The sequence below is a fragment of the Benincasa hispida genome, chromosome 9, assembly GCF_027475165.1.
Source record: "Benincasa hispida cultivar pf3 chromosome 9, pf3_genome.v1.1, whole genome shotgun sequence".
In the NCBI taxonomy this organism is placed as follows: domain Eukaryota; kingdom Viridiplantae; phylum Streptophyta; class Magnoliopsida; order Cucurbitales; family Cucurbitaceae; genus Benincasa; species Benincasa hispida.
The window spans coordinates 19,790,705-19,862,141 of NC_143486.1; the positions used below are offsets into that span (position 1 = coordinate 19,790,705).

A 71,437-nucleotide genomic window follows, 5' to 3' on the forward strand; every position below is an offset into this window, starting at 1 on the left:
TTGATTTAAAATTTCTTCAGACATGGATCCAAGTAACCAAGAAGAAATTATTCGATCTTGTCGTTTTCATATTTTATATTCTTGATTTGGGGTTGAATATGACGTCCCGTAATTGGGGCTTTTAGTTTCTAGAATTTTTGTTGGTGGTTCAGCCTCTTCTTCAAGAAATTCATAGAGATCGTAGTCCTCTAGAGCAATTGGAACCTGAAACTTCCACAACAGATAGTTATCATCGTTTATTTTTACAATAGATACCTTATTCCCCAAACTGAAAGGTTGAGAAGTAGAGTTTGTTATAGTCTCCATTGATGTTGACGAAGAGGAAGCCATCAACACTGCTGTAAAGAATAACTATTTTAACCCTAATGCCCTAATACAGTAGAATAATCAAGACCTAACTCAAAATCAATTGAGAAATTGAAATACTAATACAATGGCAGAAAATAAACCTCAACCTACTATAAGATTTTTTAGGTTAAGCATGTTGTACTACTGAGAATTTAGTATTATTGAGAAGGGAAAAGAATCATTTAGTTTCGTTGACAACTCATATGAAAGGATCAATTCTCCTTAGGATTGAAAGCACAAACACCATCAATTGGGAACATCTTTATTCTCTGAGAATTTAAGGTTGTTGGTTTGTGGAGGATCTCAAAATTGGGGAAGGAAAGAGAGAATTTTTTTAGAAAAACTTTTCTTTACCATAACGTTTCTGATTGATTTTTCATCCACCAAGAAAGTTTCATCTCACAAGTTTATTAAGCCTGGGAGCCCTGAGAGATAAACGTGGGAAGCATCCCACTTTTCGTGGGAGTTATCTCTTTTCCTTTTTCTTTTTTTTTTTTTTAATTTATTTAATTTAATAAATTAAATCAAATAACTAATTTAATTAATTGATTAACCAATTATAATTAGTTAAATTAATAATTAATTAAATCTAATTTAATTAATTGAATGAACTCTTATTCAAGATTACCAACGAGCGGAAGCGGATCTTTCCAATTCATTGTGACAAAATTACTGCATATACATTCAAACATACTTTCATAATGCTAAAGAGATCAAGAAATCATACAAGATGAAGATTTCTTCTTCACAGCGAGTCTAAAGCCCAACCATCTACCTCGAACAATCATTACTCGGACAGAAGGAAATGGAGAAGACAACACCACTCAGAGCCCTTAGTATTCATGGAGTGAGAATCTAAAGTGTGGGCTTTGTTCGGAATTGGTAGAGGGAAGGAGCAAGAGAGACCGTACACAACGATCAAGCAAGTGGGAGATGCGGTCGTCTATCACATAGACAAGATGCTTGATCGTTTAGGTGAAGTATTCGAGTAGGCAAAGTAAGCGATCGTCTAAACGATCGTATAGGAAAAGGTAAATGATCGTCTAAACGATCGTGTAGGAAAAAGGTGAGCAATCGTCCAAACAATCGTATAGGAAAACTAAGCGATCGTCTATACGATAGTTTAGTAAATACCGGGAGCTAAACGATCGCTTAGGAAAAAGGTAAATTATCGTTTAGATAATAGCGCACGACAGTGTAATCGGTATGTGATTGCTTAGCAATATCTTATATGTAAGCGATCGTGCAATCACTATCGTATAGGCACTGATTTTCTAAACGATGACATTATCTTTTCATAATGTCCGCGCATCCCGAGATCAACACACCGTCAGCTATTTATAATGCACTCATCCATTATTTAGAACAGAAGAGGCGCCTTCCATTTTCCTTTATAACCGTCCAATGAATGTGATCTTATCATATTCATAACATATAATTAATATCATATATTAATTATAATATTTTTCTCTACTAGATATAAATCATATTTATATCCAATTTCCTCCAAATTAATGTATCTCATACATAAAGTTAATTATATCATATTTAATTAACTTTTTCAATTATATCATATATAATCGAACTCCCTCTTGTCAATTTGAATATTTCAAATTGACCCAAAAACTAACTCTTAACTTGTATCCAAGCTATCAAGGGGACCTTTTGGACCTATGGCTCAAAGCTCTAACGGCACGTGAATAGCTTACTAAATTCTTTAGTCACAATATCCACCATCCGTTAACTGCCAGGCATTCCACTAAAGACCGACAGTTGAACTCTTCTTGCCATAGATATATTTCTATGTCCATTGGATATAACCAATCATCGGTACGATGACCCTTCACAGATGCTCGTAATTACAGCAGGCCAATTTACCGTTTTGCCCCTGTAGTTACATCTTCCTCCTTAAGTACCACTAATCCCTCTAATGAACAATACAACGTATTCCTACTATGTGTGAGCGAATAATGCAAACACCTATGCGTCGAACGGTCAAGCAAAAGATGCAAGCGCCCATGCATCGAGTGGCTAAGCGAACGATGCGTCGATGGCAGCACCCATGCGTCGAGCGAATGAGCAAGCCCTGTCGAGCGATGCGTCAATGCCAAGCTTCCGACCAAGCGCCCATGCCATGCGACCCAAGTGCACCATGCATTGATGCTAAGCCATGCATTGCAGCCGTGTGCCTTTGCAATGCATTGGAGAATAGGTAATGGCTTACACGAGGGATGCGTTGGACATAGGCAATGCGTTAGACTAGGATGGACGCATGGTGTTGGCTCTTGCGATGGTTAAGGGTTGCGATGGTGCTATGTGGGAAATTAAAAGAAACTAAGGATTTCCATGCGTTGGGATCATACTAGGTGTTGAGAATCAACTATGCGTTCTAAGTATGCTATGCGTTGATACTTTAGATTAGTTGTATGCCTTGAGAATCACCCTAGTGAACGCATATGGAAGGGAATGAACACATAGGAATGCTGAGATCATAAGGAAAATGTCATCCTAACATGTGGCTCGTCGAGAATAAACCTTCCGACTTAAGAAATTGAGGTGAAGGCTTGAGGAGACATGCAAATTTAGTCTCATGCGTTGGCATGGTAGAAGAGAGACATCTAGCACTTGCATGGCTCAAACCTTGCGTTGGTAGACACCTCAAGCAAGTGGTGGAAGGGGCTGTAGGTTGGCAAACTTTAAGAATAACACATGTAAGAGTAAGTGTCAAGCTTAGAAGGCTTTTGGACGCCTATAAAAGGAGGGACGCCCCACTCCAACCTACACACCAAGTCTTTTCTCAAAGAGCATAAAGAGAGCAAAAATAAGAAGAGAGAAAAATTAAGTGTGGGTCGGAGATTCCAACAAAGACGCAGAGGAGCCAAACTGTCTGGATAGTAGCGAAAGGCCAACTTCAAACCACTAGTTCTTCCAAACCACTTGTGTGAATCAGGTGATTCTTGAACCAAAAGTTTCTAAATTACGTCTAGTTTTGTGTGTGGGCTGCCTCAGCAAAATGCTAACTCTAAGGCTGTCGAAATTAAGGAAAACCGAGAGGTGCTCACCAAAAAGAAGACAGCCGGGCCAAGAAGAGTAAATTTGATACTCAAAACTTTCGCCAAGGAATTTGGAGGCAAAAATTTAAGGTATTGTAGTTAAGACATTTTCACACATTTTTGAAGAGGGGATTGTTTTGAGATAAGACCCAGAAGTGATAGTAATATAAGCTTCAAAACTAAATAGGATCCAACGTTAGAATCAGGGAAACCAGGTGAACTGTGTGGAAAGTTCTCCATAACTTCACTGTGAGTGGTTAATTCTTCCCTTGTTATTTTTTAGCATATCGTAAATTAATATGTTGTAGGTTATATATGATGATTGGGATGGTCAGGGGATCTAAGGACCTAGAACCTAAGCCCAGAGTAAATCCTTACAGGATGGTCAAGGGACCTAGGAGTCTAGTGTCTGAGCCTGTGGGATAGAGAATCCTTGAAGTGGGATGGTCAGAGGGTCGACGGGCCTAGTTTCTGAGTCCATGATAGGAGGAGCTATGTGCACATCGGCTGGTATTATTGTTATGATATTGTATATTAAACATCTACCATGTGTGTAGGTGGATTCGTGAAAGCTTCATGCTTCGTTGGAGGTTCACTTGGAAACCTCATGTTTGTAGTGGAAGATTTATACGTGTGTTACCACTTACTGAGCATTGTAGAAGTTCATGGTTTGTCTTTATGTTTACCGTGCAGGTAACTAACGAGTCCAGGTTGCGGTATTAGTTAAGGTCTTCCACAAGTAAAAAAAAATAGCTGTAAATAAGACGGATTATCGGGATAGGATTTCCATGTATATTTTATAATTTAAACTTATAAACTAGTTTCTATTAAAAGCATGTAATATTTTTCCGCTGCAAATATACTAAAAGAAACTAGTAGTTGAGCTAAAGTGGTAACAAATTATATCATGCCTCACCGCGGGCTCGGGACCACGGGTTCGGGGTGGGGTGTGACAATTTCTGCCTGTTATCAAAGTGTAACCCCTCCTTTTCGGCCCCAGAGTCCCGACCTAATACGTTCACCGTATGGAAAAAGATAGATTAGGATAAGAGACTAAATAACCTTATCCTCTTATAGGAGATCAAACAAAGAAAGCACAAAACAGCCATCCTATAGGGGAACACACCCAGGGTGCCTCGAGGCAATGCGCAGAAACTTTATTCAATCCAACGAGGGAGACCGAGGGATATGATGTTACATTTCCCGATCCCACTTACTATGAACACTCTCTCCATCCACCTTGATATTTACCTACACAAATACCATCCATTAGGGAGACACACCAAAGGTGCCTCGAGGCCGAGGGTAGATCTCATAGTGTGGACTATGAAGGAGAAACGCGAGAGGTGAAAATGAAGTATCAAATGCCCCTAGAACCTCCCACTGAATGTTCTACCTAAGGATTTATTAACCTAGACAATTCGGCTACTGATTTAAGTCATTTATAAAATTTGTTAAAAAAACAACTTTTGTCTTTGAAATAATAATAATAAAAAAAATAAATCCAAGTAGCCACATTAAACTCTTTAATGGACTGGCTTTAGTTTGCATGCATACATTAAACCTATCTAAATTACCTTTCCAGGTAGGTTCCCAGGTAGGGGTGTTCCGTTGCCGTCATCTTAAATACCCCAGCCTAGACAGAACCCGCCTTCGACAAAAGGTCTACTATATATATATGTGCTACATATTAATCTTTTACTAATTATTTTAGTTCTAATTTCATTTTATAACCATTTATAAAATAAACAACTAAAACACTCATCCTACATAACGAAATATTTATGCTTATAAATATAACGTTAAAAAAAATAAAGCATACATAAATATAACTTTTATATTATATGATCCATGAGCATGCATTTATGTAAATTAAAACATGCTTTTCTAAATTATAACACTTATAATAAAGAGAATATGCATGACCTAAGGTGGGATTTATCTATATATGCATACCATATGACATATTAAAAACATACATTGCATGTAATAGATAAAGGATTAATGGACCGGGATGAGCCTTTATAAAACCAGAATGAAATAACTCTATCTATTACATTTTTCATCGAGAAAACTGGTTCACAAGCGAACCGGGTCTTGAACCACCAGGAGGACTCCATCGTGTAGTAAATGTCGTAGGTAGACGATCGTCTAACGCAAACTAGACGATAGAAGAAAAATTAAACGATTGCGTAGACAACAACGAGGCAACGAAGCCTGATCGTCTATGCGATTGCTCAACACGGTGACAGGAAACGATTTACCTTGCGTTACTAAGCGATCGTTTAGTCAGTTACTAAGCGATGAAGCTTGCTGACCAAAACGATCGTCTATGCGGTCACTTAATGCAATGATAGGTAAACGATTTATCTTACGTTACTAAGCGATCGTTTAGTTAGTTACTAAGCGATGAAGCTTGCTGACCAAAACGATCGTCTATGCAATCACTTAACGTGGCGACAGATAAACGATTTAACTTATGTTACTAAGCGATCGTTTAGTCAGTTATTAAGCGATCGTTTAGTCAGTTACTAAGCGATGAAGCTTGTTGCCCTAACGATCGTCCAGTGCGCGCGTGTAAAGCAATACGCGAGCATCACATCGTCTACATGACCCGATACTCAGTGATCGCGTAACCGATCTTCGACACGATGCGATCAACCCTTGATCGCTTACTCAATCGTCTACACAATGCGATCATCACCGATCGTGTACCCCATCGACTGTACGATGCGATCAATACTTGATCACATACCTCATCGTCTAATCGACGCGATCAACAGCGATCACATATTCTATCGTCTACACGATGTAATCAACCCTTGATCGTTTCCTTCCTCGAAGAACCACAACGCTTGCTCCGATCTTCTTCTAGAACGACTCAAAACTCAAACAGACTTTGAATATAGACTCGATAACGATTATTAATGCACAAAAAACGTAGGGCCTTTACAAACAACTGCAAATGTAAAAGCATTGAATCAAACCGAGGCTAACATCCACGAAAACATCCATAAATCCGCACATCCACAACAATTTAACGATTAAACGGTGTAGAAATGCACTCACCAAGAAAGTATTTGCAATTGTTATGCACCAATCTATTGTGATAGAATTACTGCATATACATTCAAACATACTTTCATAATGCTAAAGAGATCAAGAAATCATACCAGATGAAGATTTCTTCTTCACAACGAGTCAGAAGCCCAACCGTCTACCTTGAACAATCACCACTCGGACAGAAGGAAACGGAGAAGACAACACCACTCAGAATCCTCAGTATTCTTGGAGTGAGAATCCAAAGTGTGGGCTTTGTTTGGATTTGGTAGAGGGAAGGTGGAAGAGAGACCATATACAACGATCAAGCAAGTAGGAGATGCGGACGTCTATCGCATAGACAAGATGCTTGATCATTTACGTGAAGTATACAGTCGTGTAGGCAAAGTAAGCGATCGTCTAAACAATCGTGTAGGAAAAGAATACGATCGCTTAGCAATATCGTATATGTAAGTGATCATGCAGTCACTATCCCATAGGCACTGATTTTCTAAACGATGACACTTTTCACAATGTCCGCGCACCCCAAGATCAACACACCGTCAGCTATTTATAATGCACTCATCCGTTATTTAGAACAGAAGAGGCGCTTTCCATTTTCCTTTATAACCGTCCAATAAATGTGATCTTATCATATTCATAACATATAGTTAATATCATATATTAATTATAATATTTTCCTCTACTAGATATAAATCATATTTATATCCAATTTCCTCCAAATTAATGTATCTCCTACATAAAGTTAACTATATCATATTTAATTAACTCTTTCAATTATATCATATATAATCGAACTCCCTCTTGTCAATTTGAACATTTCAAATTGACCCAAAAATTGACTCTAAAATTGTATCCAAGCTACCAAGGAGACCTTATGGACCTATGGCTCGAAGCTACAACGATACATGAATAGCTGACTAAACTCTTTAGTCACGATATCCACCATCCGTTAACTGCCAGACATTCTACTAAAGACCGACAGTTGAACTCTTCTTTCCATAGATATATTTCTATGTCCATTGGATATAACCAATCATCAGTACGATGACCTTTCACAGATGCTCATAATTACAGCAGACCAATTTATCGTTTTGCCCTTGTAATTACATTTTCCTCCTTAAGTACCACTGATCCCTCTAATGAACAATACAACATAGTCCTACTATGTGTGAATACCTCTCGAGCCATGAGAAGGTGCGTGGCGCCACATTGTTCAAGCCCTGGAATCAGCCCTTAAGGGAGCTATCTATCTACTTACCCCTGCCTCGATGAAGGAGTAAATTCCATCTTGTGTAGCTGAGTTCCCAGCTCCCAAATCAGACGAATCCCCAAAATGGTAGGTTTGAGTTGGCATTCTGGCCACTCGCACCCATGCAAATTAAAGGATCGCCCTCAATGGCAGGAGTTCCCAACTCACTTAAGATTGAGGTCATGTTACCTATAGTCATCCTAATGAAGTGAAGTCTTAGTTATAAACGGTGTTATATAACGAGACGTTAACACTTCATGGTCAGATCTTATACAAACTCTTTGTATAGGACGCTCCCGCTCGCATGTTCTCTACACAAATGATTAGGATCAGACCATCTCGTAACAAGTCACAACACTTGTGACCATTCCACAAAGCGGGCCGCATCCGTAGCGTTACGAGGATAAGGTTTCCCTCCTATATCCATATACTATAGACCATTTTGGTTATCACTCAATACATGATCCACTTGTATGTCATCACATACATGCTTAAGTTACATACAGATAACCAGGGATATTAAGTTTATTGGTTTGTGGTAAAAACATCTAAATGTGCAAAGTCAAGTAGTGAAGTAAATATCATTTATATTATACATCACGTACAAAGTTGTTTACAAACTACTGGACACAAGACTTTAAGGCACAAACCCGAACATTAATAATTTCACTTAATTCATATTCAAATGAACATCTCTCATATAACCTATAGTTTTAATTCAATTAATTTAATTAAATCAATTTAATTTTAATTAATTAATTAATTCTCCAGTTAATTAATTACCATATTGATAATCAAATAATTAATTTAGCCTACATTTGAATCATATTCAATTGTATTTCTCTCATAACCTATATTTTATTGTGCATCTAATACACATTAACTTTAACCTACAGTTTTAATATGAATCCAATTCATATTAAATTAATATTTGAACTCCTTCAAATATTTTATTCTCTTAAATTAATTTTGAATCATATCCAAAATTAAATTTATATTATAAAATTTAACTAAAATATAAACTTTAAATTATAGTGTATCATTATATATGATAACTTGTAGAAATACAAGTTATTATATCTCTTTTCCCTAAAATAATTAGGAAAAATCATGGAAAATAAGACAACATGGTAAGAAAACCATGGAACTAATTATATTATGTGATCGCATATGAACACAGTCTCATAATCCAAAAGTTATAAAAAATCATACTTTGTGAATGCAGAAATCTATTCACGTAATCACAAGATGTCACCGTAGAAGAAAATTCTTGATGCCAAAAATGGATTTGCATGGTAGGAACTCATAGCTTCATGCAATAGAACATTGCAACTAACATGAACAAAGTAAAGCTTAATCGTGCATTCAACTTGTTTTATGTATGCTTTAAAAACTATTTGAATAAGTCGAAAGATTGTTCTAAATAAAATGAATCCATGCTTGAAAGAGAAAAAGATTAGACCTCATAAAACGAGAAGATATTACCTTTAGGAATAAAGAGACATCTTTTACGTCAAACACTCATCGCATGCATCCTAAAAATAGGATATGATGGCTAAATAAACTGCGAAGTGTAGGTTTTGACTCTTGAGTTATTTGCATGAATGCATGATTTATACAATTACTTGGGAATTGTTAGTGAATACTTTTTTCTCAACCCTACTTTTATTCATTGGAAATTGAAATCTCTCCGCATAGGCTGTTTTGCATATAGTTGTGATTACCATTGCATCCACCATTATTTATTTTAGCAATAGAATAGGAACAAACTCATTGCATACTTAACAAAGAAACTCACGTAAATATCAAAACAATCATTGTTAACGCATCAATAGAACACAATTTCTGAGTTAGACCCTAGATTCACCAGGAATTCTAGTTGGATTTATACTTTGGTTTAACTAGGTAAAAAAAATGCATTTGTAAGGTTTCACATAGTAATTAATCCATTGCATAACGAGAACGCATCAATACATTATACTATTTCCCTAAGTGAATTTGAACATTTTAAACTCGGTTCAAAATATAATTACCTCAATACCTTTACGAGCTAAGAAGGGGATCTCATGGACCTACAAATAAAAAGCTTCAACGATGTGAGATTAATTGACTTATCTCATTGACCACATTAATCAATCTTCGTTAACTGTGGGTACACTCCACTAAAGACCCACAACTGCACTCTTCTCACTGTATATATATTTCTGTATCCATTGATATAGATCAATAACAACTTAGTCCTTCACGAGTGCTTGTAACATCAGCTAGGTCAAAATTACCGTTTTACACTTAGTTACTTATTTATCCTTTAAGTACCATTATTCCTCTAATAAACAACATGTTTATGGTCCAACCATTAAATAGAAAACCCTCTTAGGCTAGTGAGAGAGTAGGGCCCTTTGTTCAAGTCTCGGAGACACCATTTAAGAGAACAATCACTACTTACCCTATAGTCAAGAAGGAGTGAAATCCATCTTATATTATTATATTCTCAGCTCTCTACTCGGTCTTGTACCCAAAATGGTAGGCAAATTGAGTCGGCGAACTGGTCACTCTTACCCATACAAATCAAAGGACAATTCTTCGTGAACAAGAATTCATAATAGACTAAGGATTAAGACTATGTTGTGTAGGTCATCCTATTGAAATTGAAACCTAACTAGTCAATTGAGTTACATCTAGTGGTTACTATTTCACGGTTTGATCTTATGCAAACTCATTGCCTACGTTACCTCTATTTGTGTGTCACGTATGTGAACGCGTTGGATCATTGCATTTGTATCAAATACAAAGTGGGTCGTATCCATAGTATCATTAGGATAAGGTACCCAACCTTATCCCTATACTATAGACCCTTTATGTTGTATGTTGAACAATGATCCTTGTATTTCACCACATATAGTTCAAGATTCATAAAATAGCCTAGGATGTTAGTTGATTGGATTTAGGGTTATTAGGACAAAACGAATTCAGCACAATCTATAACACTTATTGAAATAACATCGATAATTCTTTATTGATGACAGTCAATTATTTACATTTTCTATCTATGAGTTTTCAGACATAAAATCCAACAATCTAAGTCCACGAAGTCAAAGAAGATTTTTTCATAATAGCTTAGTATTTCAACTTGTAGTTGTAAAGCAATTTAATATCTTAATAGTTAAAAACTGATAATATATTTTGTTTATTGTGTATTTTTTTAGATGATAATATATATTATTTTAACATTCTTTTATTTTGAATGTTATTTGTATTTAAATTTTATGTATTATTATAATTCAGAAATATATACACACTTTAGAGATATCGTTTTTAGAAGCATATATTTTGTATCATTAATTAATTATAACATTTAATTTATTTTGTTAAGACAGTAATACCATATATTATAAAAAAACGGGTATGTTAAAAAGATTGACACATAGCAATTTGTAAAACTATTGTATTTCAAAAATTCGTTGAAAATATAAAACTTGTACTTGTTTTCACATTCCACACAAGATATTGTTATAAACTAAAATATTTGTTGTTATAAACCAAAAATAATGTTGTAATAGACATAAACATTTATTGTTTTAAACCAAAGCACGTGTTGCTATAGACTAAAACATTTGTTGCTATAAATTGAACAAAATACTGCATTAGATGAGGATATAGCATCAGTGTTAATTTTAGTTCCAATGATTTTAAAAAATGCTGCAATTGACCTCTCAACACTGGTTTTGTCAAAGATTGAGGGATTGTTGCTATAAATGTCGTAGTGGTTAAAAACTGCTACTATAGACTAAATAAACCGCTGCTATAGGAAGCATTTCTTGTAGTGATCTCCCTCATTCATGTGTAGCTAGGATTTCGCGCGTATCCATACACTCATCAATGTTCTTTTGAAAAAAATTAAAAAACGAAAAAATCGTTTCAATTAAACTGAAAATCAAATCCAACTATCTTCTCCATCTTTTTTCTCATATATTCTAAATCTTCTCAAACTTTCTCCATCTTTCTTCTCAGATTCTCCAATCCCACAATCTCCCTCTCTCACTCCTGTTGTTGTCGCCATCTCTCAATCTCGAGTAAGCTTCTCTATCTCCCTCTCTCTAAATCTCTGGCAAAAAATTCTTGTTTTCATCACATGATCTTTTCCATCTTTCTCCAAACCCACGATCTTTTCGATCTTTCTTCTCATATGCATGTGAGAATGAAGAAAAATAGAGGTGATTCACTTTCCTTTCTAATGAAACTTTTGGTGCGTTTTTTATTTTCCAGTGAAACTACCATCCCAGCGAAACTTCTTTGATTTCTAATTGACATCAAGATTAAGAACACCATAAGTGCTAGATGTGAGAGAGACGACATATGATGTTTTTATTTTTCGAAGCTTTTATTAGATTCTTCAATATATATAGTGATATATGTATTTTTTCTTCTATTTTGAGTTTTTTTTGGAGCTTTTGTAGATTTTTTTAATATATGTTGTAATATATGTACTACTTATTCTTCTTCGATTTTTCGGAGTTTCAGTAGGATTTTCGATAAATACATGGATATATGTACTTCTTCTTCAATTTATCGGAGCTTTTATAGGATTTTCGATATATGTTGTGATATATGTAATTGTTTTATTTGATATAAATGAGGTGTGAAAGATGGTTTTTTTTATTTGGATTTCCTATTTCATGATATATACGCTTATATATATGTTTTATGTTGAACAATAAGTCAATCTATGATTTATATATTGTGGTATAACTTATAAAAGAATTCGATTTAACAATATATATTTTTAATTTATATATTGTACTGTCATATGGATACTGTTATATAAAAACTTTCAAATGGTACAACCATTTCAAATAAACTTTCGAATGTAACTACTATTGTGCCAAAAGGAAACATCTTAATTCGATGTTTTACAATGTATTTAATTATATTACAAATCTTAGCATATTTTATATATTAGTTAGATTATTTTCAAACACATAACACAACATTTTAAGATATATTTAAAAATAACCATGTAGATGGAAGAGAGAATACTGAAATTAGTCTAGTATATATACATAAAAAACAAAAAAAAAAATATTTGAAACCATAATTTTGCAATTGGATGAAGACAGAATGTACATCCCTACAATTAAGGCCAATTAAACGCATAAACAAGGGATGAAGAAGATGAAATAACGCCCCTATAGTTAAGGAATAGAAGATCTCATTAATCATATATTAAATGCATTAAAATATAAATAGATATTTATATAAACAACAAAAAGAAAAAATTAAAAATAAATAAATAAGCTCATTAATGAGCAAAAGAAAAGGTGACTCATTAATTACAAGAAAAAGAAACAGATATATTTAAAAATAGAAAGAAGAGTAAAATTGTCCAAAATTGTCTCTAAAAACTTTCAATGAAAAAAATTTAATTTAAATTTAAGGATATTTATGAAATATATGGTCCAAGATGAATTTTCAGATTTTGTTAAAAAATATAGTATTTTTTCAAACTATTGACAAAAATAGTGTATATGAGAAAGTATTTTTAAAAATAGGTGGGTATTGAAACTATTGACAAAAGTATGATAGTGAAATCATGTACGGGGTACACGATTAACATTTAATCCAATCAGCACCATATCAGGTTGACCGGTCCAATGGAAACTCGTGGACAGAGCCTACGATTGCCATAATCGTGGACCCGGTCCACGATTTGTTTTTTTTAAAAAAAAAAAAATGGATTGACTAATTATTTTTTTTTAATTGGAGATGTACAATAATATTAAGACTTTAGGAATGGGTCCACAAATTTCTTCATTATTAAACTTAATTATATATTTAATCTACAATGAAAACATAATTATTTTGCACTCATATTAAAAAAAATGTCATGATATTAAAGAAGATTTACAATTAGTTCTTTAATTTACAATTTGAAAATGAAAGTTTACATGAAATTTAAAAACGACCCCGCTGGCCCTTACTCTCATGGGGGTTGTCTCGTGTCCCTCTAAATTAGGTTCACCCTGCTGTCATTGTCATTTATGACGAATACGTATTCAATCGATGTCAGCAATATTGAGTCGTCTTGTTTGTTGAATAATACTCTCTATGTTGACCAATGTTTTCTGACACATTGAACCCAAGTCTGATAAGTTGTGCTACATTGAATATTGTTCTACATCGCTGATAAAATTATTCTGTACAATGAAAAAAATAAATATTAAACAATATCCATATCATATATATGGAAAATATCTGATTTTAAATCTCTTACCATGCAGTAATAGTAAGCGTCGTCAAGTGTGATAAATCGCCTCTTGATTGAATTGTACTAGGAAAAGTAGTCATTTGATACTGCTGGCCCATTTGTTAATTCTCCATAGGCACAACGATCATGTCATCCATGCCAGTAGGATATATATTCCGCGTGGATTCGATGCTAGTCTTGGTCGTGCTTACCTCTCAAATCAATATGGTGTAGTGTTGGGAGTGTATTGGACAACGAAGGTATCATTTGTTACAGACTGAACTGTCTCAACACACGATCTGGATGATGCCACTCTACTATATAGAAGCATATAAGAGGGTTAACGGTCAACCAGATGTCTTCACCATCACAATAGTAATCAGGTAGGGATGACCAAATCTGTTTGTGTATGACGTCCAAATAATCTGACAAAAAAAAAGATAAATATACATCTAAAATGTTTTAAATATTCATTTATACATACATTTGTTACCTGATTGTGCATCAGTCTGTCAAATATTTTTCGGTACACAAGTAACATATTTGCTGACTGTTCAGAGGCAGCTAATACACCACTTCATCTAAAATTTTAAAAAATACAATTAATTTATATTCTTACATAAAATGATAACGAAATAAATATATAAATGAAATAATACCTGGCACTAAGTGGACGATGATCTGGGACCTATAATTGGACTTGTGGTGCTATAATTGGAAATCTATCATAAGCCCATACATGTAGTAGTATCAGTGGCCCCACTATTTCCAACGCTTGTGTGTTGGTAGCCCGACAAAGTTCTCTATACAACCATGTAAGACATGCACCACCCCACGAGTACGTACTAGCATGCTCGAAATCAAACAATAGCGGGAGGAACATGAGATGCACTAGAGTATTTGACTTATCAGCGAACAAAAATCCTCTAATAAGTTGCATGATGTATGCTCGTGCATACCTACTTACACTGATGTCGTCGGCATCGAGAGATAATTCTGGAAACTAGGACGTCAACCAGGGGATACTCAATCTTGATCCTTTCAGATCATCTGGTAGAACGCCTAAGAGCTCTTCATAAACGTTCTTCTAGTCATATTATAGTGAACCTGTCAATGGTTGCCCGTCCACTCGTAACCCAAAGTGTATGGCAACATCATGCAGCGTGATTGTACATTCCCCACAAGGCAGGTGAAATGTGTGGGTTTCTGGTCTCCAACGCTCATCTAGAGTAGTAAAAAGGTGCCAATCAAGCTGGATAAAACTGATTTGTGCAACCCCAAGAAAACTTGCCTGTTCAACATCGGGAATAATGCGGTGATCAAATGGGATAGTATGTTGTGCAGACGCCTCCCTTTTCTGACAACTCAAAACTACTGTGGAAGAACTATCCCATACCGATTGTGAACGATGCGTATTTTGTTGATATAATTGTACAGGATTAGAAGAACTAGGCTCCATTACGTAAGAAGTTCAAATTACATTACATAATAAAATCCATCACATAAAAGATACATAAAAAGATACAATTACATGAAAAATAAATTCATTACATAAAAAGTACAATTACATAAAATGAAACAATTACATAAAAGATACAATTACATGGAAATTATAAGTACAAAAGATATACAAGTACATAAAAAATACAAGTACATAAAACATACACCTGATGACCCGAAGACGAAGCACCTAATGTACGTTGTGGACAAGTACGTTTGTTATGTCCTTCTCTCTTGCAAATTGTACATCGTACTTTTTGGCTTGCCTCTCTCCAATCCATTTCATTATGAATGCGCGTACTTTTTGGCCTACCCTATTCTCTTAGTAAGTCCACATTTGGATGAACTTCTGGTAAATGATAATCCTGGCCAATAATCTAGGTATTCTATTGAATGGAAGCGACCTTCATAACATCGCTTGAAATTTGACAATTTGTAGCATTCATCAATAAGTGGTATGTATGTCATACGCATGTAATTACAAACCGCAATTATATAAGAGCATGGAATCTTGAATGACTGCTACTTATTACAAGAACATGTTCCTTATTTCAAGCTCAAAACTTGGGTGTGTTGTCCTTTATAGGGAGAAATCATATTTATGCCAGTTTGTACTTCGAAAGTTCTAGATGTCACTGAATGCACAGATGCTCGTTTTTCCCACCTATTAAGTTTTCTTAGGGCATATTTTGTACACATGTCCCCCCGATCGAGTGCTTCACTGATTTCTTGTCTTCGACGTTCAAAATATAGTATTGTGCGATAAAATATTAGCCTAACCAAAGAAGTAATTGGTAACATTCTAGCACCTTTGAAAACACCATTCATGCATTCAGTTGCATTACTTATCATCCACCCATAGTGGTACCCACCACCATGTGATTGGGTCCATTTTTCCAAGTAAATATCTGAAAAATATTCAAGGTATTCAGGGTGCAACTATTTCAATTCTTTCATGCACCGAATGAACTTGCGCCTTTGGTGTTGATTTCCTGCCTTAAACACCAAATCTTTTAGTTTCTTTGATTTATATTTTGTATTGAAATTACTGGCAACATGGTGAAGACAATATCGATGGTACACTCTAGGTTCACTCCAACCAATTTCCTCATATTAATTGCAGCAAGAATGTCCTTATATCTATCAGAAATCAACCAAACATCATCTCTTTGGGTAATATATTCATGCAATGCCAACAAAAATTATGACCAATTGGACAAATTTTCACCTTCAACAATAGAAAAAGAAAGGGGAAATATATGCCTGATTGCATTAATAGATAAGGCAGTCAATAATTTCCCCTTATATTTTTTTGTAGAAATGAGTTCCATCAACATGGATTAATGACCTACAATGTTTGAACCCTTCTCTTGTAGGACCAAAGACCAAAAAACTTGACAAAAAATAGTCGTACCTGGCACATCAGAGGGAAGGAAAAACCGTTTGTGTTCCTGGATTGTAATGAACAAGATCATTCAACCAATATGGAAGCTCTGAATATGATTTCTCCCAATCACCAAACATAACAATCAACGTTTTTCTCTTGGCTTGCCACATCCGTCTATAATTAACATTATAGCCATATTGTTTTCTAATTGAGCACGGCCACAGGTACCCCAAGATCTTCTTTAGTATTAAACAACATTCCTTTCTGTATTAAACTATAATTATCTATACCTATACTCCTTTCCTCCAAAGTAGACTCTAGTTCATATATTGAATTTGTAATTTGCCAATCTATTTGGGTGAACATATCCGACGGTACCAACTCAAGATCATGTTCCCCACTACTGTCGTTTCCAAATAATTCATACTTCAACATCAATATCACTGTCTCCATCTGTAAAACCAGAACCCTAATTACTTTAAGTAAGAGTAAGTAATGTGATGTCTTCTAGTGAGTTAAATGAAGCCATGGTTTAAGAGGGATAGAGGATGGAAGCAAGAAGAAATAAGTTCTTGTGTAGCTGAGTGTAAACCCCAAATTCTAAGTTTTCTAAACAAGCATGTTTAGCCAAAGGAATGATATATTAAATATCTAATAAGTGAAAATCCATGTTATTTATAGGAATTGTTGAGAAAGGAAAGGAAAAATGTGTTAAATAAGGAAACTCACTTATTGGTCTGGCACGTGGCGGTTAATCCTTGAATTCGGGAGGCGGTAGGAAGATTAAAAGGGAAAAGGAACTTCAAAAGCATGGTTTCGGCAATTAACAAGAGAAAATTTAGTGAAAGTAGTGCCATTTGAAAGCTGGGAGAATCTAGTTTTCGAGATTGTCTTACCGGAGAAAGATTGCAAGAGGAGAACAATAAAAGTGGAGAATTTTCAGAAGAGGCAGAATCTCGGATTAATCAGGGCTCGAGGTGAAGATTGGAAGTTCCAGGCTAAACTATAAGGAATTTTTGGCTGAAGTTTTAAGGTAAAAAAGTAACTCAATTCTAAACAAGTTTGTAGAAGGAAGTTCCTTCAAAAGAGGTCTGGTTTTTGAGTTAGGAATTTTTGAAGTTGTAACAGAGAAGTTGAGCATAAGCAAACAGCTGCTTGGGAAGAACAAGCAAACAACTCATATGGAGAATGAGGATCTCGCTTATGAAGGAAATCTCGCTAATTTTATATCGATGATCTCGCTAATGAAGGAAATCTCGCTAATTTTGTGATGAGAATCTCGCTCTAGAAAGAAATCTCGCTAGAAATTGGGCTGAATCTCGCTGGAAAGGTGAGTATCACTAGGATGAAGATCTCGCTCATGAGAGGATCTCACTCATGAGGATCTCGCTCATGAGGAAGATCTCGCTCATGAGGATCTCGCTCATGAGAGGATCTCACTCATGAGGATCTCGCTCATGAGGAAGATCTCGCTCATGAGGATCTCGCTCATGGGGAGGATCTCGATCATGAGGATCTCGCTCGTGAGAAGAATGCACTCATGATGAGTATCTCGCTAGTAAAGTTGTCTTTGATGATGGAAGTTCCATTAGTAAATGAACTATTTGAGGTATTTTGCTAAGAATTCTAAGTAGTTAACGGGGAATTATGTCCTTTCAGGCTAAGAAGAGCTAGAAGAGGCATATAACCCGTTAAGAGGCCAACGAGCTGTGAGTGATTATGTGATGATTTAATGTTTTAATGATTTAGAAACTATGATTTCTTAGAAGATATTTCTCATGCTAAGTGTTCAAATGAAGTGCCAAGCAACATATGTTTGAAGATATTTCTCATGCTAAGTAAAGCATGTTTTCCATGGAAATTGACAATTTAAATATGTTATCTTGTCCAAATACTTTTAGCATGTTTTAGTAACTCCATTTTCATGATGTTTACTAGTGTATGGGTTTTCCAAGTATGTTTTCCATGTCTAACGAATGCTAGTGGTTTTTACAAGCTGGTTCAGTATGTTTTAAGCCAACTTATTTCACAAAGTATGAAGCATGCGTTAGGGTTAAAGCTAAGGTTGAATGAAGCTTGATGTACCATGTTTTAAATTCCTAAGGTCGTCAAAGTACATGCGTTGGTATTCTGATACAAAATGAAAAAGAACTGGAGGTAAGGAAGGTATCCTAAAGAGTTTTTTATGTTATATTTGAAAAATATTCTTTTAATGCTCTTCGAGAACTTGATTGCTTAAGTGAGTCGGATACTGAAGGTAAGGAAGGTATTTGAATAAATGTACCGAAGGTGTTTACGGTACATAGAAAACACTGCGTGCATGTTGGTAATATGAAGTCGAGGGATTGAGCAAAAGGGTTCTCCCTGACTAAGGTTGACGTTGAGGGATTGAGCAAAAGGGTTCTCCCCGACTAAGGTTGACGTTGAGGGATTGAGCAAAAGGGTTCTCCCCGACTAAGGTTGACGTTGAGAGATTGAGAAAAAGGGTTCTCTCCGACTAAGGTTGACGTTGAGGGATTGAGCAAAAGCGTTCTCCCCAACTAAGCTTGACGTTGAGGGATTGAGCAAAAGGGTTCTCCCCAACTAAGCTTGACGTTGAGGGTTAGATCTAGTAGTTCACTCTCAACTAAGGATAAAGGGAGGTCGAAGTATGGGTCTCCTAGGCTATATACCAGCAAAGGGAGGCCGAAGTATGGGTCTCTTGGCTGGTAACAGATTTTGGGAGCTAGAGCGATGTATGCTCGTTCTCAACTAAGGAATGATGATGTTTCATGGTGGTTTTAAAGGTTTTGTGTACACGTTTGCTTGGTACATTTTAGTTATGGTATTATGTTTTCGAGCTTTCAGTTTAAGCATAAGATTTATGTCTTTATTAAGTCACTCACTGGGCTTCTAGCTCACATTTTCAAATTTTTTCCTTTTCAGGTAGCGGTCAGTTCTCAAAAGACTTTTCCGCTGCTGCTCTGCCACTCAAAGAAACAAGTTGAAGGAAGTGTAATTGAAAACTTGTATTAGTTAGTACACATGTGTCTGTCTAGTGACTAGTATACTAGATGGAGCTTACTAAGTTGTAATATTCATGTATGAACAATGCTGCGAAACCTTATAATGTAAATGTGTTAAGTTCCAAGTTAATATGTTGGTATATTGATGATGTGTATGTATTCAGGGTTTGAGTAAAAGTTAACAGGTTAGTTAGGCAGTAAGTGCCAGCAAAAGGGTTGGTAACTGCTGCAGTCACCATTCCATCCAGGTTAAGAGGGTAATCTGGAGTGGGGTGTGACACCATCATTTCCAGGTTCAAGAATAACTAAATCTTCAAGACGTATCGACATATTTAATATGATTTTTTTTCAACGGTTATAGTTGACAAAAAATATGTTAATATGTCAACCTAACAAAATTCAATTTCTAAGTTCAGCATATAAGATCTAAATATTATACATTTAAATCAACCCATGTCTAAGATCCATAAACTATACATCTAAATCAGCCCAAATCTAATATTCATAAACTATACATTTAAATCAACCCAAATATAAGATTCATAAACTATACATTTAAATCAGCCCAAATCTAAGATCCATAAACTATACATTTAAATCAGCCTAAATAAAAACAAAATAATATATCTATGAATCATAAATTTAATTCAGCCCAAATGCAAACAAAATAATATATATATATATATATATATGAACCAATCTTCATTTTTATAAACATATACATATATTTCTAGATTCAACCCAACAAATACATAATCATCCAACAAATTAATCATAAAAAAATAGCCCAACAAATAGACAAATATAATCATCCAGAAAAGTAGCCCAACAAAATCTAATTTCTAAGTTCATAAACTACATTAGACAAAATTAGCCCAACAAATAGAAAAACATATACATATATTTCTAGATTCAACCCAAGAAATAAATCATGTATTGATTTTGGACGGACAGTTAAATGGAGGCAAAATGATACGTTTGGATGGGCAAGACGGAAGCAAATGGAAGAGGTTTTCAGATGATTTTGGAAAAAGAAGACGGAAGCAAACAGAGGCAGAAGCTTTCAGATGAGGAAGAAGAAGGGTCGTGTGGCGGTTTAATAGAAAATGAAGTCGTGTACCCGGTACATGACTTAAGGTAATCGTGTATCGGGTACACGATTACCTCAATCAACGTTGCATGACTGCCACATTGGTAGTCTGCACGTAGTCTGCACGTGCCAAATCAACAGGCACTCGTGTACCAGGTACACGATTTAGGGCTAATCGTGTATTGAGTATACGATTTAAAAACCTATTTTTGTCAATATTTTCAATCCTACCCTATTTTTGTTAATATATATTAAAATAACATTATTTTAAAAAAAATCTGAATTTTCATGTAAAAATCTCTTAAAAAAATGTAACCTCAAGGAAAAATAATACTTCAGAAAAGGAAAGAAATCCATCTTTTAGGATTTTCCATCGGCCAAACATCTTTTGATTAGGGCAACTAACGATTCACCATATTAATTTTCAAGGTGTATCCTTGCAATGGACAAAAATTTTCTCCCATTTTAAAATTGTTGCCTTTTTACTTTGGAAATTGTCAAAAATAAGACTATTAAGTTATCATTTTTCAAAACAAGCACACTTTTTTAAGAACTCGTTAAACTAGTTTTTCTCGGTCCATCAAGATCAACCACCCAGATTTAGTTAAAAAATTAACTTTTTCTAACTTATCAATTGTTTTGGGCCTTCACGGTGAAATGTTTGGCAGTATTAATAGCGAGATTCTAATGATTTTTCAAATATTATATAATCTTTCCAAATCTATACCAAATCTTATATCATTTCAAATTTTCTCCAAATTCGATTATTTTTACCAAATCTTATATCAAATTTTTATATAATTTTTCAAATCTTTACCCTTATTTACGTTTTCACAATTATATGAATTTTCAAATTTTCAAATGAATTTACCAAAATTTTTCAGATGGATCTCAAGTGCATTGTGATTTTTAAAATTTGTAAACAATCAACATTTCCAAATAAAAAAAATTAAGATTTGGGAAAATATAAAGATTCTCTTGTTAATCCGCTTACAAGATGAATATTTAAAATATAAAAAATGAACTTAGTCTCGTATATATATAATCTCAAATTCGTTCACCTGAGTACATTTGAAATAAACTTTCGAATGTAACTACTGCAGTGCAAAAAAACATTTTAATCCGATGTTTTACAATTATTTCATTACATTATAAATCTTAGTATATTTCACATATTGGTTAGATTATTTTCAAACACCTAACAAAATATTTTAAGGTATATTTAAAAACAATCTCTTCAGAGAATACTAAAATTAGTCTCGTATATATATAAAAAAAATATATAAAAAATGAATATTTAAAACCATAATTCTCCAATTGGATGAAGAAGACGATCGAACATCCCTACAATTATGGCCAACTAAATCGCCTTAAGAAGGGATGAAGAAGATGAAACAACGCCCCTATAGTTGAGGAATAGAAAATCTCATTAATCATATATTAACTACATTAAAATATAAACAGATATTTATATAAACAACAAAAAGTATTAAAAAAAAAAGCTCATTAATGACCAAAAGAAAAGGCGACTGATTAATTACAAGAAAAAAAACTGATATACTTAAAAATAGAAAAAAGAGTAAAATTATCCAAAAATGTCTCTAAAAACTTTCAATGAAAAAATTTTAATTTTAATTTAAGGATATTCATGAAATATGTGGCCCAAGACGAATTTTCATGTAAAAATCTCTTAAAAAAAATGTAACCTCAAGGAAAAATATTACTTCAAAAAAGGAAAAAAAAATCCATCTTTTAAGATTTTCCATCAGTCAAACATCTTTTGATTAGGACAATAACGGTTCACCATATTAATATTGAAGGTGTATCCTCGCAATGGATAAAAATTAGAATTGATTTTAAATATAGAAAAATAAACTAAAATATTTACGAGATATAGTAAAATTTTATAACTATCAATGATATACGCTGATAGATCAATATCCTGATAGACATTCATAGAAGTCTATCAATGTCTATCAGCATCTATCATTGAGAGTTTTAAAATTTTTCTAGATTTTGTAAATATTTTCAACAGTTTTACCATTTGAAATAATTTCCCTAAAAATTATCTCCCATTTTAAAATTGTTGCATTTTTACTTAGGAAATTGTTAGAAATAACACTATCAAGTTTTCACTTTTCAAAACAAACACACATTTTGAAAAACTCGTTAAAGTAGTTTTCCTTGGTCCATCTCGAGCAAGATCGACCACCAAGATTTAGTTAAGAAATTAACTTTTTCTAACTTATCAATTTTTTTAGGCATGAAATGTCAGGCATATTAACAGTGAGATTCTAAAGATTTTTCAAATATAATATAATCTATTCAAATCTTATATCATTTAAAAATTTCTTCAAATTCAATTATTTTTTACCAAATCTTATATCAAATTTTTATATAATTTTTCAAATCTTTACCCTTATTTATGTTTCCACAGTTATATAAATTTTCAGGTGGATTTACCAATTATGATTTTTCGGATGGATCTCAAATGCACCGTGATTTTAAAATTTTGTAAACAATCAAAATTTGCAAATAAAAAATTAAGATTTGGGAAAATATAAAGATTATCTTGTTAATCCGCCGACAAGATTTCACTGAAAAAGTCCAAATATATAGAATCTTAGTGTTAATTTTGTCCGAGTTATACCAAGATTCTTTATATCTCCCAAATCTTACTTATTATTATTGTTTTTTTGTTGGCAAAGTTTGATCTTTGTGCTGAAAGATTTGAAAAATTAAGTAAGATTTGATATAAAATATGGAAAGATTACATTATGTTTAGAAAAATTGAAAGAATCTCGATGTTAATTGCTTGGGATTTCACCAAGAAAGCCTAAAACAATATGTTAGGTTGACCACTCTTCATGTAACGACCCGACCCCCTAGAATTTAAGTTAGGCCGTTACTAAAATACATGCATGCATAGAACGTAAAACGACACTACTTTATGATAAAGTAAATGCTAAATAGATAAAGGGAGTTCAAAAGTTCTTTATTAAATGCAAATGTTAAAACAATAATGGGGTACCCATAAATCATAAAGATTAATAAATACATATGAAAAACAATTCTTAATAATAAGTTTCAAACATCAAAACTAAACATTAGAAAAAGCATGAAAAGAACTCTAAATCTCATGATGCGGAAACGTAAAAACTAGTCCCAGTGGCTCGATCACGAATTCCACTTGTCCATCGCCGATGCATCTCTACCCTTACTTGAAACAACAACATAAAAAAGAATGAGTATAAAATACTCAGTAAGTAACCCCATTAATGGGGTCAGGCTGGGCATCTATGTTCTCTAGATACCCACCTCTATCACATATACACAGGAAACAAGTAGAAGACTGAGTCCTATCCTACTGTAGTTAAGTATGCCCACTACCTCTAGTGAATCCCGAAGGAGACACAAACTGGTAAATCCCGAAGGAAACACAAACTGGTGAATCCCGAAGGAAACACAAACTGGTGAATCCCGAAGGAAACACAAACTGGTGAATCCCGAAGGAAACACAAACTGGTGAATCTCGAAGGAAACAAAAAATCTAATGGGCATCTAACTAATCAGTAAAGACATTCGCATAGTCTCAATATCAAAATCATCACCGTACGAATCTATGACATACATATAATCCGATGAGCATCAAAATCATCAGCGAAAACCCATGGACACCAGTAAATCTAAGAAGCAGACGTCGGCTGGACTGGCGGCGTGGCAAACAGTCAGCGGCAGAACTAGACGGATCGAGTAGCGCGAGGGTCTGCAGGGCTGGATGGACTAGCGGCGCGCGAGTCAAGGGTTGGGTGGTGCGCAGCTGCGAACACGGAGGTTGGGCAGCGTGAACTGAAGAGCGGTGGCTCCTCCGGTTCAGGCTCGAAGAGGGCGGCAAAGAAATTTCTCACAGGGGGTCGTGCGTGGAAAAGAAGAAGGAAAGGGTTCTCTTTTTTTTTATAATAATAATAATATAACAAAAAAAGAAATAAATTTAATTACATTTAATTCCTTTTCGTTTTATATTATTAAATTTCTTTCTGTTTTATAAGAAAATTAATTCCTGCTATTAATTTTCAAATTGAATTTCAAAATGAATAAGTTCACGCCAACAATTAAATTCCTGCACTTACACTTGAAGTCCAAAATTCTAAAAATGCCCTCCAACTAATAACAATTACTGAAATTCCAAATAATAAAGTTACTGAAATTATATAATTACTAAAAAAAATGTGCGGGGTGTTACATTCTTCCCTCCTCAAAGTACTTTCGTCCTCGAAAGTTTATTCTTGAAGAAAAAACACTCCGAGGGTGTTACATTCTTCCCTCCTCAAAGAACTTTTGTCCTCGAAAGTTCATTCTTGAAAAAAAAAAAAAAGCTCTGGGTAGTGGGCCTTCATCTCATCCTCTCGTTCCCAAGTAGCCTCCTTGGACTGGTGATTCTGCCACAGGACTTTCACAAAAGTAATTTTCCGGTGACGCAATGTCTTTACTTCTCTGGCGAGGATCTCTATAGGTTTCTCTTCGTAGCTCAAGTTGTCATTCAACTGCAAAGGCTCAAAGTCAACTACATGGGATGGGTCTGTCACATACTTCCTTAGCATCGAAACATGGAAGACATTATGAACTGGAGACAGTGCTGGGGGCAATGCCAAACGGTAAGCTACGGGGCCAACTCGTTCCAGGACCTCAATAGGTCCAATGAATCTGGAACTCAACTTTCCCTTCCTACCAAACCTCAGAATACCTTTCATGGGTGCCACTTTTAAGAACACTTTCACACTAGTCTCAAATTTCAGGTCCTTACGTCTTACGTCGGCATAGCTCTTCTGTTTGCTCTGAGCTGTTTGCATACGAGCCCTGATCTTCTGTATTGCCTGATTCGTGGTCTGCACCAATTTAGGTCCTAACAATTTCCTCTCTCTTATCTCATCCCAACACATAGGAGACCTACAACTCTTCCCATATATGGCCTCAAAGAGTGACATCCCAATAGTGGACTGGTAACTGTTATTATAAGCGAACTCCAATAAGTGCAAGTGAGCATCCCAGCTTCCTGAAAACTCTATGGCATAGGCACGCAACATGTCTTCCAGTATTTGATTCAATCTCTCTGTTTGCACATCAGTCTGAGGGTAAGCTGTACTGAAGTCTAACCGGGTCCCCAAAGCTGCCTGAATACTTTTCCTGAAGTTAGACGTGAAACGAGGGTCTCTGTCCGACACGATGGACACGGGCACTCCATGCAATCTTACCACCTCCTTCATGTATATTTGTGCCCACTTATTCACTGAAAAGGTAGGCTTCCCAGGTATGAAATGTGCTAACTTCGTAAGTCCACGACCCATATCACAATGAAACCTTTGACGGTCCGAGGCAACCCCACGATGAAGTCCATAGACACATTCTCCCACTTCCATTCCGGTACACTCAATGGTTGTAACAAGCCTGCTAGCTTCTGCCTCGGGGCTTTCACCTGCTGGCACATCAAGCACTTACTGACGAAACTCTGCAACCTCTCTTTTCATATCATTCCACCAGTAGTAACATTTCAGGTCCCGATACATCTTGGTGCTGCCTGGGTGAATCGAAAATAAGAAACTATGAGCCTCTGACAACAACTCATCTTTAATATCACTAACTGCTGGCACGCATAAACGCCCTTGATAAAGGAGCCCACCTTCCACTGAAACTGAGAATTCTCCATCCTGGCCTGATTCCACCCTACGAACTCTCTCTTCCAGATAAGGGTCGTCTCGCTGCGCATCAATAATCTTCTGCCTTAGACTCGATCGCACCGACAACTGTACTAACTGTGCCATAACCTTTCCCACGGCCACTGCAATCTCTACCCTCTCCAGTTCCTTACACAAGTGAGCCTGTCTGGTAATGAGCGCTGCTGAATGGGCCATCTTTCTGCTTAGAGCATCTGCCACTACATTTACTTTTCCCGGGTGGTACAAAGTTCCACATTCATAATCCTTCACTAGCTCCAACCACCTTCTTTGCCTCATGTTTAATTCTTTCTGAGTGAAAATTTCTTCAAACTCTTGTGGTCGGTGAAGATCTGTATCTTCTCTCCATATAAGTAATGTCTCTAGATCTTGAAAGCGAAAACTACTACTGCTAACTCTAAGTCATGCGTGGGTAATTCTGTTCATGCTTCTTCAGCTGACGTGAAGCGTAAGCAACTACTCTGCCCTGCTGCATCAATACGCATCCCAACCCTTTCTTGGACGCATCACTGTAAATGATAAAACCACCTAATCCATCCGGTACTATAAGAACTGGGGCTGAAACCAGCCTCTGCTTGAGGTCCTGAAAACTATTTTCACAAGCCTCATTCCAAACAAATGTTGCTCCCTTCCGGGTCAACTGAGTTAATGGGGCGGCTATGCGAGAGAATTCCTTTACAAATCGTCTATAGTAGCCTACTAACCTTAGGAAACTGCACACCTCACTGATTGTGGTTGGACGAGCCCAACTCGTAACTACCTCAACCTTTTCAGGATCCACAGAGACACCTTCCTTCGATACTACATGCCCTAGGAAGGACACCTGCTTCAACCAAAATTCACATTTAGAAAACTTAGCATATAGCTTATTGGCCCTCAACGTCTCCAAAACTTTCTGCAAATGCTTCTCATGCTCGGCCTCTGTCTTGGAATAAATCAATATGTCATCAATAAAAACAATCAGGAAGGTGTTGAGGAATTTCTTGAACACCCTATTCATTAGATCCATGAACACTGTTGGTGCATTTGTTAGACCGAACGATATCACTATGAACTCATAATGTCCATACCTCGAACGAAAATCTGTTTTGGGTATGTCATTGTCCTTTATTCTCTTGACCGGAGATCAATCCTAGAGAATATCGTAGCTCCCTGCAATTGGTCAAACAAATCATCGATCCTGGGAAGGGGATACTTATTCTTGACGGTCACCTTGTTCAGCTCTCTGTAATCAATGCACAGACGTAACGATCCATCCTTCTTTTTCATAAACAAAACAGGTGCACCCCATGGTGACACGCTAGGGCGTATGAAACCCTTGTCCAATAACTCCTGCAATTGGACCTTTAGTTTCTTCAACTCTGCCGGGGCCATCCTGTATGGAGCCTTCGAAATAGAGGTTGTGTCTGGCTCCAATCCAATGGCAAAATCTATCTTTCGCTATGGGGGCAGTCCGGGAAGATCTTCTGGAAAAACGTCTGGAAAATCCCTCACTACTAGCTCCGAAGTCAAGGTGACTTCATTCTCTCTAGTGTCCACCACACTGGCCATAAAGCCCCAGGCTCCTTCGTCGAATAGTCTACTGGCCTTCAATGCGGAAATCACTTTGGGTGTAGGACTACGGTCCTAACCCTTTTAAACTTAAAACTGGCTCCTGTAGGAGGGTTAAAGATGACCTCCTTACGGGAGCAATCTATACTGGCATGATTAGCAGCTAACCAATCCATGCCCAATATAACATCAAAATCGTGCATATCTAAAATTATCAGGGTTACATCTAATGTGCGATTGGCTACCTCTACCTGACATGCTTTTATCTTTTCTGTAGCTAACAGATCTCTCCTGATGGAGTGGAAATGGAAAATGCAAATGGCAAAGATTCTGAGTCTAACATGGCATACTTCACAAATACAGCAGATATAAACGAGTGCGAAGAGCCAAAGTCAAATAAAACAAGAGCAGGGTGTCCCAAAATGGGAAGTGTACCTGTCACCACGGTGCCTGACTTCTCGGCCTCACGCCGAGTGGTAGAAAAACCCTACCCTGCTGTTGCTGACGGCTTGGGCCTCCCTAGAACGAACTTACGGGCTGGCCCCTATGATCAGACGCATTCCTCCTTGGGCATCTATCTGACATATACCCCTTCTAGCCACATCGAAAACAGATCCTAGAGCCGGCTAGACAATGTCCCCAGTGTTGCTTACCACAAGTGGTACATATTGGCCTATCCTCCCTGCCAATCACAGCCTGGGAACCCTATTGTCCCCACTAACGTAAAGCATTCACTGTGTTCTGGCTCCTCTGCTGATGTTCAAAAGCCCTATGCTCAGCCTTCCTTTTCTGACCTGCGGAGGTCCCAATCCCGAATGACCTCTTGTATTCCTCTCCCACCTGGGAGTCGGCATCAATCCTCACGAGCCCGTAGTACCGCAGCATACGTCTTGAGATCCAAGGCATGCACCATCCCTCGTAGTCCGCTCCTCAGGCCCTGGATAAATCTCTCGGTCCTCGCTGCCTCGGTGGCTACTAGTTCAGGAGCAAAGCAAGACAGCTTATCGAATTCTTGCTTGTATTCCTCCACCGAAATAACCCCCTGCCTCAAGTTCAAGATTTATGCCTGTTTATTGTATCGGGTGTTGGCCGAGAAGTACTTCTCATAAAAGCGTTCCTTGAACTACTCCCAGGTTGCAAGTTCACCACCAGTATCAATCATCTTTTCTGCTGAACGTCACCTGATTTTCACGTTATCAGTCAACATGAAGACTGCGCATTGAAGCTTGTGCTCTTCCGGGCACCTCATAAAAGAAAATAGTGTCTCAATAGATGACAGCCACATCTCTGCGTTGATGGGGTCCCCTAACAATCCATCAAAGGGGTGAGGGTCATACTTCTGGAAATCCCTTAGATGTTTAGCCTCAAGAGACAAGCCTTGCATACCTCTGTCCTGCGGTCGGGTCTGTCGTAATGGCTCGGGTGGCACCGGTTCCTTCTGAGCCTGGGTCTGGGTAGTCTGTCCTGTCATTGTGCTACAGATCAGTTCCTGTAGCTTTCTCATTAGAGCGGATGCAACAGCTTCAATAATTCTAGCTTCCATCGCCTGTTCATCAACTTGGGTCACAGGCAGGATTGAAGCTGCCAGAACAGTCTGGCTACTCTCTGCTTGCATTTCTTCTCTAGTTGACTTAGGTGCCATGTCCTGTCATAAATTCGTAAGTTAACTAACTATTTATGGGTCTTTCTGCATTTAAAACACTACATCATTGTTCTCATATATGCATTGAAACTTTTATTAGTAGAACGTACCTGGCGATGATGAGGGATCCGTTTCTGGGCCACAGGGACTATCTAGACTTACGTAGTAAGTCAGTCTACAGAACCCAAAACATGGGCTCTGATACCAACTGTAACGACCCGACCCCCTAGGACTTAAGTTAGGTCGTTACTAAAATACATGCATGCATGGAACGTAAAACGACACTCCTTTATGATGAAATAAATGCTAAATAGATAAGGGGAGTTCAAAAGTTCTTTATAAAATGCAAATGTTAAAACAATAATAGGGTACCCATAAATCATAAAGTTAATAAATACATATGAAAAAAAATTCTTAATAATAAGTTTCAAACATCAAAACTAAACATTAGAAGAAGCATGAAAAGAACTCTAAATCTCATGATGCGGAAGCGTAAAAACTAGTCCTAGTGGCTCGATCACAACATGAGAAAGAATGAGTATAAAATACTCAGTAAGTAACCCTACTACTGGGGTCAGGCTGGGCATCTATGTTCTCTAGATACCCACCTCTATCACATATACACATGAAATAAGAAGGAGACTGAGTCCTATCCTACTGTAGTTAAGTATGCCCACTACCTCTAGTGAATCCCGAAGGAGACACAAACTGGTGAATCCCGAAGGAGACACAAACTGGTGAATCCCGAAGGAAACACAAATTGGTGAATCTCGAAGGAAACACAAAATCTAATGGGCATCTAACTAATCAGTAAGGACATTCGCACAGTCTCAACATCAAAATCATCACCGTACGAATCTATGACATACATATAATCCTCAACACCATGGCTCTACCACATACACATATACCTCAACATCATGGTTCTACAACATACATGTATACCTCAACATCATAGTTCTACAACATGCATGTATACCTCAACATTATCAGATCAAATACAATCATATGGAAGCACATACCATGTCATACTAGTATTCAAGTGTCTATGTGCATATTTAAATAATTCAGATCTCGTACCAGATCATACTATCAATTTATCATGCTAACATTCTGCCATAACATACATTCATCATACTAGCATACATCTAAAGTCTGGCCCGTGGGCAGTTCCAGTAGTAAAATTACTTACCTTAATCGAAATTCTACAGATAAAATCAAACAACCAACGATGACAACGGTTTGAAGTAACAGCCCTAACATACGAATACAACCCTTAAATTTCAGTCCAACAATAATTGCGAAACCTCAAATTCAAATCCAAAATACCCAAAAGCTTACCCAAAGAAACTTGATCAACAACCACTCCCAAGATTTCAACTCCAAAAATCTCCTCCTAACAGATTTTAAGTCCCAATGGACGACGACATGGAACCTTAAAGATACAAGGGCAAAAATCTCCTCCTAACAGATTTTAAGTCCCAATGGACGACGACATGGAACCTTAAAGATACAAGGGTTAAGTCAACATTTAATTCAGTAATCAAAGCGTGCCCACAAACCAACAACAAGGACCATAATTCTTATCAAAACTCTTGTCGAACAATCTCGAATCCACTGGACAGCCGCTTCTGTAATATCCCAAGCTCAAATCTAAAATCAAAATAATGCGGCTAATTTAATCTTTATTCCAACTTAGTGGGTATTAAAAAATCCTTCAAAAAACCTAACCACAAAATAGATCTTACCAAATTCCAGATTCCGGCAAAAACCCATATGGCAGTGGCCGACTACCGAAAACCAATGGACACCAGTAGATCTAAGAAGCGGACAACGGCTGGACTGGCAGCGTGGCGAACGGTCAGCGATGAAACTAGATAGATCGAGCGGCGTGAGGGTCTGCAGGGCTGGATGGACGAGTGGCGTGCGAGTCAAAGGCTGGGCGGCGCGCGGCTGCGAACACGAACGAGGCTAGGCGGCGCGAACTGAAAAGCGGCGGCTCCTCCGATTCGGGCTCGAAGAAGGCGGCAGCGAGATTTCTCATGGGGGGAGGGTCGTACGTGGAGAAGAAGAAGGAAAGGGTTCTCTTTTATATATATATATAATAATAAAAAAAAAAACAAAAAAGGAAATAAATTTAATTACATTTAATTCCTTTCCGTTTTATATTATTAAATTCCTTTCCGTTTTATAAGAAAATTAATTCCTGCCATTAATTTTCAAATTGAATTTTAAAATGAATAAATTCACGCCAACATTTAAATTCCTACAATTACACTTGAAGTCTAAAATTCCAAAAATGCCCTTCAACTAATAACAATTACTGAAATTCCAAATAATAAAGTTACTGAAATTACATAATTACTATAAAAAATGTGTGGGGTGTTACATTCTTCCCTCCTTAAAGAACTTTCGTCCTCAAAAGTTTATTCTTGAAGAAAAAACACTCTGGGGGTGTTACACTTCACAAGGCCGAAATACTCAAGATCAATGCTGGAAAGATGAAGAAATGACTCAGAAATATTCTGCCAAATCCTCGATGCTCGACGTCTTCCTACTCGATCCTCAATGAGAATTTCCTTATTCGTCTGACGAGTCTCTATTAAGTCCTCGATGGAACTCGATGACAACAGAACTAATACTCGATGGTACTCGACGATTCTTGAACGATACTTGGTGCGATTCGAAGGTGAAAATGATGTACTCGAACTTAATCGATAACGAAGAATCGATGCATGATTAACTCGATATTTAGATTACTCGATGTGATTTAAAAGATAATTGAATGGCGCACGACTTTCAGTAAAGAAAAAACTCATATGAAAAAGAAAGATAAGGCAAGAAGATGGAGAGACAGTATTTACGTTGTACGGTAAGATTGCCTACGTCCACGAGAAGATCTGAATTCTTTTATTGCATACAGTTTTTTTGTTTTCAGAAAGCTAAGGAAAATGATGACAACTCTTTGTTTTGAATTTAAAATCACTAGTGTTTATAGAGTATACCAACTGACTATTTACAAAGTTAGTTATAAACAAACAAAAAACTGAGGTATTTGAGTCAAATCTTCTTCACAATAGATAAGTTAAAGAAAAAAAAGTTAAATTTTTATGTAATTCTCAGTGCTCAATCTCAGGCGAAAGTAGGCCAAGAAAAATTATTGTAACGAGTTTTTAAAAAATTGCTAGTTTTTGAAAGATGAAAACTTGAGGAGGTTATTTCTGACAACCCTTTTACTTTTCAAGATTTCAACTTAGAAGCAATATTTTGGTTAGTTTGCATTCAAGTGGTGGTAAGCAGTTAGGGACGTTTACGGCAGGACAAGACTGGCAACAAGGAGCGATTAGAGCTTTTTCAACAACGAAGAGCTATTTTTTACAACAGAGATGAATTGTTAGAAATGATATTTTACTGCGGAGGAGAGATTTTTTTCACGATGTTGTGTAGATGAGCTCATCCATCTTCTCATCTCCTAAATCATTTTCAAGTAAACATAACCAACGATGTTTGGTGAATGGACCAAATAGACATTAACCCCAGACTTTAAAGACTAAAAGCAGATTTTTCAATTTTGAGTTTAGTTTTCATTTGAGCGTTGTAGGTTTCAAAATGTTATATTTTTACCATTGAGTTTTGAGTTTTATTTTCATTTGGTCCTTAAATTTCTAGGTTTACACATTTATCATTGATTTTTTCATTAATGGTATGTTTGGTACAGAAAGTTTGATTAAGTTGAGTTGGTAAAAATTATCGGTGGGTAATAATTGTGCGTGTAGAGTTGAGCTAAATTGGTAATAATTGTATGTGTTTGTGGTGTTGAGTCAAATTAGTTTAGAAAGTCTGCATTTTGTGTGTAGAGTTGAGTTGTGTCGAGTTATGAATATCAAGTGTAGTTTTTTGTTACTTAAAAAATATGCATTTATTATGTGTTATCTTTGTCGTCGTTGTCGTTGTCATCATTATCATCACCATCATCATCATAATCATCATCATCATGATTTTGTTTTTTGTTTTTCGTTTCTATTATCATTTTTTTTTCATAACTTTTTACTCTGCCATTTAACTACACGTACTTTTCCAAATTCTTAACACTCATTTGAGATGCGAACTCAATAAACAAATAAATAAAATATTTTACAATGTTCTACATGTAAGTATTGCATTTAATGCAGACAAAATACTATTATTTATACAATCAAACACCTTACAACATTCATTAACGGTTGTGGAACATATGAGTTAAACATGGACAAAAATAGGGTTATCTTTAGGGGCATATTTACGTGTTCACAATAAATAAATAAATAAGATATATATATATATATATATATATAAACGTGGCCAACAATGTGTCAATTTCACGCCTACAAACAAATATTATTCATTAAGCTAGTCGATTTTATGCATAATTAAAAAAAAAGTATGAAATTAAATAAAATTATGATAAATACATTTGTAGATATAATTTTTTGGTGAGTGAAAAAATAGGTTACATTATTTTAGATCAAATTGGAGCAAATTTGAAAATTAAAAATAAAAAAATGTAGGAGAATTTGAGATCAAATTTATGTACATAAAAGAAAAATCAGTAGAACTTCAACTCTACACCCAAATACAAGATTTCTTAAATTTTGACTGAACAAATATGTTCTTCAAATTCAAACTATTTAACTCCACATTAATTAAACACTTCAAATTTTATTTTAAAATTAAACACTTGAAAAGATAAACCAAATGAATCATAATTTTTCAAGACTAAATAATCAAAACTTAATAATTGAACTCACGCTCTAAACACCCTCTAAGTAATTATTTATGAGCAAAAAAAAGTCATAATTTGAACATAAAGATATAATAGATACTATGAGAGCACTAAAAAAAATTTTAACTCACCGTTGGAACACATCGCAATATATATTCAACAATTAATATTATATGCCATTACTTATCTAGACTCAATATTACGAGGATCTTTGGCCAAATTTTGTTAAAAAGAAACATAATATTGTATAAATTAAATTAGTTTTGATTTCATATTTTCAAATTAGCCCAGAATCTTTTTAGTCAGAATCTAATTATCATGGAAATGAACAATAAAATTAAAAAATAAACTGCTAATATATTGTTTTCTTTATAGAAATTTGAACAACTTCAAATCGGAATAGTTGGAATTTTCTTTATTGAAATTGAAACACATTGTCCAAAATTAAAAGGGAAAGGGATATGATAAGTTTTCCTTTTTAATTTAGAAAAAGGATATGATAAGTTAAAATGTTTAAATTTATTTTTCTAATAGGAGGTTGATTCTCTCTACTTATAAAAATAACTCCACGCCTTATTCTAAAATTTATGTTCATCTGAATTAAAAATTTTGGTGGCTATTCTCTCTCAACCATTATTTTTCTTTGCCGTAATCGCTTTTTTCTTTTTCTTTCTGCCGGCGAATTCAGTGAAGCACTCAGTTGAAGGTATAAACACTTATAACCCATACATTATATTTTCTTATCGCTTTCTTTAATTTCCAGATTTGTTAATCATTTTTTTTCCTTTTGGTTTTGATCATTTTGCAGACGTTATTCTATAATAAAAGGAAGGGAGAAATTACTTCTTGATTTTGGAGATGTCTAATTGGAATCAAGTGAAGGTTTTAGGTAAAGGTTCTCATGGTACAGTGTTCTTAGCAGGGCCAACTAGTGCACCTCTTGATTTTGTTGCTCTTAAAGTAGTTTTGGTAGAATATGTTTATTCACTCATGATAGAAGAAACTATTTTGCTCAATTTTAATGGATGTCCTGAAATTATTCAACGCGTTGGGAGTGGTATTTGTTTTGAAGGGGACTCTCTTGATACTGTTACTTACAACCTTACATTGGAGTATGATGCCGGAGGTAGTTTAATAGACTTGATTAGGCGACGAGAGAAATTTCCAGAGGTTGAGGTCAAAGAGTATCTCAAAATGATTTTAAGAGGTCTTTGTTGTATTCATGAGCGAGGGTATGTACATGGCGATATCAAAGTAGATAATATTCTTGTGTTCCCCGATGATACTGGCAAGGTGAAGTTGAAGATAGCTAACTTTGGGCTTTCCAAGAAATGCGATGAGTTTGAGGAAGTGGCGATATCCACCAATGCCAAACCAAGATTTAGAGGAACACCAAAATATATTTCACCAGAATCCATTCTTTTTGGTAAGATCAATACTTCACTTGATATCTGGTCTTTGGGTTGTGTTTTAATTGAAATGATTTATGGAAAGCCGGAATGGAGTGATTGTAAAACTCTGGGACAACTAGTGAAAAAGATTGTGAATCAAATGGATCTACCAGCAGACATTCCAGAAGAATTATCTAGAGAAGGAAGAGATTTTCTTTCAAAATGTATCGATCAAAAGTCTGAACAAAGATGGACGGCTAATATGCTACTCAAACATCCTTATCTTAAAGAAGAATATAAAGTTGATGAGTTGTTCTCGACTCAAAGTTTACCTGATTTATCAGATATAGAATGGTTTGAAGAAAGAGGATTTTTATAGAAGTTATTTTGAGCTAAAGTCTCAAGATAAATAGATAAGTGACTTTGACTTACTTGAAGATCTCTATTGCAGCCAAAAATAGAACCACTTGACTATTTTGGCTGTTAAAATAGTCCGCCTTCAAAATTACCGAAAATTTGTCAGTTTTTTAATGTAAGTAATTAACTATATACTATTATTTATGATATTGATATTCCTTAAAAAATTTGCTTTCATAAATCCCAATAGCAAGATTTTACTTTTAAAATGGTTGTATGTTTCTTTTCTTCAAATCGTTACATTATTCTTCTAGCAATGTCCGTAAATTCCTCTTCTTGCATATTTAACAAAAGAATTTTATGAGATGGTCCTATCGTAGAGTAACCAACAACCTACGTGTGTCAGTGAGAATTTGAATTTATAATAATTTGAAATTAAAAATGTTTGGCCCAAATTTATTAAGTTTATTTTTGGGGTGAAAGGTTGTTTAAGAGTAATCTAAGTTTATATAGGTTTTTTTCCCTCTTTCCTATATCATTTTGGTGTTATACAATAAGAGCTATATTTCAATGATTTTCTTTACAGAATTCAATTTATATAATTTGTACCGTCAATCTTTATGTTTTAGACATTAAGCTAGACTATTTTATGAATATTTTAAAATTTGTGTTAGTACCAATTTTGAGTTCATTTATAATATGTTTGTTTAATTAAAGGACAAAAATATCATTTGATTTTAAGTTTAGGAGGTTGTATTTATATCAATTTAAACCTCAAATTTGATGGATTGTATCAATTTTAACCTTTATCTTTAAATTTCATGAACTTAAATAAAAGTTTTGACTGATTGTATCAATTTTAACCCTAATAGAATCTACACTATTGATCAAGTTCTATTAGGACGTGTGTTGTTGGTTTTATGATGGGATCTCAGATAGACATTTAATGTTCTTTGTTTCACATAATTTTATTTTTTAAAACTCAAGCTATTACTTATTGGCATAAATTTTCTGATTTTAATATCTGAGAGAAGAATAGGTATGAAACAATAGAGAGTAACACATACATTTGAGTGTGGGTACCTTGGGGTATTGAAACAATATTGCCTGTTATTGATGAAGAATGTTGAAGAAGAAGAAAAAAATGGTGAAGAAAGAAGAAGAAAAGGTTTGAGTTGAGAAAGAAGAATGGGAGGGGGAAGGAAAGAAAAAAAAATTAAAAAAGAAAAAGAAAAATGAAGTATAGCTTTTATGCTTCCTTTTAATTCATTGAATTTTTTTCTTTAATTTTTTTAAATCATTTTTTCCCTCTAATTTTCTTTTCTTTACTTCATATTCCGAATTTTTGCTTTTTATATTCATCCACTCATTTTCTTGTATTGCCATTTCACACAAACATATTAAGTTATAAATTGTATTATGTTAACTACCTTAAATTTTATTTACCTCTCCCTTTGCTAAAACAGGAATCTAGAAAATTTGAGTGTTCAATTTTCTAGAATTCTTGAGGTGAGGAAATCGATTCTTTGGAAGTTCGGAATCGATCTTCAATATATTTTTTTTATTAAAATCTTAATGTATTATTTTATGTTTACTTAACCAATTATCATCTTTCTTGAGTTATATTTTTATTCGTGGTTCATATTAAATCCTATTTGATTTCTAATTTAAATTTATCTAAGTTTTTAATTTTTTTTCTAAAACTCTTTTCAAGTCATCAAAATTTTTTCTTTAAATTACATTCTTAGGCCGTTTTTGAAATTTTAAAAATTAATATATTATTGAGTTTGAGATTTGACCTCAAAAAAAATAAATTTAATTAATGTTTTAAAAAATCCTTTATTAAGGATAAATGAAATTTTCAATGATTGAAGTTGAAAATAATTGTTTTAAAGTTTAGGCTAAATACATGATTTTTTTTACCTATATTGCAATTAAGAAAGTTACTAGATTTTTACCAATAATTGAGCTACGTGTTTTTTTTTTTTTTCTTTTTTAAAAAACCAATTGAATTATGCTTAAAAGAAAGAAAATTACATGATTACATTTGAAGAGACATGTATGGAAAGAATGAGATGAAAACAAAAGAGAAATTGGAGCATAATTTAACTCTTAAGAGTCCATTGCAATAGCAGTGCCGGGTCCAAAACTTTTATTTAAACTTTTGTTTAAAGGTTTAGTTTAAAGTTTTGCAACAAGTTTAAAAAAAATAATTATAAATTTAGTTCATAAATTTTTAATTTTATATCTAATAGATCACTTAAATTTAAAAATGTCCAATATGTCTTTAAACTTTCAATTTCATGTCTTATACGTTCTTAACAAATACATTTTTTTTAATTTGATCTATTATAAATAAAATTAAATTTATGTCTAATAAAATTTTAATTTTAATTTTGTATCTACTAGATCCATAAATTTTACGAATTAGAAGTTTAAGTTTTGCACTTTTTAAAGTTCATAGACTAAGTCAATACAAAAAATTTAATATGTTGTCATAGCTAATATAATAATGTACTGTGCATTGAAGTTGAGAGGTTTGAGCCACTAGCCCTATGGTAAATTCGCCCATACTCAATAGTCAATAGTTTGAACTCTCACCTGTTGTTCAGATTATGTTTTTTTTTTAAAAAAAAACAATATTGAATGTGATTGGATAATTTCACACTCTAAAGAATAACTTAAAAAATAGGGTTGTTTTCAAATATAAAAAAATGATAAAAATATTTATAAATATAGTAAAATGTTATTGTTTATCAGTGTCTACTGTCTATCAGTGATAGACACTGATAAATAGTGATTGACTACTATCATCTTTCACTGATAGACTTTTACAATTTAGACTATGACACTTATAAATACTGATAAACACTAATAACGAATATCAGTGTCTAAAACTAATAGAAAGTGATATTTTAATATATTTGAATATATTTTTGATAGTTTGACATTTAAAATAATTTCTCTAAAAAAAAAAAAAAAAAAAAAAGCATATAAGAGCTTAGGAACCAAACAATACATTAGTCAACTGTAGAAACCAAAATGTAATCTACAACAAAATAGGCTAAAATCGCGCGAGAATCTATTTGGCCACCAAATTCTTGGACTTTTTGCCCTTATAAATTATGTTTTAGAAAATAGATTTTTTTTTTATTATTATTATTATTGGACAGCTTTAGAAAATAAAAAATTAATTAGGTATTAGTTCAAAAAAATATGCTTCAGAATTTTAGTTGACTGTGGAATGTGAGGATGTAATATATTCGATTTGCATGATTCACACCGTTAGATATTTAATTAGGTGGGAAATTGGGATTTTAGCCGTTGATATGGATGACTTTTAGATACATTCAGACATACAAATATATATTATATGATATTGTTTCTTTTATATTTCAATAGACTATTAATTATACAATAATTTCAAGAAATTTCATTCCCCAGCATTTCCACGTTCAATTACTATAATATAATTGTATTTTGTACATCAAAACATTTTGATCACATTTACTTAGAATTATGGATCTGTCACATTTACTGTTATCATTACTATTATCGTTTAATCTCAAATGGTAACAGTAACAGTAAAAATAGCAATAACTATGACAAATTCATACTTCTCATATTGTTCACTAACGGTAATCATAACATAATTTCAAAACACAAACAAATTGATAACATACTTTTTCCCTGATGTAAATATGGCCTTAGTCCTAAACCTCAGTTGCTACCTTAAATAGAAAATTTGTATTCACCATTTGTAAGAATTACAAGTATCAAATTGAAACAATAAAAATTATAGAGATCCATTTGGGCGTGGGTTTTCATCATCCACAGGTGGGTGTTCGACGGTGTGAGCATGGGAGTCTCGCAGGTGTCCGGTCCGATTTGGGCGGCTGCCTTGGTTTCGGTGGGTTCTATTTCAGCGTGAGTTCGCCGGTTGTTAGTGACAGAGAGAGACGCGTGGATCTGCGCGTGATTTCGCCGGTCAGAGGCGGGTAGTGCACTTGATTTGGGCTGTTTTTCAGCGGGTTGTTCTCGTTTTAAAGGCAACATCGAGTGCAGATCTCTCGGTATCAGTGGATATCAAAATTATATTGTTGATTATCTGTAATTGTAAATTCCTCATTGCTCGTAATAAAATTGATCAAAGTGGATGTAGACCAAATTGGTCGAACCACTATATATCTTGGTGTTCGTTCTTTATTGCTTTTGATTTATTCTGCTGATTGTTTGCGTTCTGTTTGGCTATCTAAGTTAGGTTCAAAACTCTCACAAGTGGTATCAGAGATCCATTCAATCCAAGAGAGTGTGTGGTAAAGTGCTGGCATATTCTTTGTTCAGGATAATTTTATTGAGATTAATTTTGACAGATTCAGTGTCTACAAGGTTTGAAGTTGTTAAATTTGATGGGAAAGGTGATTTCGAGTTATGGAGGAAAAAGATTAGAGCTATTTTGGTACAACAAAAGGTAGCCAAAATCTTAGACGAAAATGACCTTCCGCCAACAATTACAGAAGCTGAAAAAAGGATATGGATGAGATGACCTATTTGACAATATTTCTGTATCTGTCAGATGGAGTGCTTAGGCTAGTAGATGAGGCCATTATTCGAAGTTATGAAAGAAATTAGAAAGTCTTTATTTGACTAAGTCCTTGCCAAATAAATTATATCTAAAAGAGAAATTTTTTGGATATAAGATGGACTCTAGTAAAGGCTTAGAAGAGAACTTGGATGAATTCCAGAATATTATAGTTGATCTCAATAACATCGGTGAGAAGATGTCAGATGAAAATCAAGCAGTTATTCTTCTGAATTCATTGTCTGAATTGTATCGAGAAGTTAAGGCAGCTATTAAATATGGACGAGATTCATTGTCCATGGATATAGTATCGGATGCCTTGAGAACGAGAAACCTTGAGATTAAAAATGAATGCAAGGATGGAGAGTTACTCATGGCCAGAGGCAAAAGTGAGAAAAAAAAAAAGGGAAAAGAAAAAGAGTCGAGATCCAAGTCAAAATCAAAGGGAAAAGTCAGAAAGTGTTTCCTATGTCATAAAGAATGACACTTTAAGAAAAATTTCCCTTTGAATAAGAGTAAGGAAGCATCAAGTAGCAAGCATGTAGGGGAATCTAGTGCAGCAAATGTTTCAGATGGGTATGATTCAGCAGAGGTTTTGATGGTGTCCAGCAGGGATATTCAGGATGCTTGGATTATGGATTCAGGGTGCACATTTCACATTACTTCTAATCAAGATATCTTGATTTATTTTCAGAAAAATGATGGGAGATCAGTTTTGCTTGGTGATAATGGTGTTTGTGATGTAAAAGGAATTGGGTCAGTGTAAATTGCAACACATGGAATGATCAGAATTCTTACAAATGTAAGGTATGTTCTAGAACTCAAACGAAATTTAATTTCTCTGGGCAAATTAGATAAAGCAGGTTATTCCTATAAATCTGAGAATGGAGTTTTGAAGGTTATCAAGGGTTCTTTGGTTAAGTTGAAGGGGACCTTGAGGAATGGCCTTTATGTGTTGGAAGGTACTGTAGTTTCAAGTAGTACTGATGTTGCATCTGGGAAAGAAACAGATAAGTCTATGTTATGGCATAACAGACTAGCTCATGTGAGTGAAAGAGGTCTTCGAGCTCTTTCACAACAAGGTTTGCTTGGAGGAGTTAAAGACATTGAACTCCCATTTTATGAACATTGCATAATGAGAAAGTCTACAGAGTGAAGTTTGGGAAAGGGAAGCATTCTACCAAAGGAATTTTGGATTATGTTTATTCAGATTTATGGGGTCCTACAAAGGTACCTTCTATGGGAGGTTCGAGATACTTCATGTCGATCATCGATGATTTTTCAAGGAAGGTGTGGATGTATCTACTAAAACAAAAGGATGAAGCTTTTGGGAAATTTCTTGAATGGAAAAAGCAGGTTGAGAACCAAACAAGCAGGAAGGTAAAATATTTGAGGACAGACAATGGTTTAGAATTTGTGACCACAAATTTGATAAATTTTGCAAATCTGAAGGAATTACGATGCATTTCATTGTTACGTACACTACTCAATAGAATGGTTTAGCTGAGAGGTTTAACAGAACAATTATGGAGCGTACAAGATGTCTCTTGACAAATGCTTCATTACCCTTGAAATTTTGGGGGGAAGCTGCCCAAACAGACTGTTATCTCATTAATAGGAATCTGTCTTCCGCTTTAGGCCTAAAGACTCCTCATGAGATATGGATAGGAAAAGCTCCAAGTTTGGATCATCTCATAGTGTTTGGATGTTTATCTTATGCTCATGTTAAGGAAGGGAAACTGAATAAGAGGGCACTGAAATGTATGTTTATTGGCTATCCTCAGGGTGTTAAAAGATATAAACTTTGGTGCTTGGAAGAGGGCAGAAATAAATGTATTATTAGTAGAGATGTGACCTTTAATAAGCAGAGATGCCATTTTGTGTCAAAGAGCAATAGAAATAGTAGACAGTTGATCAGGTTGAGATAGAGGTTAGAATTGATTCTAAAGCACGACCATCAGTTAGTTTAGACAAATCCAGTGATCAGTCATTCAGTTCTGATCGTAGAACGCCCCAACTGCAGAGGACTTTGATTGATCAGGGAGCTTTCGGTGAAGAAAGTTCAAGTAGCAATCACCTGCAGAACTATCAGCTTACATGTGACAGGCCTCAGCAGGTGAGGCAGGCTCCTACGAGGTATGGTTATGCTGATTTAGTTGCTTACGCTCTTACTTGTGAAGTTGATAATATTGAAGCAGAGCCTCTTACTTTTGAGGAGGCAATTGTATCTAATTCGAAGGAACAATGGAAGGATGCTATGGAATTAAAGTTGTTCTCATTGCAGAAGAATCAGACATGGTCATTGGTTCCAAGGCATCCTAATCAGAAATTCATTCAGTCAAAGTGGATTTATAAAATCAAGCCAGGTATTGGAGGTGATAGCAAGCCTAGGTATAAGGCTAGACTAGTAGCCAAGGGCTACACTCAAAAGGAGGGAGTTGACTTTTATGAGATTTTCTTTCCGGTTGTGAGGTATTCGTCTATTCGATTATTTTATCTATTGCTATTCACTTTGATATGTTTGTTGAACAGATGGACGTCACCACAACTTTCCTTCATGGAGAATTGGAGGAAGTGATCTACATGGCTCAACCTAAGGGCTATGAGATGAAAGGAAAGGAAGACATGGTTTGTCGTCTTCACAAGTCCATCTATGAACCGAAGAAATCACCGAGACAGTGGTATATCAGGTTTGACACCTTTATTCTGAAGTAGAGGTTTCACAGGAGCTCATACGATGCCTGCGTGTACTGGAAACTATCTCAGAAAGATACATATATTTATCTACTTCTATATGTAGATGATATAATCCTAATGTCTAAGGGTTATTCTGAAATCTATGATCTCAAGAAACGGTTGAGTAGTGAATTTGAGATTAAAGATTTAGGAGAACTGAAAAGGATCCTAGGCATGGATGTGAAAAGAGATAGGAAGAAAGGTTTATTAATCATTTCGCAGGAAAGTTATGTGCATAAACTGCTTAAGAAGTATAATATGTCTAGTTGTAAGGCAGTTTCGACACCCTTAGCATCTCATTTTAGGCTTTCTTCGTCTCAATGTCCTGTTACTGAACAAGAAAGGTTAGGGATGTCTAATATTCCCTATTGTAATGTTGTTGGAAGTATTATGTATTTGATGATTTGTACTAGACCTGACTTGGGATATGCTAAGAATATGATAAGTAGGTTTATGTCAAATTCTGGGAAGGAGCATTGGAATGCAGTTAAATGTGTGCTTCGATATTTGAAAGGTAGTGTCAGTATATCATTGTGTTTTAGCAGGGATTGTGATAAATCAGCATTATTGGGAGGCTTCACAGATGCAGATTACACTGCAGACCTTGACAAAAGAAGGTCTCTATCAAGTCACATTTTTCGTTTGTTTGGTATTGTGGTCAGTTGGAAGGTTTCTTTACAGTCAGTTGTTGCTTTGTCTACTTGAGCCAGAGTATATTTCAGTGGGTGAAGCTATTAAAGAGGTAGTGTGGTTGAAAAGGATAGTTGATGAGTTGTTGTAGCAGGAATTCATTCCTATTGTCCGTTGTGATAGTTAGAGTGCTATTCATCTTGGGAAGAATCCATCTCATCACAAATAGTCTAAGCATATCGTTGTCAAATTTCATTTTATCAGAGAAGTTGTCGCCCAGAAAGATGTTGAACTGGTCAAGGTTCATACAGTTGAGAATTTGTTAGATATGTTAACTAAGGTTCTTCCAGCCCATAGGTTTAAATACCTATTAGATGAGCTATATATTAAATTTGGATGATATAGAGATTGAAGAATCAACTTGGCACTTAAATAATCTTGATATGAGGGAGATTTGTAGAAAATAGCAAGGAATTTAAGTGGGCTTTATTGGTTTTTTTGTGAAATTAAAGGCCCCAGTGGCATTATGGTAATTATGGGAAAATGGCATTTTTGTAATCAAACCTATCTTCTTCTTTAGGGCTGAAAAAGTCGTGAAGCTTAAGAAAAGAAAAAGAGGCAGCCATTTGTTTTTAGGGAAGACGCACGTAGCACCCGGCTTCGTAAGAGACACACGTCCAGCGAGATTGACAGGTGAGTCAACAGTAGGTGTTGTCTAGCGTGGGTTTTCATCATCCATAGGTGGATGTCCGACGGTGTGAGCGTGGGTGTCTCGCAGTGTCCGGTCGATCTGGGCGGCTACCTTGGTTTCGGTTCATCGTGGGTTTGCCGGTTGTCAGCAACAGAGAGAGACGCGCGGGTCTGCGCGTGATTTTTCCGGTCAGAGGCAGGTAGTGCACTTGATTTGGGCTGTTTTTCAGCGGGTTCTCAGTTTCAGAGGCGACGTCGAATGCGAATCTCTAGGTATCAGTGGGTATCAAAATTACAGATTAGTGATTATTGTTGATTATCTGTAATTGTAAATTCCTCATTACTCGTAATAAAATTGATTCAAGCTGGTTCTCAAAGTGGATGTAGACCAAATTGGTCGAACCACTATATATCTTGGTGTTCGTTCTTTATTGCTTTCAATTTATTCTGCTAATTGTTTGCTTCTATTTGGCCATCTAAGTTAGGTTCAAAACTCTCACAAAGTTGATTTTTTTTAACTAAAAAAAAAAATAATTATAACTTACAATGAGTGTTTTAGCTCATTAAGTTTGTGAATTCATACTTAAATGTTAAGCTTTTGTTTGATTCTGACAAAAAAAGGGTTATTGCAGAAAAAATTAATGTTTTGCAACCATTCAAAATAATTTTTGCAAAAGAATATGCTTATGAAATTAAAGTTTGTTATTTGAAAGAAACACTTGAAACCAATTTTTTTTTTTTTAGGGGGGAAGGGGGGGAAACAAGATTACCTTCACCGGTTTAGAGATCGTCGGGTTTTCCATGAATCTAATTATTGATTAATTATGAAAATAATCTTGAATTAGCTATTTCTTAAGTTGAATCGAATATAGGGAAAGCCCCAACACTCCCTATAGAAAATTAACATGCCACCAATTCCCAAATTAACTAAGCTTGTTACAAGGCCTACATAGTTAATTGCATTACTTCTTGGATTGATTAGAACATTAAGTAAGATTGGCCAAATCTAACCCAATCTTTAGGTTTTGTTATCAATCAAGGGATCCTAGAAGACCAGAAATCATGCCATAATTGAAATTAAAACATATTACTACGGACTTATGCATACTTTCAATGTAATTAAGGACATTAAAATCATGCATAGCAAAGAAAAACATACAAAAAGTTGAGTTGTCAATTCAATCTACCTATTTGCTTGCTCTAGAAACTAAATCAAAGGAAGGAAATCAATAAGAAACAATAAGGTTCAAGAAGAGTTCATAATAAATCTCATAAAGTCCAAAGAAAAACCCTACAAACCTAAAAAAACCGACGTTATGGCATCCAATCGTTCATCAAATTCGACTCATGATGACAAAATTTACAATTACAAACTAAAATTGAAGAAAATCTCATGACTTTTGGCCTAGAATGGCCAAAATGGAGCAAAATGCTTTCTAAGATGGCTTAGCTCTCCTTTCTCTTTACCTAAATCGGAAAGAAATGAATTTATACTACAATCGCAACGTAGAGATGCTGATAGTAGCGTAACTATGCTCCAGTCGCAAATTAGACCTCGAGTGTAAGGCAAGCTTAGGGTGAGCATTGCTACTCTGATGTGTTTTAGGCTGGTGCACGAGCTCGACGGAATCCTATCAATATATGAAGCGTAGCTATGCTGAGTGTAGCTTCGTTATGTTGCCCTACATCCTCACATTCTGTCTTTTAGCGTAGCAATGCACCATAAGGCTATGGTAGCGACACTGCGAGCAATATGAAGATACTGCATCTGAGCGTAACTCTATGCTTTCCAGAGGGTTGCTACACTGCACACAAGTGCATTTTTGTAATTTCTCCTCCTTTGAAGCCTGGATGCTCATTTTAACTCAAAATTGCTTCAAATTAACCTCGATTGGCTCGCAATTGTTGATTCTACCTTTTTGGTGCTCGGTACCTACAAAATAGCATAATTAACATGTAAAATCCATTAACAAGCTTTAACTAAGCCTAAGTAAATAGTACTTTTATAGCTCTATCAAACACCCCCAACTTAATTCTTACTCATCCCGAGCAAGGTAGAAACATACATTCTTACAAAAATATGCTTGCTCAAATTGCAAAGCATTGTTACTCTAGTTTCAACCGTCAATTGGGATAAGATTTACAATCAAGAACGATATCCGATTACAATCAATCAATGAATCACATTTTTTTTAAAATGATTCTAAATCTATTCATGCATGAATGAGTTTAGAGTCTTACTAATTAAGCATGCACAATCCGGAAAGGTTTTATAAGGCTCTCAAACCCTTTTTCCCCTACCTAGCTCGGTTATCAGCTTTAGACATACCAAACTTGCAAAAAAAGAGGGCAACACTAAGACAAGGGTGTCTAACTCACACAAACAAAAAGTAGAGGGTATTTCTTTTATCTAGAGGGTTATATTTCACACACCCAACTGTAGGAAACTTATCCACTCTTTTCTCACGAGGCCCTAACTTATCACGGCAGAGGCTGATCTTTTCATCTCTATCCATGCACACACTCACAATTTTTTTTTATTTGCAAGCTAGTATTGTTTTTTTTTTTTTTTACTTTTTATTTGAAACTTACCCTTTTTTAAAAGAAACTATTTTTGTTCTCCTTTTTTTTTTTTTTAACTTCACACTAGGCTTATTTATCCACTTTGTCTCGCATTACTCTAAACCAATAAAAGTTACTCTAAAGCCAAAAGTGGGCATTTTGAGGTGACAACAGAAATCTAAACCAAATAATACAATTCTAGGTATGCAAGATTTAATTTCATACAAACAATAACTTAAAGATGCATGAGAGGTACGAAAAATTTTAAAAAGTGGGCTAAAAATCATGATCATGCTATTCAAACATTATCTCATACAAATCTAATCATAGAGAGAGTGTGTCATCAACTATTCATAATAACAAACCAAGCAAAAGAGTAAGCAAACATTTCAAGCATACAAACATAGTCTGAGCACAACGCTCAAAGACCTCAAGTTATTATAAGATACCCCACCCCCAACTAAAATGACACATTGTCCCCAATGTATCCCTAATCTATGCTCTATGAAATAAAAGAATCAAGAAAACATAAAAACTCCCCTGATAATGTTCATGTGCACGGGATGGTGGTAAGAGGGCACAATTTGATTTTATCTTCTTTCTCTTGTTAGCACCAAGGAGAGGAACCTACAAAAGAAAAAAAAAAAAGAAGCTAAACTAAGATAACAATAAAAGAAATAAAGTAAAATTTGACACCTGACTGCCTTCAGGAACCGCAAATTTTTTACGTTGGTTACTCGACGTTGTTTTTCTTTCAAGGTACGAAAAAATTCTCATATTTCCCAGACCCTTTCTTCCTTGAATCCACGAAGCTGCTTAATGGAAATGAGCTTTTGAAGTGTTCAAGGGCTCTAGAGACAGAGATATTTTTTAATTGAAAAAGTAAAAACTGACTTGATTGACTCTACTGAAAATAAGGACTCGAACTTGTAAGGTAAAGACGAGCAATAATCGAAAATAAATGAGATGCTAGAAGGAAGAACAGAATGAGGCTTAGTAGCTTTTAACTCTATTACCTGAGGCTCCTCGAGATGAAGTAGGCTCATGCTTAACCTTACATACTTGTTCTTGGCATGACAGGTATATGCATAATCTTCATCATCGGTGAAAGGATAGAATTCTCAACGAACTCGGCCTCAATAGTATAAATGTTGAGCAACTCTAGTTTGCTCTCTAGTGGGGGCATGGAATTTACAAGCTGAAGAAATGGGTCATTCTCAACTAACAATGGGGATTGAATCTCCAGATTAGATTCAATATACTCTTGCTCACATCGAGAAGAAAAATTATCACATTCATACATTAAAGGATCTAACACCATACCTTGGCTTAAAGTTTAAGGAATCAGCTGCTCGACCTGATGATCGATGTATGTTATCTTATTGCTCAACTTGGTTGGATCAAAGGATGGTTGCAACAAGGATTTCTAATGCCTATGGATTTCCTGGGAGAACTTATAAGAGTTGTTAGAAATCTCCACAACCAAATCTTCTAATAACATACCTGAACTGCCAGAAAGATAATGCACCAACGGCAAGCTCAGGCTATGCATCTCCTAAGGGGAATAGAAACCGAAAATAGGACCGCGCAAAAGCTGAGGACATGCTTTGGATGGATGACCTTGAAACGAATATATTCTACATATCTCAAGCTCTTGCAATTACCTAGTAACCAAAACTTGAACAAGAGAAGTTAATTCAATTAGTTGTCTTCTAAGCTCACTAATTTCTTTTACCTCTTGTTTTTCTTTTCGTTGAGCCACTTGCCTCGTAAGAAGTGCATAATAGATGTTCATATCATGTGCCATAATAAAAACAAGTAGACCCAAAGATATAGGAAAATATTTTTGGTGTTTTTAAAGTTTACAAGTCAAATTTAACTAAAAGAGATTAATTGGCTTTGCTCCCCAACAACGACACCAATTTGTTAGCTCAAATTTATCGTGGCCTATAAACCCTTACTAAGCAAATAATATTTATAATTCACCAAACCACTACTTCTGCTACTAGGTAACAAAAGCGGCAAGTACGAGGTCGAACCACAGGAAACCTAATAATTAAATCTCTCTTAAGCTAAATTTAACTATGGAAAGCAATAAAAACAGAGGGGATGGGAGGTTTGTTGTTCGGTTGACAGAAAAACTAAATGTAGAAATTAAAATGTGGAAAAGTAAGATAGATTGAGAAAAAGAAAGATCGAACTTATGATGGGTTTTCTATGAATCTAATCATTGGTTAATTATGAAAACAATATTGAGTTTAACTATTTCTTAAGTCTAATCGAATGCAGGAAAATCCCTAACAAACTCCCTATGGAAAATCAACATGCCATATTTCCTAAAGTAACTAAGTTTGTTACAAAGCCTACTTACTTAGTTAATTGCATTACGCTCTTGGATTGATTAGAATATGAAGCAAGATTGATCATAACCAAATGCATTTCCAATCTTTAGGTTTTTTTTATCAATTAGGTGATCCTAGAAAACTAGAAATCATGCTATTATCCAAACTAAAACCTATTGTTACTGAATTAAGCATGCTTTCAATGCAATTACGAACATTAAAATCATGCATAACAAAGAAAAACATACAAGAAATTGAGTTGTCAATTCAATCTACCTTTATGTTTGTTCTAAAAATTAAATCAAAGAAGGAAATCAATAAGAAACAACAAGATTCAAGAAGAGTTCATAACAAATCTCATAAAATCCAAGGAAAACCCTACAAACCTAAAAAACCAACGTTGTGGTCTTCAATCATTCATCAAATCCGACTCATGATGCCAAAATTTATAATTACGAACCAAAATTGAAGGAAATTTCATGAGTTTTGACCTAGAATGGCCAAAACTGAGCAAAATGCTTTCTAAGATGACCTAACTTTCCTGTCTCTTTACCTAAATGAAAAAGAAATAAATTTACACTACAGACGCATCATAGCAATGCTGATAGTAGCATAACTACGTTTCAGTTGGAAATTAGACATCGAGTGTAAGGCAAGAATAGGGTGAGCACTGCTACGCTTCAGTTGGAAATTAGACATTACGCTGCTTTTCATCCTCACATTCTTCCTTTCACCGTAGCGATTCAGCGTAAGGCTAGGGTAGCGACACTACGAGCGATATGAAGATACTACCTCTGAGCATAATTCTATGCTTTCCAAAGGGTTGCTATACTGCACATAGGGGCATTTCGGTAATTTTTCTTCCTTTGAAGCCCAGATGCTCATTTCTTCAAGTTCAATATAGATAGCGTAATATCTTAAATAATTGAGATTCGATATTAGAACGATGAATATTATCAAATTTATAGAAAAATAGTATAAATGTTGTATTTATACTTAAATCATATGTCTGGGCACTAAGTTAAGCTTTGAAGTTTGAAGTTAATATATTGAAGTAAGAAGTATGCATTTGGGTTGTTGAGTTGTTTCGTAGGATTTAGAGGGAGAGAGAGAGAAATAGGGAAAGATAAAGTTTTTCGATAGATGTGCGAATTTCAATCGTGAATCCTATTGAAGTTGATCAAATTCATTTATTTTACACCGACTTTGTGAAGTCGGTGGGCTAAACACCCCATAGCGTATATGTGAATTTTAGATTTTATATTTATAGGGGATTATTTATTTGCAACAATTTGTTTCATGTGTTCTAAGTATTCTTATGCTTTCTTGGTTTCTTTTAAGATAAAGAGGAGATAGATTCCATTCAGATTAATTATTAGTTGAAAAAAAGGGGAGAACAATGGTCTTCTTTTCTATACTTGCTATTCGATTCTTGAACTTTTGAAATTATAAATTTAGTCTTTAAACTTTGATATTTCTTTTAAAATTCACTGATTATATTAGACACAAAATTGAAAGTTTATGATTTTAATATATCAAAATTTATTTCTATTTAATAGCTCAATTAATTTTAAAAAATTTTGAAAATTTCAACAATTTGGTAGATACAAAATTAAGGTTCATGAACATTAGACAAAAGAAAAGTTTATACATTTATTTGATACTTTTGATAGTGTAGGCACCATTATAGATACAAGCTCAAATTTCAAGATTAAGGGATTAAATTATAATTTAATCCACTCAAAATTAGAAATAAAAAATAAAATTTTGAAAATACCCTTTAGGTTCTTAGGTTTTGTCTCTTGTTTCTTTTTAGTTTCCAGATTTCAAAATATTACTCCTTTTACCTTTGAGTTTGGAGTGAAATTTATAGATATTCATTTTTCTTGTAGAGCTCGCCTTAGGGGATGTTTATCGGTTGAGTTTTGTACGGTCGAAACACCTTTTAAACTCAATCCCAATTGCCGATGGTAAGTTCCTTCAACCCCAAACAACCATTATTAAATAATGAATCATACCAAACCAAACCATGGATTGAGTCGGTTCAGGTAACTCGAGTTATTTATTTAAATTTTTGTTTAAAATAAGTAAAATTAAATAAAGTTATGATAAATACATGTATATATAATTGTATCTAAGTAAAAATATATATTACATTTATATTTAATTTCAAATCAAATTGGAGTAAAATTGAAAACTGAAATATATAACAAAAATGTTGGAATTTAAATCAAATTTATTATTCTTAAATTTTTTTTATTGAAATATAGCTCTAATCATATAGAATACATAAAAGAAAGTGAACATACGAATTCCAAAACTTTGCTCTGCACTCGAACACACATATTTCTTAAATCTCTACTAAACAAATATGCTCTCCAAACTCAAAGTATTTAGGGAATTTTTTAGAAATAGCCTCCTAAAGTTTTCACTTTTTAAAATTAGCACATTTTTTGAAATCTGGTTAAACTAGTTTTTCTCGATCAACCACCTAGATTTAGTTAAAAAAAAAAAAAAAAAATCAACTTTTTCTTACTTATCGGTTGTTTTGGGTCTTCTCGGTGAAATCTCGGGTAGTATTAACACTGAGATTTTACCAATCTTTCCAATTATTATATAATCTCAAATCTTATATATTTTCAAAATTTCTCTAAATTCGATTATTTTTACCAAATCTTATATCAAATTTTTACATAATATTTCTATTTCTACGATTATCTGAATTTCTAAATTTCCAAGTGAATTTACCAATTATGATTTTTTTAGATGGATCATATGTGCATTGTGATAATATTTAAAAATTTGATAAAATCATGGTGTTAACTGCCCGAGATTTCATCGAGAAAGTCCAAAACAATCGATAAGTTAGAAAAAGTTAAATTTTTATGTAAATCTCGGTGGTCGATCTTTGGCAAGATGGATCAAGAAAAAATATTGTAACTAAAGGAGTCAATTCGCATAGCAGAAGCGAGTGATCACTTGGATCAGTGGATTCGTTTTTGGAACTAATTAAAATACAGAGAAGTATAGTACATATAGGATAAACAGTAAACTAAAACTTAAACACGCTTTCTTAATTCACAGAGAGAAAAGGGAAAAAAGAAGGCTTACCCTTGAAGATTTCTTTCTTGCCGAATTCCTCTCCGATGAACACGATCACTTCTCCTCCTCTCGAACATAATGACGTGAAAAACACCAACACTGGACATCACCAAGCGTTTTTCTTGTTATTCTCAAAGTGAGAAATTGCGATGAAGTTGTGGACTCGTCAAGGATTTTGGTGAGGGAATTGGATAACTTTTGAGAATTCTAACAGGGAAGAAGAATTGTGTAGATCAAATTTAAACTCTTTGAACTTTTACGATTTGTGTAAAAACTAACAACCCAATGCTTCTTCAGTGGTCCTTGTATGCGAGAGATGGAGGGAGTTAAAAAAATAACTCCTTTCATCACGTAAAATAACTTCCAAAGGAGTTATTTTACAATTTAATTATATTCTATTAATATAATTAAATAAAACTATATATTATATTACTTATAATATATAACCTATAGTTTATATGATATCTATATTCTCTCATTTAACCTATAGTTTTAATATGAACCATATTCACATTAATTTTAACCTATAGTTTTTATATGAATCACATTCATATAATTAATAGTTGAATCATATTCAAATATTTATCTATTTCATTAAACTTTATACTAAATGTATCCAAATACATTATAATGATTGTACCTCATACAATTAATTCACTTTAATTAATTTGAACCATTCAAATTAATCCAAAAATAATTGATTCTTAGTAAACCCTCAGAGCTAGTAAGGGACCTTATGAACCTACAGATTAGAGGTTTCAATGATACGAGATTAATTAATTAAACTCTTTAATTAAGTTAATCAACTTTCATTAACTATCGGTCACTCCACTAAAGATCGAAAGTTGCACACTTTGCACTATAGATATATTTTTATGTCTATTGAATATAACCAATCAACAGCAACTCGACCCTTCACAAATTGGTCATAACTACATCTAGGTCAAAATTACTCTTTTACCCCTGTAGTTATATCTAACTTCTTAAGTATCACCGATCCCTCTAACGAACAATTAGTCATAGTCCAACTATAACTAAACCCCTCTCTGGCAAGTGAGAGGTTGAGGTGCCTCATTGTTCAAGACTCAAAATTAGTCTTTAAGGGAGCAATTTATCTACTTACCCTAACAACAAGAATGAATGAATTTCTTTTTATGTAGCTGTGTTCCCAACTTTCCACTCGGACGAATCCCCAAAATTGTTGATTTTGTTTTTCTTTTTGTTTGAATAAGGACATGATAAGTTACAATGTTGAAGTTTTCTTTCCTTGTAGGAGATTGGTTTTCTCTACTTATAAAAATAACGTTACGCCTTTCTCTAATATTTGTATTCATTTGAATTAAAAAAAATTGATGGGTATTCTCTCCACCATTATTTTCTCTCCAGTAATTGCTTTTTCTTCTTTTTTTTTTATTATTTCCACTAGTGAAAATTTCAATTTTCTCATTGCTTTCTTTAGTTTCTAGATTTATTGATTATTTATTGATTTATTATTTTTTGTTTTGGTCATTTTGCAGACATTATTTTATAATAAAAGGAAGAGAGAAATTAATTTTGGATTTTGGAGATGTCTAATTGGAATCAAGTGAAGGTTTTGGACAAAGGTTCTTATGACACAATGTTCTTAGCAGTTTTGGAATCAAGTGAAGGTTTTGGACAAAGGTTCTTATGACACAATGTTCTTAGCAGTTCCAACTAAGGCACCTCTTGATTTTGTTACTCTTAAAGTAGTTTCGATAGAATATGCTTATTTACTCATGATAGAAGAAACTATTTTGCTCAATTTTAATAGATGTCCTTAAATTATTCAGCGTGTTAGGAATGGTGTATGTTTTGAAGGGGACTCTCTTGATTCTGTTACTTACAACCTTGCATTGGAGTATGTTGCAGGAGGTAGTTTGACTTAGTTAATTAGGCGATGAGAGAAATTGTCAGAGACCGAGTTTAAAAAGTATCTCAGGATGATTGTAAGAGGTTTTTGTTGTATTCATGAACGGGGGTATGTACATGGTGATATCAAACCAAATAATATTCTTGTGTTCCCTAATAATACCGACAAGGTGAAGTTGAAGATAGTTGATTTTGGGCTTTCTAGGAAATGCGATGAGTTTGAGGAAGTGGTGATACCATCTAATGCCAAGCCAAGATTTAAAGGAACATGAAATATATGTCACTAGAATCCATTCTTTTCAGTAAGCTCAACATTTTACTTGATATCTGGTCTTTGGGTTGTATTTTAATTGAAATGATTTCTGGAAAGTGAGTCCGAAGTGAATGTAGAACTCTGGGACAATTGACAAAAAAAGGTTGTGAATCAAATGGATCTACCAACAAACATTGCAGAAAAATTATCTAGAGAAGGAAGAGATTTTCTTTCAAAATGTATCGATCAAAAGTCTGAACAAAGATGGGCAGTTAATATGCTACTCAAACATCCTTATCTTAAAGAACAATTTAAAGTTGATGAGTTGCTCCCAACTTAGAGTTTGTATGATTTATCAGATATAGAAAGGTTTGAAGAAGAGGATTTGTATGGAAGTTATTTTGAGCAAAAGTCTCAAGATAAATGGATAAGTGACTTTGTCTTACTTTAAGATCTCTAAAGTCTCAAGTTATTGATGATCTAAGATTTGTCCTAGTGGAGGAATGTCCTCCAATACCAGCTCAAAATGTCGCTCGAAACGTTCAAGAGGTATACAAGCATTGGGTACGGGCAAATGAAGAGGCCTGAGCATATATCTTGACAAGCCTTTCTGAAGTCTTGTGTAATGACCGGATCCTTACATACTGTGATCCGACTACTACGACATGCATTCTTAGACTTTTCTATTATGAGATGAGTTTTGGACAAAAATCTCAAAAGAACATATCAAAGATTTTATTAATTAGGTAGAAAACTATATAAAAAGTTTATTTTACAAAACACCAAGATCCATAAAACACTAACGTAGTAATACAAAAATGCATATGCCTATAATAGTGAGTTTGATAGTTGGCTATTTGAGCGACGTCCAGTTCTGCCACCTATGCTGTGTCCTTACCTACAAAGTCTGTAAAAATAGGATGAGTATATAATATACCCAATAAGTAGTTCTCACATAAGGTAGTGACCAAATGCACAATCATATGCAACATGTCCTGAAAAACATATGATTAGGACCGAAAACATATAATAACATGTGGTGATCGGTTATGCTTCTAATGTAAATTTCTCCGCCCTGATAGAAAGATGAGGACTTAGGCAAAAACTAACCCATCTGATGATTAGCGGGTCATGCAGTCAGTAGGGCCAGAGTCGCATCCAACACCACTAACGTAAATTTTTCCGCCCTGATAAGAAGATGAGGACTTAGGCAGAAACTAGCCCATCTGATGATTAGCGGGTTATGCAGTCAGTAGGGCCAGAGTCGCATCTAACATCAACCATTAACATAAACGTAAGATTGGACTAGAGGGGTGCAACCATACATACCCTGTTAGTCCCTAGCATAATCTTGACATAGAATTGGGTCTAGAGAGGTGCAACCATACATGCCCTGTTAGCCCTAGAATAATCTTGATATAGAATTGGGTCTAGAGGGGTGCAACCATACATGCCCTGCTAGCCCTAGAAGCATAACCTTTATCTAATTAAAATTTAATCTTATGAACAAACATAATGCATGGGGTCCCATGTAATGCAACATAACAATAACATAATTGTGCAATATATTAAAGGTACACTACCATGAAACACTGGTGAGATAACTACTTACCTTGACTGCGATCCTAGTTATTCCTTATTATTCCTTATGGTTTGATCAGTAGAGCTTTCCCTCTTAAACTGAAGGAAATTTGGGCAGCACCTCACCCGAGCTTTATCTCTTTTAACCTCACAGAACTTCCTCACTCACACTTATTCTTTCACATGATTCTTTGTTACTGAGATTTGTTTGAGAATGGTTAAATCTTTAGGCAAAGGGTCCTATTTATAGTGGTTTTCAGCTCTTCTCAGTGTGACAACTCATCCTACAAATGTCTTCTTTAAAATTACTTAGGTTTAAGAATTTCTCTTAATAAGACACCTAATTTTGGCTAACGTTTGCCTTTACGTCTTCAATCTTTGTTTGTATTCAATTTTAGGGTTCTCCATGTATAATCTATAAGATCGTGGCCAAATTCAACGCATAGTCCATGTTTCTATCCAAATCTCGCTCTATTTTTCTCAGAATCTCGCTCTCTCAAGCTTTCTCGCTGGTTTGGCTCTCGCTCTCACTGGTCTCGCTTTCGTTCTCGCTCCCGCTCCCGCTCTCTCCCACTATCTCGCTGAGAATCTCGCTCTCTTTACTCTCGCTCTCTCCAATTTTCTCTTCAATCTCGCTCTCTCCAATTTTCTCTCCAATCTCGCTAGTTTTCACGCGTGGTTGCCTTCACTGCTTGTGGATTCCACTTCCCCTTTTTAACTCTTTCAAATTTTAGGAGTATATGGGCAATTAATTCACCTCTAATTCTTCCAATGAGCAGTGCCCAAACAAAAGTTATCTACTACCCTTTGTCTCTTGAATTAGCTAGCGTCCAACTTCTAATTAATCCTCCCTAATTCTGCCCCCTTATTCATTATTTTTGGATAATTAATAAATTTATTTTTTTTTTCCAATTCTAAATTTCTACCCGCCTTTCCTATTAAGTTTATATATTTTTCATTCTTAATTAACTAAATTAGGGTTAGGGTATTACATTTACCACCCCTTTAAATTTTGTCCTACTTAACATTTGACATTTAATTTCTTGTAGTGTATGCGTACAAATTTAGGTTGTTACATCTTGGCTAAGAAGTATGAGCCCATGCTCACTGCCCGTTAGATCATGGAGTCCCTGCGGGGAATGTTCAGGCAACCATCCGCTTAACTCAGACATGACGCTCTTAAATTCATCTTCAATGTTCATATGTACGAAGGGACATTTGTTTGAGAACACGTTCTCAAAATGATGGTCCGCTTTAACGTGGCGAAGAAGAATGAGCCTGTCATCGATGAGGCCAGTCAAGTTAGCTTCATCCTAAAAACTTTACCTAAAAGTTTCATGCAGTTCCGTAGCAATGCTGTTATGAATATGATTGACTACAACTTGACCACAAGGCTACAAAGGGAATCTTTTTCCATTGGGACCAGCAGGGACACTGAAAGAGGAATTATCCCAAATACTTGGCAGAAAAGAAGAAGGCCAAGCAAGGTAAATGTGATTTACTTATTTTGGAGACTTATTTAGTGGAGAATGATGATTCAGCCTGGATAATAGATTCAAGCGCCACTAACCATATTTGTTCTTCATTTTAGGGAATTAATTCCTGGCGGCAACTGGATGCTGGGAAGATGACGATGCGTGTTGGAACTGCACACGTCGTCTCAGCTAAGGAATGGGAAGATTCCGGCTTACTTTACAAAAAAGTTATATTTCATTGGACAATGTATATGTAGTTCTTGATTTAAAGAGGAACTTAATTTTTTTAAAGTGTTTAATTGAACAAAATTGTTATGTACATTTTTCTATGAATAAAGGGTTTATTTCTAAGAATGATATGGAACTTTATTCTGCTAAGCTAGAAGACAATCTTTAAGTGCTATGATCGTTAGCAACTAAAGTTGTTCTTAATACTGAGTTGTTTAAAACTGCGATAATTCAAAATAAAAGACAGAAAAATTCTTCTAAGGAAAATGCCCATCTTTGATGTCTAAGACTTGGACACATAAATCTCAATAGGATTAAGATACTGGTCAATAATGGACTTCTAAGTGAGTTAGAAGAAACTTTTTTACCTGTATGTGAGTCATGCCTATAAGGCGAAATGACTAAAAGATCTTTTATTGGAAAAGGTCGTAGAGCCAAAGAACCCTTGGAACTTATATATTCAGACCTCTATGGTCTAATGAATGTTAAGGCAAGAGGAGGGTTTGAATATTTCATCACTTTTACTGATAATTATTCTAAATATGAATATGTATATTTAATGCAACATAAGTCTGAAGCCCTTGAAAAGTTCAAGGAGTACAAGGCTAAGGTTGAAAATGCATTAAATAAAACGATTATAACATCTCAATCTAATCGAGGTGGAGAGTATTTAGATCTAATATTCCAAGACTATTTGATAGAGCATGGAATTGTATCCCAACGCTCAGCACCTGGTACACCTCAGTAGAATGGTATATCAGAAAGGAGAAATCGAACCCTGTTCAACATGGTTCGATTTAGGATGAGTAATGCTTCCTTAAGGGTTATGTAGTACATACTGCAACTTACATTTTGAACTGCTTTCCTTTCGAAAGTGTTAATGGAACACCTATAGAATTGTGGAATGGTCGTAAAGGTAGTTTACACCATTTCAGGATTTGGGGTTGTCCAACCTATGTGCTTGAGGAAAATCTTAAGAAATTGGAATCTCTTTCAAAATTATGCCTATTTGTAAGTTACCCTAAAGGAATGAGAGGTAGTTACTTCTATGATCCTAAGGATAATAAGGTATTTATGTCGGTAAACATTACATTTTTAGAAGAGGACCACATAAGGTAGCATAAACCCCGTAGTAAAATTGTGTTGAATGAATTTTCTAGTGAAACTTCTGAACCTTCAACAAGAGTTGTTAAAGAGCACAACACCTCAAAAAGAGTTGTTGAAATTGGTTCATCTAGTAGGTCAAATCTACCTCAAGTGTTAAGGGAGTCTCGACATAGTGGGAGGGTTGCAAACACGTCTATTCGTTATAGGGGTTTAATAGAAACCCTAGCTATCGTAGCTGAAGGAGATGTTGAGTATCCATTGTCTTACAAGAAGGTAATGGAGGATGTTGACAAAGATGTATGGATCAAAGCTATAGATCTTAAAATGGAGTCTATGTACTTCAATTCAGTTTGCAATCTTGTAGATCAACCTGATAGGGTAAAACCTATAGGTTTCCAGTGGATCTACAAGAGAAAACAGGGTACTGATGGGAAGGTGCAAACCTTCAAGGCTAGACTTGTGGCAAAGGGTTATAATCAAGTTAAGGAAGTCGACTATGAGGAGACTTTCTCACCTGTTGCCATGTTGAAGTCTATTCGGATACTCCTGTTCATTATCTCATATTATGACTATGAGATTTAGCAAATAGACGTCAAGACTGCTTTTCTGAATGACAATCTTGAGGAAACCATTTTTATGGAGAAACCTGAGGGATTCATGACCCAAGGTTAGGAGCAAAAGTTTAGCAACCTGAGGGATTCATAACCCAAGGTCAAGAGTAAAATGTTTGCAAGCTTAATCGGTCCATTTATGGATTGAAGCAAGCTTCTCGATCTTGGAATATAAGATTTAATATTGTGATCAAATCTTAAGGCTTTGATCAGAATGTTGATGAGCCTTGTGTTTACAAGAAAATCATCAATAGTTTATTAGCTTTTCTGTGTTGTATGTAGACGACGATATCCTACTCATTGGGAATGATGTAGGTATGCTGACTAAAATTAAGAATGGCTAGCGATCCAATTCAAAATGAAATATTTGGGAGAGGCGCAACTTGTTATGGGCATTAAGATCTTTAGAGATCGAAAGAACAAAACACTGGCCCTGTCTTAGGCATCGTACATTGACAAGATGCTTATCAAGTTTTCGATGCAGAACACTAAGAGGGGTTTACTCCCTTTCAGGCATGGAGTTATTTTGTTTAAAAAATCGTGTCCTAAGACACCTCAAGAGGTTAAGGAAATGAGATGGATCCCCTATGCATCGGCTTTTAGTAGCTTGATGTATGCGATGTTATGCACTAAACCTAACATCTGCTATGCAATGGGGATAGTTAGTAGATATCAGTCTAATCTAGGATTTGATCATTGGACCACTGTTAAGAATATCCTCAAGTATCTTCAGAGAAGAAGGGACTATATGCTCATGTAGGGTTCTAAGGATTTATCCTTACACGATACACAGACTCTGATTTCTAAACTGATAAGGATTCTAGGAAATCCATATCAGGATTAGTGTTCACTCTTAATGAAGGGCAGTAGTTTGAAAAAGCACCGAGCAGGGGTGCGTTGCTAACTCCATTATAAGGGCTGAGTACCTGGCGGCTTGTGAAGCTGCTAAGGAAACTGTGTGGCTCAGGAAGTTTTTGACTGATCTAGAAGTGGTTTCGGACATGTCTAGGCCCATCACCCTTTATTATGATAATAGTGGTGTTGTGGCTAATTTTCGAGAGCCTAGGAGCCACAAGCGCAAGAAGCACATAGAGAGAAATTATCATCTTATTTGGGAGATTGTGCATCGAAGGGACATGATTGTCATGCAGATTGCTTTGGTGCACAACGTTGCTGATCCATTTACAAAAGCCCTTATGGCTAAGGTGTTTGAGGGTCACCTGCAGAGTATAGGTCTATAGGACATGCAACATTTGGTCTAGGGCAAGTGGAAGCTTTTGTAGGGCGTGTATTATGCCCTAGTTTACTATTTTATGTGTTTTTATATTAGTATGACTTTTATCATGTACACCTCGTTAGCTTTAGGACAAGTAGAAGGTTGTTGGGGTTGATGCACTAAATCTCATGGGTCATGTAGTTTAGAATTGTAATGTACAAACGATTAGTTATTTAATAAAATGTGAGATATTTTATTCGACACTTAATGGCATTAACCCAAAAAACCAAATTAACATCCAAGGTTATCTTCTGTAACTTAAACATGTATGTAGAGACATACAGGTAGATCATGTTTAAATGATAACCTAAATGGTCTATAGTAGATGGATAAGATTGGATACCTTATCCTGGTGAGATTACGAATACGACCCGCTTTATAGATGTTATAATTGTTGTAAAGTACTACAAATGATCTGATCCTGATCATTCAGGTGGAGACATATGAACATGGTGTTCTATACAAAAGAGCTTGTATAAGATCAGACCACGAAATGAATAGTCTCATTATATAATGCGTTAATAGTAAAGACTTACATTTCATCAGGATGACCATAGATGACATAACGTGAATCCTAAGTGAGTTGTGAACTCCTGCTTATAAAGGCAGTCCTTTGATTTGTACGGGTGAGAGTGGTCGGATCACCGACTCAATAAGCTTACCATTTTGGAGATTCGTCTGATTGAGAAGTTGGGAACACAGTTACACAAGACAGAATTAACACCTTCCCATAGATCGAGGTAAGTAGACAAATTGCTCCTTTAAGGCCTCATTCCAGGGCTTGAACAATGTGACGCCACACCCTCTCTTGGCCCGAGAGGTGTTTGGTCATCGTTGAATATTATTCATTAGAGGGATCGGTGGTACTTGAGGAGTTAGATGTAACTACAGGAGCAAAACGGTAATTTTGACCTAGTTGTACTTACGAGCAATTTGTGAAGGGTCATCGCACTATTGACTGGTTATATCCAATGGACACATAAATATATCTGTAATGTGAAAAGTGTAGCTATCCCAGTTAATGGATGTTGGATAATTTAATTAAAGGAGTTTAATTAATTATCCGAGTACTATTGGAGCTTCAATCTATAGGTTCATAAGGTCCCATTTGTAGCTCAACAGGTATTATTGAGAATTAATTTTGGATTAATTTGAATTTTTCAAATTAATTGAAGGAAAATATATGTGATATAATTTATTTGAGTTAATTATACATGATATAATTAATATAATGTATTTGATACATTATAGTTTAAAGTTTTTTTAGAGAAATTAAGTATTTGAATATGATTCAAATACTATTTATATGGATTGGATTCATATAATTAAATTTAGTATAAATGTGATTTATATTAAATGTCGTACTTATTGATAGAAATAAAAACTATAGATTATATTGTATTTGATACAATATAAAAACTATAGGTTATGTGCTATATTCGATATAACATATGGTTTAATATATATTATATGATAAATTAGTGATTATACATATATATATATATATATTATATATATATATATTTATATTTATTTATATATTATTTGTTAAATTAAATTTTAATTGAATTTGGGAGAGATTATAACTCCCTCTCTTTCAGAACTTCAGAACTTTTTCTTCCATCTCTCTGTACATATTCTTTTATTCTCTCTTTTCTTTCATAAGATTTGGATGAGTGTGGGATTCCGTTGTAAATTATTAAATGTAAAATATAAAATATATGAGTTAGGAACACTTCAAAATTAGGTATATGGCAATGTTTCTCTATAATTTCTATTTCTAATACTATTCTTGGATACTACAACAATATTGAACACTTGGGGCTTATAAATTTAGTGTGAACAGTGAACAAAGGTTGACTTTGGAGAATGATTCTAGTGAAGGAAGGCAACACTTGAATGGAGAAAATAGGAAGAGGAAGAGTATTTTGATGTAGGTTGTGGAGTGGGAAACACCATGCATAGATTTATTATCTAACTTTTGTCTATGGATTCCTAGTGATGACTTAAATTTGTGTTTATTAAACATTTTTTTTTTGTTATTGGATTGATGATTTTCTTATAATGCTAAAATACATTTTCTTCATTGCAAATTATCATTTCTTCGAGATTTATCATGTGTTTGCATATGAGATGTACTTTGTAGCATATGAAGCAAAGGAGATGAAGATTCACACGTTAGACGTTTGGATTTAATAGAATAAGGGAAGGAGGTCTCATCCAAAAAAATATGTTTAGATATAAACAATCTACCATCAGAAGACAAGCATTTATAACTCTTATGCGAGTTACTGTAATAGAACAAGAAATTTGAATATGAGATGACTTTCAAGGTGGGAATGGGTGAAGTCATTTCAGCTAAAGCAGTGGGTGATGTAAAGTTGTTTTCTAGAGATTCTTTTATCTTACTTAAGAATGTGTTCTATGTACCTAAGATGAAAAGAAATCTGATCTCCATTTCTTGTCTATTAGAAAATATGTATAGTATATCTTTTGAATGTAATGGAGTGTTTGTTTATTCAAGAGGTGTACATATTTGTTCTACAAGACTTGATAGCAACTTGTACATATTAAAACCAACTGAAGCAAGAGCCATTTTAAGTATAGAGATGTTTAAACGGCTTAGACTCATAATAAGAAGCGAAAAATTTCTCCTCAGACTTGGTCACATTAATCTCAACAAGATTGAGAGATTGGTTAAAGACGGTCATCTAAATCAGTTAAAAGAAAGTTCTCTACCTCCATGTGAATCATGTCTGAAGGGAAAAATGACTAAAAGATCTTTTTCTGACAAAGGTCTCTGTGCCAAAGAGCCTTTTGAACTTATACATTCAGACCTACGTGGTCCGATGAATGTTAAAGCTCGAAGAGGATATCAGTACTTCATCAGTTTTATTGACAATTACTCTAGATATGACTAGATTTACTTAATCAGTCACAAGTCTAAAAATCTTGAAAACTCAAAGAATTTAAGGCTGAGACTGAAAATCTGTTAAGTAAAAAAATTAAAACACTTCGATCTGATCGAGTTGGTAAGTATATGGATTTACAATTCCAGAACTATCTAGTAGATCATGGAATTCAATCCCAACTCACAGCACCTGGAACACCACAACAAAACGATGTTGTTGAAAGGAGAAATCAAACCTTGTTGGACATGGTTCGGTTTATGATGAGTTATGCTTAGTTACCTCATTCCTTTGGGGGTATGCAGTATAGACTGCAATACATATTTTAAACGTTGTTCCATCAAAAAGTGTTTCGGAAACACCGTATGAATTATAGAAAGAACGCAAATGAGTTTACGTCATTTTTCGTATCTGGGGTTGTCCAGCACACATGTTGATACAGAATCCTAAGAAATTGGAAACATGTTCGAAATTATGCCTATATATAGGATATCCCAAAGAAACAAGAGGAGGATTGTTTTATGATCCCAAAGAAGATAAAGTATTTGTATCGAAAAATGCTACGTTCTTGGAAGAGGATCATATTAAAAATCATCTACCTCACAGTAAACTAATATTACAAGAACTAACCAAAGATACTACAGAAATATCAACAAAAGTTGTTAATAGAGCTGGTCCATCAACAACGGTTGTTGTCCCATCACGTTCATCCCCAATTGGGGATGCCTCGATGTAGTGGGAGGGTTATTCAACAACCTAAACGCTACATGGGTTTAACAGAAACTCAAAACATCATACAAGATGATGGTTTAGAGGATCCATTAACCTTTAAGAAGGCAATGGAAGATGTTGACAGGGAACAATGGATAAAAGCCATGGACGATGAAATGGAATCTATGTACGTCAACTCTATCTGGGAACTTGTAGATCTCAACCACATGGGGTTACACCTATAGGTTATAAATGGATCTACAAGAGAAAACGAGACCAAAATGGCAAGGTACAAACCTATAAAGCCAGATTCATGGAAAAAGGTTTTACCCAAAGAGAGAGTTGATTATGTGCCATGATAAAATTAATAAGAATACTTTTTGTCATTGCCACATATTATGACTATGAGATATGGAAAATGGATGTTAAGACAGCTTTTCTGAATGATTATCTTGATGAAAGTATTTTTATGTCTCAATCAGAAGGGTTCATCGAAAAAGGGCAGGAACAGAAAGTCTGTAAGCTTAATCGATCCATTTATGTATTGAAACAAGCGTCCAGATCCTGGAATATAAGATTTGACATTGCGATCAAATATTATGGCTTTGAACAGAATGTTGAGGAACCTTGTGTGTACAAGAAGATAGTCAACTAAACTGTAGCATTCTTAGTTCTTTATGTTGATGATATTTTGTTCATTGGGAATAAGACAAGTTTTCTTGCTGACGTAAAGAGATGTTTAGCAACACAGTTCTAAATGAAAGATTTGGGTGATATTCAATATGTGTGTAGGAATACAGATCTTTCGGAATCGAAAGAATAGAACATTGGCATTATCTCAGACATCTTATATTGACAAGATGTTGTCAAGGAATAATATGCAAAATTCCAAGAAAGTTATGTTACCTTTTAGGCATGGAATTCATTTATCGAAGGAATAGTGTCCTAAAACACCTCAAGAAGTTGAGGAGATGAACAGAATTCCATATGCATCTGCAGTTGGGATTTTGATGTACGTTATGTTGTGTACACGCCCTGGCATATGTTTTGCAGTTGGAATCGTCAGCAGGTTCCAATCCTCTCCAGGACATAGTCATTGGACTGCTGTAAAAAACATTCTCAAGTATCTAAGGAGAACGAGGAACTATATGCTTGTGTATGGACTTAAGGATTCGATCCTTATAGGATACACTGATTCTGATTTTCAGACTGAGTAGATTCCAAGAAATCTACCTTCAGATCAGTTTTCACTTTTAACGGAGGAGCTATAGTTTGGAGAAACATTAAGACAAGTCTAGTAGCCTAAAGTAAGGAATTGTTATAGCAAGCATGAGCAGGAATGAGCAATGACTTGAGTTTCGTTCTTGAGTTCGAGCGGGGGTAGCATTCCGGTCTTGTATCGCTGACTTCACAATGGAAGTGGAATACGTGGTTGCAGGCGAAGCTGCTAAAGAAGCATTATGGCTATGCAAATTCTTGACTGATTTGGAAGTAATTCAAGATATGCACCTACCTATCACACTGTATTGTGACAATAGTGGTTCTGTTGCCAACTCAAAGGAACCCAAAAGTCACAAACGTGGAAAACACATTGAAAGAAAGTACCATCTCATCCGGGAGATAGTACATAGAGGAGATGTGATCATAAAAAAGATTGCCTCTAAAGACAACCTTGCTGGTCCATTTACTAAAGCCCTATTAGCTAAAGTGTTTGATGGCCACCTAGTTGGACTAGGACTCCGAGTAATGTAACCTAAGGTAAGTGGGAGAATGTCTATGGTATAGAGATGCCCTAGTTTATTTTATTTTCCCAATATGTTTCTCAACATTATATTATATATATTTGTTCTCATCGGAGTTTTAGTCCAAGTGGGAGATTTTTGGGAATGTCCTAGAACTCGTAGTTCGTGTTAAACATTCTATTTATCAATAATAATAAATTGTTGATTTTTCATCATATTATAAAAATCTAATAAACATATCCATGGCTATAATCTGAATACTGTAAATTTATGTAGTGATGTAAACAGAATCAAGTTGACAGTATATAGCCTAAATGGTCTAATAAGTATAGGGATGAAATTGGGTATCTCATCCTGGTAACATTATTGGATGCGGCCACTCTGTAGTTGTTACAAGAATTGTAAACCGCTACAAATGATGTGATCCACAGATCGTTCATGTTGAGACATGTGAGTGAAGGCATCCTATGCAATGAGTTTGCATATAGACTAGACCACGAAAATAGTCATTTTTCTTTATAACGACCGTTTACTGTTAAAATTGACTATTTCATTTATTACATAACCTAAGTTAACTCGATCTTAATCCTGAGCTAGCTATGAACTTCTATTTGTTCGAGATTATCCTTTGATCTACAAATGGTAAGAGTAGTTCAACAACACTGCTCAATAAGCTTCCCATTTTGGGGATAAGACCAGATGAATAGTTGGGGACATAGCCTTGCAAGATGGAATTCACTCCTACCCGATTTAGGGTTAGCAGATAGGTTGTTCTCTTAAGTACTGATTCCAGGTCTTGGACAATCGGGGCCCCACCTTCTCATGATAGAGAAAGGATTTGATTCATAGAGATTATGAATCATAATTGTTTATTAGAGAGTTAGTGGGAACTTAAGGAGCAAGATGTATTCACAGGGGTAAAACGGTTATTTTGACCTAGCTGTGATTACGAACAACCTGTGAAAGATCGATTTACTGATTATGGTTATAAAGTGAACATAATATATCTACAGCGAAGGGAGTTCAATTATAGGCTATAGTGGAGTGTCTCATTAGTTAACGAATGGGGGTTAGATCGGTCTAATGAGTTTAGCCGATTAATCTCGAATCGTTGGAGCCCATGATCTGTAGGTCCACAAGGTTCCCCTACTAGCTCATAAATGGTTAAGCTTTAGAGTAGCTTGAGAAATTAATTTGAAAACGTTCGAATTAAAATTAAACGGATTAGGAGAGAATATATTTAAATATGATTTAAATATATGAAAATGATTTTGTGCAAAAATTAATTTAATATTTGATATTAAATTAATTATTATTTTTTAATTAATTTATGAAGTTAATTTTAGAAAATTGATTTTTCAGTTGTAAAATCAAAATTTTTATTTTAAGATAAAATTGGAAAATTGGAAAACATGCACAAAATGGTTTTTCATGGTTTTCCATTATCATCTTCTTCATGCTCACACAAAAACTACTTTCTCTTCTTCATTAACTCCAAGCATGAACTTCAAGACATGCACATTTCTTCTTTGCATGTTCATCTGTAATAAATAAAGGAGAATGGAGTGATTTAGAGGCATGAATTCTACAGAAATTTTGAGAGAAAATTTCGGCTGAAGAAGAGTTCTTCAAAACTGAGTGTTGTGCGCTTCTCCTTGTGTTTTACATTGCTTCAAGTTATTCTTGAGTCCCACAACTCGGTCTAAAGCTCTAAGAGGATAGTGGAAAAAATCTTGAGGTGGTTTACGGTGATCTTTGGAGAAGACTGCAGCTGATTGATCGAGATCTTGAGGAGTTATACAAAGGTACGATCTAAAACCCTTTTATTTAGATGAGCATGCATTAGTTTCTGTTAAAATTAGTGAATTTGAATGTTTATGGATCCTTGTTACTTTTGTTGCATGTTATTACACTCTTACACAATGCTGGCTCAATAAGCCTTCCATTTCAAGGGTAAGACCGGGTAGATAGCTGGAGACATAGGGTGCAAGATGGAATTCACTCCTACCCACTTTCAGGAATAGTAGAGAGGTTGTTCCTTTAAATGCTGACTCTGGGTCTTGAACAAGGGGCCCCATCCTTTCATTGGCCCGAGAGGGACTCAGTTTGATGATCGAATCACAAACCAATTGTTCATTAGAGGATCAGTGGGACTTAAGGAACAAGAGGTAATCTCGGGGGTAAAACAACTTCTTGACCCAGCTGTTATTACGAACAACCTGTGAAAGGTCAACTTACTAATCATGGTTATATCGAGTGGACATAATATGTCTACAGTGAGAGGAGTGCAACTACAGGCTTTAGTGGAGTGACCCAGTAGTTAATGAATGAGGGTTAATTAGTTATTAATTATTAATGAAGGTGAAAAGGTGTTAAATTAATTTAATATTGGATATTAAATTAATTAGAATTAATTAAATTGTTTAATTAATTATTAATTATTAATTTTATTAGAAAAGTTAATTTTGAATTAATTTTTGTAAAATTAATAAAATTTCAATTTTAATTATTAGAATTAAAACTAAAAAGAATTTTGTTTTTGAAAATCAAAATTGAAATAAAAGGAATTGGAAATTTGGAAAATCCAAAAAGAGTTGGATTTTTCCACTCACTTCTTCAAGCACCTTACTCATACCTCATTACTTTCACTCAAATTTCTTAAGCATGAGCTATGAAACATGCAGGAAATTTAGTTGCATAAAAGTCATGCAATATAAAGTTGAAATTTTGAGTGGAATGAGCATGCAATTGTTGCATAATTCTGAGAAATTAAAGGTTGAAGAAAATTGTTCTTCAGAGTGAAACCAGAAAACTTTTCTCCTCCATTTTCCCTAATCCAAGCTTGTTTTGAGTCTCATAACTCAATCTAAGGCACCAAGTGAATAGTAGTGAAGACCAAGTGGTGGTTCACATCCAAAGGAAAGGAGGATTGCTGCTAGAGTTCGCCATTCAAAGGTTAGTGTTGAAACTCTGTTTTTAGTTTATGAGCATGCTGAGTTTGAAGCCAAAATTAATGATTTAGAATGCTTAATGATCTTGTTTGCTTCCGCTACTTACTTCCTTGATCTAACAATTGGTATCAGAACATCATTTAAGCATTCAATTCGGTTTAATTTTGGCTTGGTGGGTGTTTTTTCATAAGTTGTATGAAATTGATAAACTGATATGGTTTTTCTGAGTATTGACATTGTTTTTTCTTCAATTATATTGTAATTCTTGTAATTGGCTCTTGTTTGATGGGCCTTAATGTGTGTTTAAGTGTCTTAATTCATTTGGAGTCATTAGAGTGTTTGAGAATGAAGAAAACAGATGTGTTTTTTATTTTCCAGTGAAACTACCAGCCCAATGAAACTTCTTTGATTTTTGATCGACATCAAGATTAAGAACACTCTAAGTGCTAGATGTAAGAGAGACGACGTATGATGTTTTGATTTTTCAAAGCTTTTATAAGATTCTTCAATATATATTGTGATATATGTATTTCTTCTTCTTATTTGATTTTTTTTAAAGATTTTGTAGGTTTTTCAATATATAATATAATATATGTACTACTTATTCTTCTTCGATTTTTCGGAGCTTTGGTAGGATTTTTGATAAATACATGGATATCTATACTTCTTCTTCTTCAATTTATCCTAGCTTTTATAGGATTTTCGATTTATGTTGTGATATATTTAATTGTTTATTTGATATAAATGAGGTGTGAAAGATAGTCTTTTTTATTTGGATTTCCTATTTCATGATATATATATACGCTTATATATATGTTTTATGTTGAACATTGAGTTAATATGTGATTTATGTATTGTGGTATAACTTATAAAAGAATTCAATTCGACAATATATATTTTTAATTTATATATTGTACTGTCATATGGATACTGTTATATAAAAACTTTCGAATGGTACAACCGTCTACCTAAGTACATTTCAAATAAACTTTCAAATGTAACCACTATAGTGCCAAAAAAAACACATCTTAATCAGATGTTTTACAATGTATTTCATTATATTACAAAACTTAGTATATTTCATATATTGGTTAGATTATTTTTAAACACCCAATACAATATTTTAAGGTATATTTAAAAACAACCATAAAGATAGAAGAGAGAATACTGAAATTAGTCTCGTATATATATAAAAAAAGTGAATATTTGAAACCATAATTCTGCAATTATATGAAGAAGACGAATGGACATCCCTACAATTAAGGCCAACTAAATCGCGTTGATGAAACAACGGCCCTATAGTTAAGGAATAGAAAATCTCATTAATCATATATTCAATGAATTAAAATATAAATAGATATTTAAATAAACAACAAAAAGTAAAAAAAAAATTATAAAAAAATAAAAAATAAAAAATAAAAGTGGCTCATTAATGACCAAAAGAAAAGGTGACTCATTAATTACAAGAAAAAAAATGGATATATTTAAAAATAGAAAGAAGAGGAAATTTGTTCAAAAATGTCTCTAAAAACTTTCAATAAAAAAATTTAAATTTAAATTTAAGGATATTTATGAAATATATGACCGAAGATGAATTTTCATGTAAAAATCTCAAAAAAAAAAAAAAAAAAAAAAGTGTAACCTTAAGGAAAGATATTACTTTAGAAATGGAAAAAAATCCATCT

At 34.5% G+C, this 71,437-nt stretch overlaps 2 protein-coding genes across 2 annotated transcripts; one reads left to right on the forward strand and one right to left on the reverse strand.

Annotated features, from left to right (window-relative positions):
- Positions 1-26,431: 26,431 nt before the first annotated feature.
- Positions 26,432-26,950, reverse strand: LOC150033678 (uncharacterized). The gene has a single exon (XM_090317016.1). The coding sequence runs from the start codon at positions 26,948-26,950 to the stop codon at positions 26,432-26,434; it is 519 nt and encodes a 172-aa protein (XP_090173142.1).
- An 8,534-nt stretch (positions 26,951-35,484) lies between these two features.
- On the forward strand, positions 35,485-36,396 carry LOC120084607 (mitogen-activated protein kinase kinase kinase 20-like). Its single transcript, XM_039040414.1, has one exon. The coding sequence runs from the start codon at positions 35,485-35,487 to the stop codon at positions 36,394-36,396; it is 912 nt and encodes a 303-aa protein (XP_038896342.1).
- The last annotated feature ends 35,041 nt before the right edge of the window (positions 36,397-71,437 follow it).

Coding starts and splice junctions, on each gene's coding strand:
- LOC150033678 (XM_090317016.1), bottom strand. CDS start 26,950: ATGAGGCAAAGAAGGTGGTTGGAGCTAGTGAAGGATTATGAATGTGGA.
- LOC120084607 (XM_039040414.1), top strand. CDS start 35,485: ATGTCTAATTGGAATCAAGTGAAGGTTTTAGGTAAAGGTTCTCATGGT.